General features: G+C 38.9%; 1 protein-coding gene and 1 pseudogene across 2 annotated transcripts; one reads left to right on the forward strand and one right to left on the reverse strand.

Moving 5' to 3' along the window:
• Window positions 1-20,930: 20,930 nt before the first annotated feature.
• LOC148027154 (membrane-anchored ubiquitin-fold protein 3-like) lies at window positions 20,931-39,541 on the reverse strand. Of its 2 annotated transcripts, XM_087691702.1 has the most exons (5): window positions 39,327-39,541; window positions 38,025-38,103; window positions 37,383-37,725; window positions 37,050-37,220; window positions 20,931-21,492 (listed from the first exon to the last, which is right to left on the reverse strand). In XM_087691702.1, the coding sequence occupies exons 3-5, from the start codon at window positions 37,510-37,512 to the stop codon at window positions 21,437-21,439; spliced, it is 357 nt and encodes a 118-aa protein (XP_087547828.1). In that variant the 5' UTR covers window positions 37,513-37,725; window positions 38,025-38,103; window positions 39,327-39,541; the 3' UTR covers window positions 20,931-21,436. The 2 variants fall into 2 exon arrangements, with proteins under 2 accessions (XP_087547828.1, XP_087547827.1); XM_087691701.1 differs by lacking the exon at window positions 38,025-38,103.
• Window positions 28,103-29,596, forward strand: LOC148027155 (uncharacterized; annotated as a pseudogene).
• Window positions 39,542-61,279: the final 21,738 nt, after the last annotated feature.

The raw sequence follows: 61,279 nt of genomic DNA on the forward strand, positions 1-61,279 counted from the left end.
GAGTGCGCGGGAGAGGAGGCAACTCGATCGGCATGGAGGTAAGCTCACTACACCCATAGATATGGATGGCGCGTCGGCTATGTGAGAGGTAGCCATTAGTGCTCGGCTTGGAACGCTTGAAACAATAAGCGGTCCGAGGGTCTTGGCGGTTGAGCGAAAGCTCCCACATTCCACCATAGCTTTTGCTCCCACTCGTACTTCCACTTTAGGACTCACATCCCTTCAACTATTATTAGAGCCTTCTTCTTTGTGAGCTTGAGCTTCGGTACACTCTTAGCTTCCATTTGAATACCTATAGTAGTCATCTCTTTGTTGGCAGCCATAACCACTCCGTTCGAACTTCCTATTTGTTATATTCTTCTTGGGCACTCTTCGAGCCTTCTTGAGAAAGTTGGAGCAGTCTCTCATAGCCCTCACCCTACTAGTGCACCATCACGTTGTGTGGAATAGGCCCTTTTTTAGTAGCAACTCACGTTTTTCATCTCCTACATCATATCTTCTTCATTGGGCAGCTATATAAACACTTATACACTTGGTTTTGATGCTTGGCATTGATCCTTCCACTATTGGCATTCGATTTGAGCATTACACTCATTGCCATTGGTTGGATGATGCTCAGTTAATGCTTATATATTCGGGGATGCTATGTTATTGCTTGGAGTTACTTTTGGACTAATTTAACGACTTCATTTACTCTGTTTTGGCTAAGGTTTGCTGGCTAGAAATATAGGGTAGCACTCTATTTGATGCTTCTATGGTCAGCTTTGTTGCTCCTATGATGCCGGTTATGATGAGGTGATGTCTACATGTACGGGAATGCTATGCATGTGTTATCAGTTGGATTTGGAGCTGATTTTGGTACTAAAATAGCTTGGTTTGATAGTGTATTCACTACTATATATAGTAGGGTTGAACCTCTTTTAACAAGGATTTTATATGCCTATTGCTCCTGGCTATGATTCGGGTGTTCTATATGCACTATTGATGTGTACCATTGATGCTAGTACACTCGTATATCATATGCCCATGATTTGAGGTGGCTTTGAGCTTGATTTGAGGACTAATTTACTTAGTTTTGACAGTGAATTGACAGTCGAAGTAGAATGCAACATCATCAAGCTATCAATGCGAGGATGACTAGACATGACAGTCCTGATGATAGATGTACCTTGAGCAACGCTGCACAAATGACCCAAGACCTCAGTAGAGAATCCACGTCTGACTGTGTAGCTAGGGACTCAAAGGCATCTGTCAGAAGGCTTAAATTTACAAGCCAAGACCCGGAAGATGAAGACATAGTACCACCTGCTTATCTTAGGGTCAAACTCACCGCGAAAAGAGAGCATACTATCGATGCTCTGATTGATGAAGGAGCAGATTTTAACATCTTGACCTATGAATCATGGACCCTACTAGGCCAACCAGAGCTCACATCGACTAGTGCAACTCTTAACCCTTATGGGGGACACCCACAAACACTCATGGGGAAGTGAAAAATCCTTGCGACAATTGAAACGAAAAGCTTGCCTATCCTATTTCATGTTCCTCCAAATAGTGCTAGCTGTGGAAAAGAAACCCTCCTAGGAAGACCCTTCAAGAGGGCAACCAAGTGTGAGGCCGACTATGTAGCACAGAGGATATACCTAATACTACCGGGTGTGAGGATAGTCACAACCTTTAGCAAGCGTGACCTCATCAAACCTCGAGGGAAAGGCAAGAAAGGTGCTGATGTAAGAGTCAAGCCTACTAACGAGAGCAAGGACTTGTCGGAAAAACTGATACAAGCACAGGTCAAACAGCGAGAACTAGTGAGTGAAGTCAAGCCTGAAACAAGAAGGTCAAGAGACAATGCCAAGGACGGGCTTTGGACTTACAAATATTGTAGAAGACCCCAAAAGAAGCCCAAGCCTTATAGATGCAGGCATTGATGGAGGGTCAGCACAATGCCGCGATGGATATCCAAAATGTTACTACGTGCTCAAGGGTACTATGCAGGTAACCAATGGATTTGGGTACCATAATCCCCTGCTAAACCACCTCTATCAGTTGAAGGCCAGAGTGTATCAAAAGCAACGAAGCACAGAAGGAAACCTAAGAGAAACCCTAGGTCTCGAGGCAAGAAATCAGACATGAGTGTTCAAAAGAAAGAGCCTCAACCTAGCATGCTTAATAAGTAGATGTCATATGTAGCCATTGAGCATGCACAAAAGCCATTAGTGCCCAAAGAGCCTTTGATTTTCCAAGAGGATAACAGGCATCATAGGCACAACATTACTCATGGCAAGGCTGATCGCTCAACAAAGCAAATGGCACAATCGTCTAATAGCCTTGAGCAAATCATTAAGCCAGTGCCAAGTCCACCTAAGAGTCCTACATCTCCTACACCCTCTTTTGCCAAACGGACACAGGAAGCACAACAGCAGTTGTCAAGGGCGACTGCTCAATTCCAATCTCTATCTCTATCTAAGCTTCCAAATGTCCAAGAGGTGGGACATGACGCCATCTATAGTTCTCGACCCAAGGATATGCCTAAGCAACCTAATGTGACTAGATCAACTCATGCTCGATCTACACAGATGAGTCCTCAAAGGGCAACAAAAGACACGACCACTTCCGATCATCCTAGGGACTTGACACCACAATCCACCTAGGGTAGCCAGCCCACTAAACTAGCTGCTACTACTTCCAATCAGGGATCATAGCAGTCACAGCCCTTGGCCGTGACAATGCCCCTTCTGGAACGTGTCCTTAGTAGTTTACCTGTGGAGGAGGTGTCGCAACCAACTTCCTCGACAACTCCAGTACTTTCAAAGTGCCTAAAGCCTAGGCTGGAGGAGTTAAACACAAGGGAGTTGGCTGAAGAGCTAGACTCTCCCAAAAGGGAGACAGTTGTACCCACGCAACCTGGCAAGGCTATTTCGCAGGCCACGACTAGGTCCCATGAGGACCTTCTAGAGAAGGGAAACGCTGAGGCCCGACCAAGCACATCAACGGTCGATATAGCCCAGGGTCTTGAGATGTTAGATGCACCTGCGCTGACCAAGAAAAAGAGGAGGAAACAACGAAAACAACAATAGTTTGCAGGTGGTTGTGGACCCCAAGAGCATTGAGACCAAGAGCGATGGAGAGTTGGGGAATAAAGCATCAAGTCCATCCACCAATGAACCCATTGATGTCTCTCTTAATAGCGGTGAAACCTGTCACATCGGTGTGCTCCGACAAATCAAAGCAGTCGTTACCATCAATGGCTGCTTGCAACACTCTATCCACTGACAATAGAACTCGCATTGACAAATCAAGAGTGGATACAACACTGTCACGACGGGGTGACGAATTCGCACCAGTCACACCCAAGGAGAACCATGACGCAATAATGAAGCCTCAAGAGAAACATGGAAACCCCAAGAGCATGAGCAATCCTAGCGTTGACCAATCTTGCTCATATAGGCCTGAACCCCCAGCTATGCTTAAGCCTAGGCAAACTCCTAGAACCTTGCATGAGATCGCAACCGAGCAAGCCCTCGTCGAACATAGAAGTGTCACATAATGCTTAATTGAGTTGGATGCTAAGCTCAAGGTGTTCGCTCGTGTCTATGTCCTAGCAGACATGCGTGTATTCCCTAAAGAGCAGCTTGGAGATTACTTGCCCTTCCCTTTATCTTGGGAAGAGCAGGAACATCTTGACGAGCACTATAACAAGCTCTTACATGAACGCATGTGACTCATCTCTGACGAGAAGGCTGACGAACTACGCTTAACCGTGACATTTAATGAAATGCTCTGCCAACCGAATCTTGTAAACATTGAGCAACTAAAGCTATTGTCAGCAGGCCGAAGTCGATTTGAACAGCGTTGGTGTGAAAACCGCGTTGCAATGGCCGAACTAGGAGCTCAGATCATGACAGTATCTGAGGAGCGATTGGCCAAATGGCGGTCTCAAAGAGACCCAACCTATGTGGCAACAACTTCCCTTCGAGTGCTGACTGCCATTCGGGGTACGGACTTGGCTGAACCTAGCCAAGAAAACTCTCTGTTTGATAAGGTTCTCACTGAAGAGGAGTTACATGTTGCCAGTAGACTCGGACAAGGGTCCATATTGCTCGATGTGGCAAAATATCTATCGGTACTAAGTAAACTGCCATGAGTGCTGGATGCGTTTGCCACGCTCCAATACAACCCCGAGTTCTACAATTGGTTCTTATCCTCGTGAAGTGACATGGATTCATAAATATGTATATAAATAAACACTGATTTTTGTGTCACCATGTATAAACAATATCAACACACACAAGTAATGATAGTCAAGCGCAGGGAGAAGAGTCGGGTCTGATAGGCTAAGCTCCTCAAGTCCTCCTCTCATCACGCATTTAAAAGCCGTGTGACCATCCCCACCTCCAAGTGAAGGGCATGCAACCCACATTACCGCCATAGGAAGCCTTGACTAACAACTCTGATGGTGTAGACATGGTGCAGCCCCTTTCTATATACCTTCTTCCCTTTTCGATCTATCCTTCCAAGGTTGAGCCCTACCTAAATTCATGACCACCAGCCGACGTAACTCGGCATGAGCCAAGATCTGCTAATGGCAGGAGGCTAAATATACATCACGGGGGCCATCCCTCTACAACAAGCACTGCATGCCCCACCCCTCCGCTTCTCGTCCTATGCGCTTGATAACCTGCACTATAATCCCTTACATATGAATGGTCTTATCATGTAACAAATCCTAATCCTTGATTCGCATCTTACAGGCCCCTTGTGAGGAAAACATGGAGAACCAAGGGCAGCTAGCTTGCAAGGATGCTCTCCACGGGGCTGACGGGAACATGCAGCACATGCCCCTCCGCCGGTGCGCTACGTGCCCACTCTTAAAAGGTACGCCAAGAAACACGGCCCCAAGCGACACCGCCCCAGACGAAGGCCGAAGAATCCGTGGGCCAGGGGAGGGGGCGCTCGAGGAGGCACACACAATGTGGCAACACCAGTGACAAACCCCCAACGTACGGTCGGGCACCAGATGCTCAAGGATAGAAAGGGCAGCTCGGGACAGGGAAGAATTCAATGAACTATTTAAAGGCATTTTGAAAACGGTGGCAGCCCGGGACTACACCATTCATATCCTGGCGGACATGTTCCTTGCCCAATCCCATGGGAGCCCCGCACCAGCAGAGCCCCAGTCACCCGACCACCCAGACTCGCCCTGCCTCGTACAAATGGAGTAGCCCCATGTTGAATAAAGGCTTATCAAATGCTACCTGGCCATGAATTTTTGCCTTTAAATGGTTCAGTGTTGACATGTTCCCGAATTGTGCGAACTTTTCATATCTGCATTTAATATATTTCACGTCTTTAGCAAAAGAAAAAGCTAATCAAGTGCATGTGATAAATATCTAAGTCAACACCATAGAATTCAGATAAGTGATGTCTCCTTGCGTTGCACTGGTTTATTATAGTTGCGGCATATACCATGCATGTACTCTCATGAAGTGACAAGTGGATACATGATGATACAGGTCTTTGTGCGAAAGTGTTCAATGCCCAATCACCGCAAGACCATCGACCCCACAAAGAGCCGCGACAAAGACACGCTGCCGAAAGCAAAAATCACCCTTGCCGACCGCCCACATCGCATAGCCCAAAGCATATTCATGGGCTACGCTCTCTTTTTGGGTCAAGCTCTATAGTTGGCTCACGGCAGTCATTACCTTAATTGTACCAACATCGCGTGTGTCGCAAGGAGGTTTGCAATATCTGAAGTGTATCTCCCCATCTCAACAACTGCTTCTCTAATAACGAGGCTAGGGCACAATCATCACTGTAATATCCATTTCTTGAGCCTTCGAAGCTTGACATTTTTCAACCCACTGAAAGGCTGATAGCCTCAACATATTGCAATGGTTGTACTCAAGCAAGTCCAAAAAAAAAGGAAAAAAAAAAAAGAGAAGAGAAAGAAAAAAAGAAAGAAAAAAGCACAAGAAAAAGAAACAAAAAAGAAAACAAAAAAAAGAGAAAAAAGGAAAAAAGAAGAAGAAAAGAAATGAATGAAAAGATAAGAAGCACCCACAATCATAGCACAGCACCTAGGGGTCCTCAAATTAGGTATGTCCAGTGACCTTGATCGACTGGCTCCGTCCCTAGTCCCCTAGCCCTTTAACATCACCCACAATTGTTTAGAACACATCCAGGTTAGGACATACCTAGGAAGCTTGTCTCGCCTATGGTTAGACCTATCATCCTGACCCACTTGCACAATTTCCTCTTGCACTCTACCTTAATACCATTGCAATCAATTGTGGTAAGCACCGCACGATTGGCCATGAAATGTACACCGTCCTCATCAAGCAAGTCTAATAGCTTCCAGCTACCGAAAATGCGGTGTCCCTGTATTCAATTATGCTACGTCGTGTAGTCACAATGCAAAGGATGTCTCATATACCTTCACGTGTACTTCTTCTCAACATGGACAACTTTGCTTCATCCACACATTATTATGAGAAACTAGCCCGCGGTCTTCTAACTACATAATATCTAAGTATGCACGAGCACTCACATAATATCTGCACCGAAGTATATACACAGTTTGGGTCCTCAAGTGCAGGACAATACTCTCAGCTTGCTTAGAGTTCGACCTGTCTCCCAAACTAATCAAAATATGTCTTGTGCATAATAAGAAGACTAGCACTACCCCTTAGGAAGAGACCACATGAGAGGTTTTCAATTGCAGGTATTGAAGACTCCAACGAAGGTGTCGTTTGCTCTTCATCAACACTCAACTCTGAATTCCTATCCTTATCACCCTGTAAGCCTGCCAAGAATCAGCATGTACAGAATCCCCAACAAACTGCCACTTGTACTCCATTAGTGCAACCCCCCCAAAGAACAGCCCTACCACCAACTCCCATTGCCCTACCACCTACCACTCAACCCACCAATGTGCCCCCAATGACCTTCCTCCCCACCACTACCAACACTCTGCCATGGCAACCACAGACGTCCTTGCTACCCACGTCTTCAGTGCATGCTAAACGCTTGCTACCTACGACGGTGAGTGCCATGGGACTGGCACTCGTCTAGGAGGGGGTAATGTTAACCCTCAAATGAACGAAGGTGAAAAATCCAAAAAAGCTAAAGCAGAAGACAAAGACAAAGGCCAAGGCAAAGAGAAATGAAAGACAAAGACGCACAAGGAGAAGAGTCCTAAATAAGGGAGAAAGGCGCACAAGGAAAAGCGCAAGTCAAAACTTTTGTAAAAGAGCGCAAGCGCATCATGGTTTAATTCAAGGAGTGCCGGGGCTCTCACCCGTGCAATTTGTAAATGTAGACGGGCGGTGGAAAGGAAGCTAGGAAGATAGAAGGACAATGGGAAAAAGGGCCTAGGCTCCGTGGCCGACCATGTAAAAAAGAGAAAAAGGGGATGACCGCCCAAAAGGGATTTAGGGTTTTGTATATAAAGTTGAAAAGTGAATGAGAAGCTCATTCTTGTGTGTAGCCAAAAGTGGCTCTTCTCTTCTTCTTCTTCTTCTTCTTCTTGCTTGCTTGAGCTTGTGCTTGAGAGAGGGAGTGTGAGAGTGTGAGGGAGTGAGTGTGTGAGGGTGAGGGACCGGGGAGGAGAAGCTCTCCATCTTCTCCTCTCTTCTTCTCTTCTCTTCTCTTCTCTTGCTCGCGGCAATGGAGCTTGGAGCGTGGAGCTTGAGGATGGAGCGTGCTTGAAGCTTGCACTTGGATTGTGGAGCTACTGGAGTGCGCGGGAGAGGAGGCAACTCGATCGGCATGGAGGTAAGCTCACTACACCCATAGATATGGATGGCACGTCGGCTATGTGAGAGGTAGCCATTAGTGCTCGGCTTGGAACGCTTGAAACAATAAGCGGTCCGAGGGTCTTGGCGGTTGAGCGAAAGCTCCCACATTCCACCATAGATTTTGCTCCCACTCGTGCTTCCACTTTAGGACTCACATCCCTTCAACTATTATTAGAGCCTTCTTCTTTGTGAGCTTGAGCTTCGGTACACTCTTAGCTTCCATTTGAATACCTATAGTAGTCATCTCTTTGTTGACAGCCATAACCACTCCGTTCGAACTTCCTATTGGTTACATTCTTCTTGGGCACTCTTCGAGCCTTCTTGAGAAAGTTGGAGCAGTCTCCCATAGCCCTCACCCTACTAGTGCACCATCACGTTGTGTGGAATAGGCCCTTTTTTAGTAGCAACTCACATTTTTCATCTCCTACATCATATCTTCTTCATTGGGCAGCTATATAAACACTTATACACTTGGTTTTGATGATTGGCATTGATCCTTCCACTATTGGCATTCGATTTGAGCATTACACTCATTGCCATTGGTTGGATGATGCTCAGTTAATGCTTATATATTCGGGGATGCTATGTTATTGCTTGGAGTTACTTTTGGACTAATTTAACGACTCCATTTACTCTGTTTTGGCTAAGGTTTGCTGGCTAGAAATATAGGGTAGCACTCTATTTGATGCTTCTATGGTCAGCTTTGTTGCTCCTATGATGCCGGTTATGATGGGGTGATGTCTACATGTACGGGAATGCTATGCATGTGTTATTGGTTGGATTTGGAGCTGATTTTGGTACTAAAATAGCTTGGTTTGATAGTGTATTCACTACTATATATAGCAAGGCTGAACCTCTTTTAACAAGGATTTTATATGCATATTGCTCCTGGCTATGATTCGGGTGTTCTATATGCACTATTGATGTGTACCATTGATGCTAGTACACTCGTATATCATATGCCCATGATTTGAGGTGGCTTTGAGCTTGATTTGAGGACTAATTTACTTAGTTTTGACAATGAATTTATTGCTGTAATAACCAAGGTGGCTGAAGCCTATTTGGTCAGTCTATGCTCTACCTATTACTTATGGGTGCTTCCTAGGTGATTCATTTAACCATATGGATGTATATGGAGGTTGGAAAATGCTTTGTTTTGGTTACGGAATGCTTTTGACTAGTGATTAAGTTATGTTTTGGTCTACATTAATTGGAATTGGACTAAAGTTGGCATTCCTTATATGACAGTTTATGTCTATTGTCTATGCTTGACATCTAGGCTTCATGCTTTGATGCTTATGTCAGAAATGGATGCTACTTGGAATGTCTATGTTTGGATCAACGTTTGGAGCTTCATTTGTGGTTGCATTTGAGCATTTTGGAGATCTTGGAAACTTCATTTGTATCAATGATAGCTCTGCTTTTGGCTTCTTTTACACATTGCTGTGATTTATTACAACAAGCTGTAAATTGCAGACTATGAGTATTTACTAAGGAAAATCATTACTATTTGACACCTTTTGGTTATATTTGGTGGAAATTGGTCATTTTAGCAGTTTCTCTTATTTTCAACTTGTTTTGGTAGTGGTTTTGGTATGTTTATTGTTAATTAAAGCAACATTTGCCTTTGTTGTTTGACTCATTATAACTGGTCATCTCAAAGATACGGCTTTGTTTAACATTGCCAAGTTGGATGGCATTAAGTATGGCTATTGGAAGTCTCAAATATGGCAGGTTTTGGTACAAAAATTGTAAATTAAGCCATTAAGAAACAAGGATATTAAACTGGAGAACATGGATGATGATGACATGGTTGGAGCTAGACGACAACTATATCCACCATGTGGATAACTGCGATACTTCACATGATACATGGAAGAGACTTGACACTTTGTATGGTGCATAGTCTAAGTCATCAAAGTATGGTCTCTTGATTGAATTTTTCAGGCTTGACACAAAGTCCAGCACATCACTTGCCACGCATCTAAATTACATGGAAGGACTTCTAACCCAACTTACAGGAGTCAACATTAAAATGGAAGAAGATGTTTGCATTGGTGCTTTGCTTAAAAGTTTGCCTCCTGAATATAATAATGTATCAACAACTCTAATCAATATGCCAAACCCTAAGCTTATTAATATCCAAGCATCACTATAAGAGGAGAAAAATAAGCTAAAAACTAAGGAAGAACCAAGCATCTCTAGAGATGAACAAGCATTATATGTTGGCAACATGTACAAAGGCAAGAAGGATAAGATTTTTTGTGATTTTTGCAAAAGGATCGGACACATTGAGAAGTTCTGCCATGCCAAAAAAAGGTTCCAGAAGGCCTATCTTGCTGCAATTAAAGAAGAAGAAGACCATGAAGCAAAAGAAGAAGAAGAAGAAGACCACCAGGAGAAGGACAAACCTCATCAGTCCTTCTATACTGATAGCCTTTTTTAGCCTTGTATTGCCTAGCCCTAATGCTTCTGACATAAGCTTATAAACTCCTAATGTAGCCTTGTACTACAGCCTATGTACACTTCATGAGGCCCCTGTTACAGCCTCTAGATGTCCACCATGTTTGTGGTACCCACACTTAGCCCTTTTTACGATAGCCTCTGGTGTTTTTCCATGTTTATGGTGTTCCCACACTTTGCAGGTGTTGCTTTCACTAAAGCCTCTACACACTTTGTACTTCTAGTTGTGATTGAGAAGGGGTGTTGAGATATTTGCAATCACACCTACTTTAGTCTCTTTAGATGGAGTAGTGAGGGCTCAGGACAAGAATCCCATAAGCACAGTAGGAGGATGTGATGCCTAGACTTTTCTATAAAGCATTGTACTTGCTTGTCATTTTCATATGAGATGAATACAATGTCATTGTCATGTTGCTCCTCAGTATAGTATACATGATGATTGTCATTTGCTCTTGAGTCAAGGTTCTTGGTTTCTATCATGTCAGTATCTTCATGTGTCTAGTTAAGGTCTATGAGCCACCATAGTTGCCATGCTCTAGATCCCATGTTTTTACAGATAGATGGGAATATTAGTGGTGGATTATAGTGCATGGATATAGTGCTAAACATTGTGAAACTTAGTCCATCTTGCAAGCTATATATAACGCTAAGAAGTTTCCTTGAGTAAGATTAATAAAGTTAATGTACCCATTAATTTACCATCAATTCATCAAAACCATAATGGTAAGAAGATTTTGGTGATGTCTTTCTTAAGGAATTGACATAACTCCCTCCAAAACCACAATAGTATTAGAATTGATCATGTCTTTTCTGAGAAATTGACAAAGCTTCCTCAAAAGAGAGAAATATCTCATGACATTGAGTTATGCGTTGTACTCACATCATTTGTTGCGAAACATTGTTATATACTATAAACCTTATGCTCTAGAACTCAAATAGCAACTCGAGTAATTAATTGACCAATGATAATTTGACCTTTGTACATCACCTTTGGAGCTCCTAACTTCTTTCAAAAAATAGATGACACTCTGTGGTTCCCATATGCACAGTAGGAGAAAGTACCACCACTCAATTCATATAAAGCATTGTACTTCCACTCTTTTTCTAATGCAATGATAGTACTCTTTTCTTTCCAGTAAAGTGTCCTAGGGTTAATAATATTCTAGATCACCTTCATGGTAGAAGATCTTTACTAAGATTGATTGAATATGTAGTTACTGTCAGATCGTAGTGAAAGAAGAAGGCATATTCCAAGCTACCTTTAATACTAGATATGTGTTCCTTGTGTGTAAGGAAAGCTAGGCCACGTTATGGTAGCTCTGTTTTATCACCCAAATTTGCTACAAAGAGGTATTTGGAGGGAAGTGAAGTTGCCCTATGGTGAAGTTGTCATGATATCACATGATGATGTTTCTTCCCTTACTTCTTGTTTCTCCAGGTATTGGAGTGGTGGAATATTAGGATTCTCTCTCCCCTCCCCCCTCTCTCTCCCCACCCCCCCCACACACACACACACAAAAGAACTAATGCATCATGATAATATCATAATTGTTGCATGTTGGGCTCAATATACATAAAAACTATGATAGAGCGCTACATATTGCACCATTTAGAGAAGCCCTAGGAGTAGATGGAACAAATGGGTTTTGACTTTGCTAAACTTGAAGAAGAGTTTCTATTAACTTCCCCTTCTCCACCACAGTGCCCATGAATGGCCACTCCTTAGGCCCAAATACAAAGTTGATGAATGTGGCTTGAATCCTTGCTAACACCACTATTAGGTCAACCTCACTCAAATCTGGGGCCATTTTTCATGCCCTACTAGATCACCTATGCACTTGGCAACACACGGCCATGCCACTATTGAATCGATAGGACCACTTATGCTAAGGCTATCAAGATGCATGCTAACATCTACATGTGAGGCAATAGTGAGCACAATACAATCCAACATGGCTATACCTCCTCTCAAAGATAGCATGCTAGTGCTAAGCAAGATGTCAAAGAGAATCGAGGTGAATTTGACAAAGATGGGTGTATTGAAAGCCTCGTACCCAAAGCCACTTGGCCCAACATGACACATAAGACAACTAGGTTATCGAAGTTTGTAGGCAGCAATGATGCCTTTGAAGAACTTGCACCACACACATGTTGTATTGTGTATTGAAATGCACATCTTAGCAAAATTTGTCACTATCGAAATTAGTAAGTGTTGCAAAGGAAGAGAGGGTTGCCCCATCGATAGGCATCCCCATGTTGACCATGCCCAATAGGGCTGAATAGCCCATCGTCATAGGCCATGTCACACATGCACATGCAAATCTGTCTAGAATATCTTAAGTTTGAGAGGGAAAATGATCTTCATGGTTACTTCATTTTCACCCCTTATAAGAACATCAACATGCTTATCTTCATGGGATTTTCCCCATGGTAGTTTAATCACCTTCTCCGACTTCCCACATTTCTCTTTCACCAACCATGGCTTGGTTGTTTTACTTTGCCCACACTTCACACATAGAGCTAATGAGACACAATGATATCCAATCATCAACAAACCAAAAAATTAAGCTCCAAGTCAACAAGAAGTTTGCATTCATGCACATGGATGCATGTGCTTCTTCAATAACATGGCGTGCACGCGTGTGTGTGTGTGTAGAGAGGGAGAGAGAGGGAGGGAGGGAGGGGGAGGGATCCTCGTGGATTCCCTTAGAGGGATGCCATACCCCAAGTTTGGGCATCGGCTCGAAGGTGGTGTCCTGTCGCACCCAAGCAAACACTGCCTCCCGATAGCATTTGCTTGCTTTTGTGAGGCAATGCCATCATTGGTACGAGTACGAGCTTGTGCACAAGTTCGCAAAGGGAGGATATCGTCATTTCCCTATCCTTTTTGAGAGAATAGGGATCACACATACAATGCTTCCTAGTACCTCAGCATTGCCTTGCCAAGGAATGATGCTACGAGGTGATGCCTCGGAACAACATTCCCCGAGTGTAGATGAGTGCTCACCTAGTTGGGTAAACACACCCCGCCAACGTCCCCACCAAGGAGTAGTGCAGCTTCATCCTCTAAGGTCCTCCCCCAGGACAAGAGGTCACGAGCTTCGCTTATAATACCCGAAATGTGCATGTTGCGTTCATCAGTCAACGCGGGACAGGTAAGCAGGATGTGTGCATAAGAGGTTCCTGCTTCGTGGGAGCCGCATAGGGGCGAACAGATTTGTCAACGAGAGTGACGGTAGCTATCTGTCATGTTCGCACTAGCGACTCATGCCAGGCACAAAAACCGTTCCTCTGAAGCCTTGACACTCTCCAATAGATTTGCACGGAAGAGGTAGTTCCTTGAGCATTCGAACTTGTTTTCATTATAAGAGGAAAGCCTCAAACACTGTGTTGCCATTCCCATGTCTTCCAGATATGATGTCTTACAGCAAGTAGAGGTGCTTCAAGGATACACCTTTCCAGCCAATGCTTTGGTCCTGGAGGTCCAGGTCCATTTGTGGACTTTCTTAGTAAATGACGGTGGTTTTGATCTAGTGGACTAATGGGGTTTGTCTACAATCAATCTTTTACGTGGAGGACCCTTTTGCTACAACTCATAATCATAAGCTTGCACAAGATATATATGCTAAAATTGAAGACTTTTATATTGAAATGAAGAGGAAGTATGACCCCAAGTGATAGTGAGTATACTAAGAAGATAGATGAGCATGCAAGTATATCAATGATAGAACATTTCCTTATTACATAAATTTTTTACCATCGTATAAACTCAACTTAGCTCGATTTTTGGATGTGGCATATAAGTTGGTTTGTTTTGCTATTATAATAATTCGTGACAATGGGAAACGAAGAAAACATGGCTATGTGGAATAATTAATGAACTACAAGTGTGTTCATATATTACATTCGAATAATGTCTTGAATGATTTTGACTTCAATTCTATGCACTTGAAGAATCATATTATGACAATGTTCTTTCACAACTATGACTTTTCAAGCATATGAAATATTCTACTAAAACACTTGACACTTAGCTCTACACAACACAACCTCTAAGATCTATTGAAAAATGTGATGCTAAGGTCTATGCAAACCCTTCCAACAAACTTGAAAGCTATTGTAGAAATATTTATCTGTGACTAACATAGATCTTGCTTGCTTGATGCAAGTTAATTTGATTATATTGCATTCGCATTCCTTTTGTGTGTGACTTGTTTAAGTTCTTGGTCTATTGAAGGGATCTTTTGATACACATTTTCAGTCTTTTTGGTAATTTATACTAACAAATTGAGTTAACACTAGTAGAAGCTCTTTGAGTTGTTGAAATCGTTCCTTCTATGTGTACTTGAACTATGAATTTAGATTAGGCTGTCTTTTAATCTTTTAAACATCAACAATGTACACATACAAACCTAAATTGATGTTGTATGTTACTTTTCAATATTGAAGCTTAGCTTTTTCTTACATTGCAATCTTTAGCATGTTTACAAACTATATGTAAAATCAATTTATGCTAAATTTGATGATAATGTACATAGATAAATATATGTTGTCCATTGAATTTGGAGTTCATGATCTATATCAATATATATTGATATTATTTATTTTCATTTGCAACAACATTCTTATATGTTTTTGTCATACACAAGAATTGAAGGTGAACATAAGCAAAATCAATCACAAAACATTTACCTCTTGAACCTATAATAAAACTATTTAAAGTCATATTGTCCATTGAATTTTGTGTTCATGATTTATATGAATATATATGGATATTCTACATTTTACTTTGCAATAGCATTCCTATATGTTTTTGTCCTAGTGAAGGTGAACATAAGCAAAATCAAGATAAAATGCTTACCTCTTCTTGAATCCATCAGCAAACTATACTCATGATGTTGTCATTTCAAAGAATTTGTATTTTTTTGTTCGTAAGAGCATAATTGAGTAAACACACTTTAAAAGAAGTATCCTGTCAAAAAGTCTTTTCTAAAATGTTAAGACTTGCAAATGCATGCAAGTGTGAAGTTTGAATTGTCTTTTCAATTCATTAACTTTTAGCATCATGTCCAACTAATTCAAATCAAATTCCAACAACTAATGCTTAATATTTATGAACAAGCACCAAAAGGACAATGTAATCACCCAAAAATGTACCTACCAATATCTCATCTATGCACATCATGAAACATTAACTAATAAGTGGTACTTATTGAGGATGGCTATCTTTTGGAACAAAGAAATTACTTTTTACAAAAAGAACATTTGACAATAATGATGATATAACAATGATAACAAAGAGAGAAACTAAATGGATACAAAAAACAACAAATAAAAAGTAAACCAATTCATTATTTATTGCATTTGCATAATTTCTTTTAACAATTATTTAGATGATCACAAAAGTCTCCAAAAATAAGAATAGGGGCTAGGTTCAAGGGCTTTATATGGAAGCAATTAGCTCAGCATAAAGCCAAGCATAAAGAAAGGCAAAGATAATAACTAGAGGACAAATCTAGATTGCAATGCATCAAGCCTCTAAATTAGCTAGGGTAAAAGTGAATTCATTATAGGTTTCAAATATGATCAATCAAATAGAACACAAATACTTGACTTAGGAGTAATGTGTAACAAATATATTAAGACTTATTCTTTACTCAATGGGTTAGATATATGTGTGCATATGGTAATGGTGGTGGATGTTTGTAACCAAGTATATGTCATAGTTCTAATACCTAGGTTTAATGGTCTACTCAAATGGGAATTTTTGGCCCATTTTTTTGAAAGTTGTTTGAAATCCTAATGTTGTGAATCCCAAATACAAATGAAGGAAATCAAGTTCATTTTTTATGAATTATCGTGTACAAGTCAAAGGAGAAGCAAATTTAGAATAATTGAAGAGAAAGAAAACACACACACACACACTCTCTCTCTCTCTCTCTCTCTCTCTCTCTCTCTCTCTCTCTCTCTCTCTCTCTCTCTCTCTCTCTCTCTCTCTCTCTCTCTCTCTCTCTCTCTCTCTCTCTCTCTCTCTCTCTCTCTCTCTCTCTGTGTGCGTGCGTGTGTGCATGCACGCGCGCACGCACACACTAATGAGTGCCATGCCATTAAAGATTAGCTTGGTAGCCATCCAATATTGAAACATTGTTGTCAAGAATAATGGCATTGGTGGTTTCAAATGCCAATAAACCATGGGTTCAAATGTATATCGCACCATTGGAAAATGAAGGCATTTATAATAAATTGTTTTCACTATATAGGAGCACAGTAGTGTTGAATACAAAAATGTAGATATCAAATAACTAGCAAAACCACAAGATTACATAGCTTAAAATTTGCTTTTCAAAACAATGTTTAGAAAAATATAAAAGGATTATTCAAAACTAGCAAAGGATGTATCACAAAACAAATTCCTTCACATTATATTACAAATTCGAGTAATAAAATTCACACACGTACATGTGTGTGTGTGTGTGTGTGTGTGTGTGTGTGTGTGTGTTATACAATGAGTACATAGTACAAAAATATGGAGAATTGACACCACAAACAACAAGTTAACATTATTAAATATGAACAAAAATAGAGATATAAATTGATCCAAAATGGATGTATCAAAGAACAAGAGAAAAAAAAATCAGAAAATGAAGGCTCTAAATGTGATGCTAAAGTAGTGTTACATACTTCATATAAGACTTTGAAAGTGATGTGTCAGATGATATCTTAAACTAGAGCATAAGAAAAAGATATGTGAGACAATGATACAAACAATCCAATCGTTAGGAAGGGAAATTATAAAGAATCGATTGAGTAGTTCCACCTTTCCTTTCTTGTTGTTTTTCGCTAACTACTATAAAGCTTGTCCAAGATTCGACTTAAGATGAGGCAATTACAAAAGGCGCTAGTGTTACTTTAGGTGCAAACACATGATTGATTTCACATGCAATTTTAATCAACATTAAGGAAAGAAGACAACAAAAGTTTACCTCATGAAGAAATTTAGTCCCAATTTCAAAAGAGAAGGTACCAACTACTACACATCCCATATTACAACCATCTAAATCATGTTAGATAGCTTAGAAACACAATTACTAGATAAAGTTGCAATGTGTCAATGTGAAGAAAAAAATGCACATGCAGTTGCCTCAAAGTTATCTGCAACATCCTAATTCAAATACTCATTAGTTGGATCAAAGCAAGAGTCCCACATCATAGTGTACACCATCAATCCATATACTATTGTTGACCAATTTGCAAACCAACCAAGTATATCAAGCAATATAAAGTTTAAATCATATCAAGCCTATGCTTGCAAATGCTTGGTCAACCATTCTATTTAATGATATCAATTAAAAGTGTAGTAGGCATAACAAAAGCCCTTATTAAGAAAAAGGAATGGGATATCCTTGGAGGCACCACCACCTAGATGCTAGCTCCAAGCGTATAATTATTTCTCAACTGCAATACAACTTTTAAAATAGATGCAAAGCTCAAATTGTCAAGATTCTTAGAGTGAGTAAAATAAATACATGCATAATATCTCTGTGCAATAGAAGAGACTCTATTGTTTTGTGCACCAAACTCGAAGTAGAGCACATAAAAGAACAAATTAAAAGAAAGTGGGAAAACTCATGAGAGGTCTACATTGACTAATTTATCGAGCTGCAAAAAATCAGGGTGTTGTTTAGGTATACACATGACCAAAGGATGAAGACTTTAGAGCAAAAGTTTCTCTGAAGGTGTGAAATCCAAGTCTATCCCAAGTATAATCCCTACCGCAAGTTTTCCAACAGTCAGATAAGAAAAGGCTTCAACCTAGGTGTCCATCTCAATTGGGAGTGATCCTCCATAGAGCATTTGCATATTCAAGCAAGGATAGAGAAGCAATGGAAAATCAAAACCCAGTTACAACCAAGTGGATTTTGGACAAAATCAATGTCCCTAACCAAAAGAAAGGAGGAAGGAGAACTAAGAGTCCTAAGACCACCTACATATAGAGATCCCCTTGCCCAAGAAGGACTTTGATAGCATGTTGGCCAAGCAACCATGAGATCCAAGTTGAAGATGAGGAGAAAGGTTTGTTAAAGTAAATGAACAACCTCATGGCACAAGGGAATTGGGGTGGGGTATGAGAAAGAAATAAAGTTGTATTAACTTCAGAGAGTCGTATTAACATCCTTTTAAATGTGTTAAGTCACAAATCAAAGTTTTTAGTTACAATCCACTTTAGGAAGCCATTGGCACAAAAATAACCCATAATTTGATGCTATGAGAGAGAGAGAGAGAGAGAGAGAGAGAGAGAGAGAGAGAGAGAGAGAGAGACACACACACACACACACACACACACGCGCAGAGTTGTACTAATGTCCTTTTGGATACCTCAAGGAGTATAGCCAAAGAGGTGCACATCCAAATTTTAGTTACAATCCACTTCAAGGTGCCATTGGCACAAATAGAATCTAACTATTAAAGTTGTACAACTTACTAAATACATCATAACCCTAAAGCAAGTCAATGCTTAGGTCCTTTGAGTATCTCTATGATGGCTTTGTCGCCTTGATAAACTATAAATTTGCCCTTTTTTCTAGCTACCTTCATCTTGGTGATCTCACTTGGTCATGCTTTGAGTTAAGTTCATTTGTGATCTGCATTTCAATTCCCTTGAAACACTTTGATTGCTTTAATACTTCAACTCTATCTTGCATGTTTTCAAACTACAAAGCTACTTGATTATCGCCTCTCTTGGTGATTTTCCATGATACCATCCAATTGAACCCTTTTCTTCTAATATTGGCCTTAGTTTTGTCTCTAGCCTATATGATCATAGAGTTCCTCTTGCATTTCTTCATATCATTTATTAAGGAGGCATCCTAACAGCACATCGAACATAATCGTTTGCAATGTAGATTTGTTAACTACGATAAGATATTATCTATAATAACTTGCTTATCTACCTCCTTTCTTCTTTCAATTCCCTCTATACTTCTACACCTAGGTCATCATTTCCTTGACTTCATATACAATCCAACTCTATTAGTTGTAGCCACCTCTATTGCAAGTGTTTTCTCTAGCTTCACCAATCAAGTAAGCAATTTTGCAAGTTATTCTTTCAAAACCATATTATTTACTTCCAAGCTGCAAACTCGCTAACATAGGTATTCATCCCATGGCTTCAGCTCTAGGCTTGGGTGGTGATGCCAAGACATTTGAGAACGTCTTTGGGGACATCATGTTGATAGGGCAAGGCAAAAACCACCAATAAGCTTCAATATTGGCTAGCTAACCAAAGGGTCCCATTCCTCCTATGCGACTAGCATATGACAAATATTGCTACCATTTATTTGAGTTCAATGCCCAATTCAAAGCATGCATGTTGTGCAACCATTTGTTAGTCACTTTATGGCACACATTATTGCAACATTCTTCCTAAAGAAACCTAGTTTTCACACATTATCACACTACATGGTCCTTAGTCCCTCAAGGAAAATTCAATCCACACTTTATGGTAAAATTTTACGATATTACCAATAGGGTTGCAACCTTAGTCCCTCAGGGCATACCACACCTCCCACCACCACTAACCATTAAGAAAAATAAGGAACATGTAACGCTTAATATAGATAACATGATTATGACCTAATCAAATTATGTTGTTTTTGAACGGTTGCATAGGTGCATGGTAGTAACGTGTGATAAGCTAGTCACTAAAGGAACACAACCCTTTGGTTAGCTAGCCACTAATGAAGCTCAATGGAGATATTTGTTCATCTTGCCAGGCCATTGAATTCCACAAGCCCCTTATAGCACGAGTTTGTCTTACAAGTTTGATGCAAAACTCCTATTCATTGGGTAACGTGCAAAGCATGTAAAGACTTGTACCTTGACAATAGTCATGATTGCAACTCAATAAAACAATTGTTTCACTAATAGCATTCTTCTTGCACCGAGATTTTGATTGCAAAAGAGCGGTAACTTTGAAACCATTGAGCTTATGGATAAGTGGTGTGTGATTCAACAAAGAAGAGTCTCTTCATGTCTCTCCCAATGATGTCAATGGCCAAATACCCAATTCAAAGCATGCAACTTGTGAAACCATTTTTTACCCACTTTATGTTGCACATTATTGCAACATTAATCGAAAAGGAACCTAGCTTTCACACATACACTCATGCACCTATGAGACACACAACATAGTCAATCCCTGGAGGCAAATTCAATCCACATTTTTGGGTAATACTTTATGATATTGCCAATACGGTTGCAACCCAAGTGGTTTGAGTGTACATGGGTGTGTCACTTCAAACCGTGGATACATCCGTTGAGGCATCTTCAAAGTTCACATCTTCCCCATCAAAAACCGAAAAACAACTTTATATTATCCGTGGTAAACCCCAAATTGGGATGAAAATCCACAATCATTTACATACATAACAGTAAAGATGCATTCACAGGAACAACTGCTTGGGAGAAACCTGGAGGCCAACCAGTGAGTGGCCACCAATTGATGGTCAACTCCTGTTGACAAGGTAAAGTTCTACACACTCACACACGCTTATACAGGCATGCTCAAAGCAAATGTTTTTGGCACAGGGGCCCGGAGCAAGAGAGGGGGGGGCCCAGCAGTGCACCCGGAGAGAGAGAGAGAGAGAGAGAGAGAGAGAGAGAGAGAGAGAGTAAATAATATTGGTATTACGTACTAGCATTATCAGCTACAGGTTCAGATGATAATTCACCGGCTCAACAGGCTTATTTTGCAGTCTGTCCTGCATGATAATACACCATTATTGACGACTGGTCCCAGACTTTTGGGATCTTACAAAAATCAATTCAATCGCAGACTACTGCTTGGAAGCTGAGTAACAGCCCAGCAATGATTTTCCTTCAGAGACAACATGAAAACCTCAGTTACATTTTCTCTCGACTAAAATACAAGCTGTGCAATGATGACAGGTTGGAAACCTGAATTCAAAAAGTGTGAGTCTGACAAATATTCTGAAAAATATGCATTCAATAGTCTTCAGCTGCTGTCTTCTACTGCAGAATGTACAAGTGCCTCTTTGTGGATTGAGTCCCAGGCAAAATCCTACCATCTGACTACCTGATAGAGTGAATAGGATGGATCCACTTGAAAAGATGAGCAAGATATTCAATAGTAGACATGATACACCCGCCAAATTCTAGAGAATAGTGCATGCACACTTGCTTTTCTTGGGTTTGCTGGAGCTTTGCTTCTCTAAAAATTGCAAAAACATCACAAAGATTAAAAAACATCGTAAGATTTGAGCTCCTCCTCTGCTTCTCTCCTAATCCTTAGAAACATTTTAACAAGGTGACAAGGGCACACAAGCATGCACAGGAGCATTGCCCTTTGTTATTAGCATTTGTTCCTAAAAGTGGCCACTAACATCAAGTTAACTAGCAGTAATTTTTCAAAGGATCATCTTGTTACCATACCAGTGTAATAGCATATGCCCTAATGGGCACTGCCAACAGTATACCACAACCTCGCACCCACCACCAACGAAAAAAGAAACAAGGAACGCATGACTCTTAATATAGACAACACAGTAATCACCTAATTAGATTATGTTGTGCACAGACATTGGCAGTTAAAACTTGCTAGTGACTTTGAAAATACGTCATCTAACCTGTTCACTAAAGGAAGCCATTGAGGGGTCATTAGCAATGCACAATTCTCACATTCAAGTAAAAATTTGTGCTTTTGGTAAGGGATGGTTCTTCAGATTCCCATACAACCATCAGAATTGAATGCTTTCTCCTTGCCTCTTCCTGGACAAACTCTTCCTGGACAAAACCCTCAAATCTTCACCACCTTCCTTACCCTTACCCTTACTTTCTCACACTGCAGATTGACCAATAGTTGTTAGCATTCCCTCCAAGGAGTATTAACCTTGTAACATGTATAACATCTATTCATCTCCAACCAAATACTCAAACATAAGTTGTCACACACCTGAATGCACAACACCAGGCCAGTCAAAACATCTGGATAACTTCTTACAGGTGGGTCTCCAAAGTTCCAATATGTCATAGGATTCCTGAAGCAAAGTACTGAAGTGGATGTAATGCAATGATGGTCATACTAATGAACAATACCATCATGAACTGCCATCCATATTGATATAAAATCTGATTCAAGCTCTGCTGGCACTTGTGCACCGCCAGACCATCCAAATGCAACTCATAAGTTTCTTCCTGGGAGAGCGGAAATCTCCCTCAACTGAAGTGAGCACCTGTAATGCCTGTAACCTTCTACTCCACACATTTGCCACAATGTTTACCTTGTTAGCAAAGTATTTGCTAGCTCATGTGTGAGGCTGTGGGCATTTTCCATGCAAATTGGCATTTATTGCTGCCAATCGGCCAGCATTAAGCCGACCAGCATTTATTGATCCCATATTTTTTTTTCTGTTTAGTATGTGGCTCCTCATTCAATCTTCACCACCACACGTGGACTTCTTAGAGAGAGGAGCCGGTACTTTCTAGTCTAGGTTATGCAGTCATCCCTCACAACTCTCCAATGCCAGCAACAGAGTGTAAGAGGGTGGTGAGATGGGGTAGTCAAGCCTCATCCATACCGGTATATAGTTGTACAAGTTCCAAAGGCGGACATCCCTGACGCATCGACTAAAGTTTGGTAGGTTCAAATCCTAGAGCTAGGATTGACTTCCAGGTTCATGATGGGCTATTATTTGATAGAGACGGATTGGCTCCTAGTCCGAGCTCATGAGGAAACACTTTAGCGGTCTTGGCCAAACATGGGGAATCTATGGTCACATATGTTCTGAGGCATTTTTGATAGGTTGGTCTTGTACACTACTACGAGACATTATTGACAAACACAGATATCTGTTATGAGTCTTCTCTATTTTCAAGAGTTGGTACAATCGACATGGACATCGACATCGACATTAGGTTCTCTCCGAGAGGCACCTTGGTAGTGGCTTGATCACCCACTGCTTGGGTATCCATGGTTCTACTCTAGTGGTTCTATGTTGTATAGACTGTGATACATCATGCATGGCTAGGTTAAGCGCACAACAAATGAGACATGTGAGTGTATTGATCAGTTCTCTCTCTCTCTCTCCCTCTATATATATACATATATATATTGCAAATGCACAAGTCAACTTTACACAATATTAGTGAGTTTGGGAATCTCCCAATTCTCATTTTTTGAATACTAAAAAGGTGGCACCCAGATAACATGCCCATAAGTTTTTCAAAACCATATGATGTGACCTATCATTTGGAAAGTGCTTGAAAACTGGAATTTATTGAGCTATAGACCGCTCGATTTGGAGTTATAGTATTCAAGTTATGACAAATCCACGTAGAGAGAAACTACCACCACTAGAACTACTATCAAGACATCTCTTGCAGCATACAACTGGAGACCCTCATACCACTTGATATCTATTGCTGCAATCCTAAATCCACATAACAGTAGTTGGCATCAAAAATCAAGAGGAGGGGTCTCATTGAAATCTTTAAGCCTCAAAAAAGGGAGAGAAGAGCCTTGGATTCACATGTCATACCTATCATCCACAGCTGATGGAAATCCATCTGTAAGAGGCAATGTTAAATGCGCATAGTGCTACACATACTACTAATAGAGCACTCCCAACCCTAAAAAGATCCACAACTTAGGTGTGTCCTTGGACACACGCCACTGAATGCAACCTCTCCCATTGCGTTTAATTTCTATGTGTTTATGTTACTCGAGCGGTGTTAATGAGGCCATTCAAGACAGTGCCCCAAGTGGTCCATGGAGGCAAAGAAGAGCTTGCACTTCTTGCAATTGAGAGATAACACTTGTTCTTGGTCAATCACATAAGAACCTCCCATGTGTGGGTAAATCTCCTCCGAGGACTTGCTATAAACCATAAGACAACCGAAAACATGTTATAAAACTCTGGTCATTAGCCTGAAGAAGTCTAAAGACCGGTCTAGGTAGCTCATGTGTGAGTCTAGGCTAAGCCACGTGTTCTAGTATTGTTTAGGCATTTTTTTTACTGGTCACTTTAGTGATTATCTTGGCACTTATTTGCTGGCCGACCTAATGCATTATTTGCATTCTTTTCTGCCTATTTAAACCCCAATGTGATAATGTTGTACATACATTTAGAGAAGCTCTAACTTAATCCCTCTCTCTTTCTCTTGCTAAACATGAACTCGGACTCAAGCCAAGTGTCGCATACTTGCCATGCACCTTCGATAGTTTCCTCTACATGTACTCTATTAAAGTTCACAAACGTAAAGCCATCCGAATCTTGTACCTTAAAAGAATAAACAGGCAAGGGTTTTGATTCATGCAACACAAAAGAATTGTACAAACCTGACATTGGACCTCACTGAGATGATGAAGATGGATCGCTAGATGTTCCGAATGCCGTATGTCCTCCACGATCGGAGAGGTGGCCAACCTCACCAACCGGTCCGGATGTAGTAGCAAAACTAGTAGAAGGGGTGTAAACATCACCGTACTTATTGCGATAGTACTCCTCAAAGTCCTCTGTCATGTTAGTGAAATCTGGTGAAGGTGGAGTGTCGTCCTCCTCACCGAGTCCATAATGCCGTCTTAGGGCCTCCAATGATGAAGAAGCCCGATAAGACATCATAGGAACTAGAGAAGAAGGTGTCTGGGACATTAAGATTCGGTTACGAGTCGTATTGTGTGCCTCGCACAAAGACTAGCTCTCCACAATATCGCAAGATACTCTTTACAAGAGCACGGACTCTGATACCATGTGAAGAAAACTGCTAGGGTTTGCACTGAGGACATACAAAATGTACGACAACAACAAAAACACAAAGAGACAGACACAAACATAGAGGGAAAAACTCAAACCCTAAACACAAAACTCAAAACTCAAACACAAACATAAGAAGGGAGAGAGAGAACACAACTCTGAAGTGAATGAATGCTGTAAATGAATGTAAGAGTTTACAGTGTACTCAAGGGCAGAGCAACGTCGGAGTGTGACATCCACTAGAGACAGATCCCAAGTCTGTGACCACCAGTCGGAGTGTAGGAGTGCTGAATAGTGAATGGCAGCACGCTGGTCACCAAAATGCAGTAGTCTCGAGGCTAGAAACTAGTAAACACAACAGTGTACCACCGATCAGAGGCTGGAAACTACGCATAGTCTGCTGTAAACAGCAAGCTGAAACAGTGTCTAATGTGGCTGGCGATGATTGGATGATCAGAACGCAAAAGATGATGTTGTCGTCAGCAGCTGACGTCAGCATGGATGAAGGCGCCAGTAGCAGGAGCAAACACGGATGGAGTGGCAGCAGTCTCGAGGGCTGGACAGCCACGTGGGAGGAGGCTGATGGCTGAAATCTGCACGTGGAGTGAGAAACCTGCACAGACAAAATAAGGCTGAATGGGGGCACAGCCTATCTATTTATGGATGTGGAAGGGCACCCCAAAAATTAGGGCTTTCACTAAACTCTCTCAAACAGCTCCCCGTTCTAGGGTTTTACTCTAAAGCAGCATTTTTTAGTGTGTTTTGGGGTTGTTTAAGAGGATAATCAGCAAGTAATGCATGTTTTAGCTCAACAGTTGCATCCTTTACAAATGTCGAATAGGAAATGGAGTAGCATTTCTATAGATTTTGTAGTAGGATTGCCTTGAATGAGTTGAGCTCATGACACAATTTGGGTTGTGGTTAACCTATTGACAGAAATGGCTTGATTCATTCCTACAAAGACGACCATGAAAAGCCATGAATTGGCTGGTCTAGACTTTATGGTTTGCCCAATGAAATAGTCAATGCACGAAGAGCCAAAGTGTCGAAGTGTGTACCTGCAAATGGAAGACTAAAGACTGAAGACTGAAAAGAGTGTGCCTACCAAGGAGGGAATGCAGCTATAAATAGCTAAAACACCAAAAAATTGAACAACATGCTCCTGTAGGGACCATAAATGCTAGCCAACCAGCAATAAATGCTAGTCACTGAAGAGAAAAATGCCAAAAAATAGAAGAGAGAGTGGAAAAATACCAGATGACAATGATAATGTCCGGTAGGTGTAGACACAGACTACGGAAAGTAGAAACTGGCCTAGGAATGCACACAAGAAGCCAACAAATTTAAAAAATGCACCTAAACTGCCAGAGCTCCTATGTCTTCGTCAGACTGTGATAAAAGTTGTCACCAGGTGGTGATACTTTTTGCAGTTGCTTTCCTTATTTACTTCTATAAATATTTCATTTTTATTTTCTTTAGCTGTTGTCGCTTTTTAACCCCAGAGTTCTCTTGGATTAAGCCAAGGTCTTTGCATGGCCAAAAGAGACAGTCATTGGGACAAATTGGACTAATGGTTTATCTGAGCCTTAGGACCGGTTCCATATTGAATGGGCACTAAAGAATAGAATGCCAGTGGTTTGGGACTGTGTGCTTCGCCACTGGAGATGGTGTAGGACAATGAGCTTGGCCAAGACAGAAGATGCACATGTGAGAATACTCATGGAATAAAAGTCACCGTAATTGAGTCATATTACACTTTTTGATGTGGTTGCAATGATAAAAGTTGCTCAAAAAAACTTGAGGAATGCAAGGGTCACCATCCCTAAAATTTAAGAAGTTACTATTTTTGGACCCCAAAATCTATTCGCATCATTATCTTCGTTTTTGCACAAGGATTAATTCTCCAGTCTATGCCGAGGTCAAATTTTGCATCGATTATGGAGAATTTTAGACCGGAAGGTTTAAACGGGAAAACTGTTACATGTATGCCATGTGGCACAAATTCCCAAAAGAGAAAGAGAGAGAGAGAGAGAGAGAGAGAGAGAGCATTTTTTATAAAAAAACGTAATAGGCATAAGGGGCAAATCTGAGAATGAAGTTTTCAGGAGCTAAGGGCAAATTGCTGCAAGTACATCAGCTATGGAGAGTACTTCGTCTCTAACTCATGTACGGAGGTAGAGCTTGCTTCCTCTGGTCAACTCTCTCTCTATTCTTAGAGGAAATGCTCTGCATGATGGGCTGATTCCATTGAAGGTACAGTTTTGTGTTTTCTTTGCACTTCTGCTAAGGCAAGAGCCTCATTGTCCAAGTTCAGGAGCAGTTGTTGGCTTCTCCAATGCAGGAACTAAAGAAAGTGATGACCATGCCAAACAGGAACAGGGTTTTTCAGCTTTGATTTAGTGTTGTTTGTGGAACTGTTTTACTACTGGAATGATGCCAGGGTAAAAGGGATGTTGTTCTAGATATGCTGGACAATAAGAACAGTGAATACAGAGTTCTGCAGACTGCAAATCTGCACATTGGTCACAAAAAATGATTTCCTAAAAGGGATGTTGTTCTGGATATGTTGGATAGTAAGAACAGTGAATGCAAAGTTCTGCAGACTGCAATTCTGCACATGAATCATTGAGTTATGGTCACAGAAAATGCTTTCCTAAAAGGGATGTTGTTCTGGTCATGTTGTACTATCCTTATGCAGCTGCGATTTACTTAGAAAAGATGAAAACCAACTGTATCCAGGTTATGTATTTTGGAACATTTCATTTTTGTAACTTTCCATCTTTTAATTGATAAACAAATACCGAGAGGGGCGCCAGTCTTCGAAGCCAATCTGGTGTTGAGCAAGGGAGTGAGGTCTTTGTTTGTGTGTGTCTGTGTGTGTGTATGTATGTGTGTAAAGACCAGGTGTTAATTGAAGGAACTACCGCTTTATGTGAGTCATAGACCGGTTTCATGGTTCCATCCTTGGGATTTGAATTCTTTTTTGTAAGAATTTAAGCTTGGACAGTTTTGGGTGAAAAGGCCATACACATAGGTTTTACAAAGATTACAGGACGAGAGATGGCAAACATGGATAAAGGCAAAGGAAAACTCCCTCATGAAGAAGAGAGTTCTTCTGCTCATAGACACCGAAGAGAGAGTATTGGTGCACAGGTATCAACACCTTCTAGAACCGACATTGAACCACAGGATGAGGAGCAAGAACAAAAGACTTGTTCATGGCACAACTCCTCAGTATGGTTGGCTCTTTCCAACATCTTGTAAAGAATCCTCAAATGCAAAAATTTTTGAAGTCACATAATGAGGATTCTCAAGCTGAGTCATCACATCATACCATGGAGCGCTCAAAAAGGCAAACCTCTAAAGTGTGTGAGCATGTGGAAAAGACGTCAAACATGGAGGCAGGTCCAGTGCAACAAGAAGCACAAGCACAGGACCAAGGAGTGAATGGTCAAGGCAATTATGCACAAGTGGCACACTAGACTATTCCTCCTCAGCTTGCTACTTATCCTAGTTACTTTGGTGGTGGGTCAGTTTTTCAAGCAATGGCTGGATTACCCTAGTTATCAAGGATACTTGCCCAGAGGGCCACCGGGAATGATGCCTATTGAGGCAGTGAACCCACTTTATGCTAATATTGGTCTACAACCCGGTTATTAGACTTTGCAGAGTCCTTATTTGATGCCTGGAGTACAAAATGCAGCGGCTGGTTTTTTTCAGCCTAGTGGGCGTATGGCAGCTAAGACAGGTAAAATGAATGCTGATAATGCGCCTAAGGGACTCCCCTTTTTACAGCCGCCTATCTATGACAACCAAACACCAAAAAGTGCAAAGCCTAAAGACTATAAAGAGGGTGGTCAAGCATTAAAGTTTGAAACCTTCAGTGGTATGCAAGATAAGTTGAAAGCTTTGACATTTATACAGCAATTTGATGCAGCTTACACTGGAGGGAATTTTACTAAGACTTCTAAGGTGTGGAAGGCTGCAACTTTTTTGAAAGGTAATGCTTTGCAGTGGCGGAACATATTGTTGATGCAAGGATATGCACCTACCACTTGGGTCTATTTCAAACAGTTGTTTACAGCCTCATGGTTAACCAACACGTTTGAAGTAGATATCATGGCTGCATGGCATAAATTGGACGCGGCAAACTGTGCGGATTTAGAAAAGTACAATAAGAAATTTTGGGAAGCACTTTTGCCTGTGAGTTCTTACAGGACAGTGACCCTGTCAAAACAAATTGAAAAGTACTATTGCGGTTTGCCCAAAGGCATCAAGGATTATTGTACCAATACTAGGGTTACAAATATGGTACAGTTAATTGAAAATGCTGGTGTGGAAAATGCATTGTTGAAAGGAAAAGCTGACAGCTTTAAAGGCACTAAAAAGAAGGATTCTCAGTTTAAGCATGATCCCGGCAAGAAGAAGAAGCATTTCCAGAAAAGACCAGCTTTACAAAGAAGTCTTTTTGGAAGAAAAGATTTAAGCAGCAACCTCAGACTTCTTTTAAACACGGCAAAGGACAAAAGAGCCTACTTTTTGGCAAATCATTTGAAGAAATAAAGGCTGTAATGATGGCTGGGAAATGCTTTATATGTGAACAAAAAGGCCATATTGCTTCTAAGTGCCCGCAACAAATCTTCTAAAGATGCATAGGATAAAGATGCGCCAAGTGAAAAGAAGCCCAATTGGCTTAGTGTCTGATATGATGGGAGGTCAATCAACTGATGATGCTACAGAATTGCGCTGAGCTTGGGGAAAGATCAGAGATTCCACAGTGCTTATTTTCTTTGATCCTAGAGCTTGTGCAAACTTTATCTCACCGGCATTGGCAGCTAAGCTAGATATATGTCCCGAGGAAATGGGACCAGTTGGACAGGCTGATTTGGCATGCCCAAGACATACTGAACCTGTCACCCCCATTCTTGGCAAACTCCGTATGCACATTCAGAGCTATGTGGACACAGAGGAGTTCCATATTATGCCTTTAGAGGGTTGTGATGTTCTGTTGGGTATTCCATGGTGCCACAAGAAGCATGCTATAGAATGATTACTCTTGTACATAGGGGCAAGACTCATGTGTTAGATGTTAAGCTTAAAGGAGAGTCTGTCCCACGTGTTTTTGCTTCTGCAATTACTTCTGTAATGAAAAATCATATTTTTGCGTACTTGGTTTTTGCAAAGCAAGTTAATGAAGTTGACAGTAATGTATTTGTACTAGATGAAAGTAAAAGGGCTTTCTTGGATAAATTCAGTGGCTATTTCTCAGATTCGTTACCAGAAGAGTTACCCCCTGAGAGGCTTGAAGATCATACCATAGATCTTATTCCAAGGACTAGTCCGCCCAATAGGCCACCATACAACAGGGTCAGTACAGCGCAGCAGAAAGAGATTATGACACAAGTTAATGAGCTTTTAGAGAAGGGACTAATTCGGCCCAATAGTTCTCTGTTTTGTTCACCTGTGTTGCTAGTTCAGAAAAAGGACGGCTCTTGGCGAATGTGTATTGATTGTAGAGCCTTGAATAAGAACACGATCAAGAATAGGTTTCCAATTCCGAGGATAGATGAAATTCTTGATAGATTACAAGGAATGTTTAGCAAGATAGATTTGAAAAGTGGGTACCATCAGATCAGAATCAGGCCAAAGGATATCCATAAGACTGCTTTTAGAACGACATTTGGTCCTTGGATTGACCAATGCTTCTACTATGTTTAACTTTGCAGCAAGATAGATTTGAAAAGTGGGTACCATCAGATCAGAATCAGGCCAAAGGATATCCATAAGACTGCTTTTAGAATGACATTTGGTCTCTATGAATTTTTAGTCATGCCACTTGGATTGACCAATGCTCCTGCTACGTTTAACAAGATGATGAATAGAATTTTCTGCCATTATCAAAGTTTCGTTTGCACATTCTTTGATGATATGATTATCTTTTCAAAGAATGAAGAGGAGCGTAGAAAACACTTAGTTACAGTCTTTAATGAGCTTAAGCATAACAGATTGCTCATTAATGGCAAGAAGAGTGAATTCTTTTTTAAAGAGATTCACTTCCTTGGACACATAGTTTCTAAAGATGGTGTGAAGATGGAACCTGCAAAGATAGAAGCAATTGTCTCTTGACCAAACTTGAAAACCGTTCATGATGTCCGCAGTTTCCTTGGCCTATGCTCTTGCTACAAAAGATTTGTAAGACACTTTGTAGAGATTGCTTCTCCTTTATATGCACTTGAAAAAAAGGATGTCAAATGGCAATCGACTAACAAAGAGAAATCAGCATTTAGATGTTTGAAGGGGAAAATGACTACAGATCCAGTATTTATTTTGCCAGATCTGTCTAAGCCATTCGTAGTGTAGTGTAATGCATGTGGAAACAGCATTGGTGTTGTATTAATGCAGAATGGCCGAGTTGTGGCATACTAGAGTAGAGTACTCTCTGTCGTTGAAAGGACTTACCAAATTTATGAGAAAGAGTTATTGGCTGTGATAATGCATGGCAGGGGTCTGTGATGACAAGTTGCCATGGGAATAAAGGAATGTTTTCTTGGACAATGATATTAGGGCTGAATGCCTTGATTGTGCTTGATTCTAGATTGGATTAATTAAGGAAGGATATTTTGTGCGGGTGGATCATCTCCAAGGTCATGCTGCAACAAAAAGAAATCCACCCACTAAAAGCGAAGCTAAGGGCCAAGGAAGATGAAAAAAAACACTGGCAAAAAAGATTGGAAGAAGAGAACTAGGAGTTGGTCGGAATGCAAAGGGAGAACAAACTCCTCCTTCTACAACAGGAGTTTTTAATCACATGGTTAAGTAAATGTTGCACATGAGAGGTGTAATTGGGGTTAGAGTAAATTTACGAGCCTGAGACCCAAGGAAATCACGGGATGTCAAAGGCAAACGTTGCTATAAGTTATGCCGCACAGGTATTTGGTGGGTATCTGCTACCAATTATTGGCCTAGGTCATTCATTTGGCATAAGTTTAACGCCAATCTAATGGTCAAAGATCGCACAGAGACACTCGGGAATGAAAGTTGCCTAGCCAATTTAATTATTGATTGGTCAGATTATTTTTTAGGGCACCGAAATAATTATTAGATTAATTTTCAGAATTTAAAGGCTGAAAATTAATATTTAATTATGGATAATGCTAGAAAAACCATTTGGAAGGCTACCACTTGTCAAAAGTACCCATAAACGGTTCTCAAGCTGATCAAAAATTGAGCTGAAACTAATCAGAATTTTTGTCTCAAAATTGAGGCAAAATTCATGTCAATTTGATCATAACCTGATGCAAAAGTATAGTTTCATTGCCCGGGTGAAACTCATACTCATCTGCATACATCTCACGGTGACTAGTACACTAAGCAATGATCCCATGGCAAACGTACTGTCAGCATAATTGATGAACAATTGTGAAATTTCACCAAGTATCTCTTGGAAACTTTACCTTTGACCTTTCTTTCCTTATGTGTCAAAATCTGCTTGGGTATCAAAATATCATCCAACTCCTCAACCTCAGGCTGAGTTTCCGCAAACATATCCTCTAGCACATAACCATGAAAAGGCCTCAACAAATTGACATGAAAGGCAATTGTGTATCCGCCAATGTGGAGGTAATTTTAGCCGATATATCACATTGCTGATCTTCTCCAATACCTAGAAGGGCCCATAGTATCTCATACTCAACTTCGAATACAATCTTTCTCTTTCTTTCATCTTTTTCAACCTTGCCTTTTCAAAACACAACAATACATAATCACCCTTTGTAAACTGCAAAGCATGTCTGTGGTGATTAGCTCCCCTCTTTTGCTTTTCTTACGATCTCTAAAGTACATATTTTATCTTTGCATAGGCTACATCCAAGTTTTCCACATAACGATCAACCTCAAAGATCTAATCCTTAGTTTGCAGAATAGATGATACCTTCTTGCCACCATTTTTGTCATGAGGACATGTATTTTTAAAACCTCACTTAACACATGGATTAATTTTTAATCACATGGTTAAGTAAATGTTGCACGAGTGAGATGTAACTAGGGTTAGAGTAAATTTACAAGCCCAGGACCCGAGAAAATCACAAGATGTGAAAGGCAAAAGTTGTTTTTAGTTATGCCGCACAAGTACTTGGTGGTATCGAATACCAGTTCTTAGCCTAGGTCAATAATTTGGCCATAAGCGTCAATTAGTAACACTAAAAGTGGTGATTAATGGTACCTAATGCCAATCTAATGGTCAAGGATGACACAAAAACACTCGAAAAATGGAAACTGCCTTGCCAATTTAATTATAGGCCAATCAGATTATTTTCTAGGGCACTGAAATAATTATTGGATTAATTTTCAATCTTTAATGACGTGTATTTTTAAAACCTCACTTAACATGTGGATTCATTTTTAATCACATGGTTAAGTAAATGTTGCACATATGAGGTGTAACTGGGGTTAGAGTAAATTTACAAACCCGAGACCTGAGAAAATCACGGAATGTCAAAGGAAAAAGTTGCTATAAGTTATGCCACACAAGTACTTGGTGGTATCTAGTGTCAATTATTAGCCTAGGTCATTCATTTGGACATAAGTGTCAGTTGGTGACACTAGAGAGCGACATTTAATGGTACCTAATGTCAATTTGATGGTCAGAGATGGCACAAAGACACTCGAGAATGGAAGTTGCCTAGTCAATTTAATTATTGGCCAATCTAATTATTTTTCAAGGCACTGAAATATTTATTAGATTAATTTTTAGAATTTAAAGACTGAAATTTTATGCTTAAATATGGATAATGCTGAAAAAACAATTTGGGAAGGCTGCCACTTTGTCAAAAATGCCCATGTAAGACAGAAAAATGTGTTTAGAGGCTGGAAAGAAGCATTTCAATGTATTCAGCCTACAAGAGGAAGGGAGGAGATGTTGTTGGTCTCATTTACAGCCATTGGAGGACCTTTTGAGACAGCCAAGGTCAGGAGAAAACCAATCAACAGCAAGTGACAGCATCTACAGGCTATTGAGACAAGGCAGCAGCAGATTTTCTTCAATTAATCACGAAGAAAATCTGAATTTTCTCTCTCCTCAACATTCTCTCATCTCCAACCTTCCTATAGCCGTGCTTCGAAGATTACAGCATTGAGATCACCAGAGGCTGAGAAATTATAGATTTCTCTACTGTAAATCTTAATTTGCAAAGTAAAAATTAGGGTTTAGCAACAACCTCGAGAAGCGTGCCAAAAATTGGAAGCTCCAAGACTTGGATTTAATAGGGCTGAAGCTGTTTTTAGTCAAATTCAAGTGAAAGGACCATCAAATCAATGAATTTGGGGCATTTTCCATCTCCATAAAAGTGGGTGAATGACAATTGACTTCTCGAATCAACGGGCAAATCAAATTGAGGACTTGCTGGTCATTTTGGGCAGTAAGGGGATTTGGAATACCAAAAGGGATTGGGAGAATCCCATTGTACATCAACTTCTTTTTCAACTAAGTTAAATAAATACCGAAAGGGGCGCCAATATTGGGGCTAGCAAGGTGTCCATTGTCCAAGATTATAAGTTAATTTACATTTCCCACTTTTGTAATAAATGTTATTGTTGTAACTAAGTTGTAATTAGGGAATTATCACCCATTCACAAATGGAAGGCTGATTTCACTTAGACATAGTGTTAGAGGTGTGAGCCAAAACCAAGTACAAAAGAGTCCTAATGTAGTGTACAAAAAGCCAAGAGAAAATTATATCACCAAAACACTCATAAAATGTACCATGAGCTCTATCATATAGACTAGAGATAGCATATGCCCCATCCATAACAAAAAATGGCACGTCCCTATTATAGAAGATAATGAGAAGTTTCATGCAATTCAATTGACAAAGAGAACATCGAGTGGGTGCGCAAAAAGAGACGACTCCATTCAATTGATTGTCACATGCAATGAGACTGGATCCAATAGTGATTAGATTTTTAGAAGCCTTTTCAAGTGCATCACTTGTAATCAAGAAACTATGTTTAGCCATCCAATGACTTTTGCACAAAAAACCATCAATCAATTGAGGAATCTAGAAATGAAACTTATGTAACTCATGCTTTAATATTTGTTTGGTGATATATTTAAAATCAAAGTCACAATAAATTTGAAGTTGTGACTTTGTTAGAGAAGCAACAATCAACCATAGATAACTATCCATTTGAAGAAGTGGAAATCTTAGATCGTTCAATAGCTAACTTGTTAGAAGAATCAATTTTCTATATGCAAACTTTCTAACCATGTTTTATATCCATATTGATTTTGCCACTTCCAAGCAAATTGGCAATCCAAATGACCAAATAAAACTAAGGCCGGCCTTCCTCCATACACAAATAAGCAAGACGATGGCGGGAGATCATTCCCCGAAGGTGCTCCTTCGTACACAGCCTAGGCCCTTCCTTCTCATAGGAGGCTATGTACTAGCATCACAAGGCCTACCCCCTCCCCTCAAACCCCAAATAATTGTTATTCGAGATACTCCTTTTTGTCTTCCACTGCACTTCGTCACAACTTACAAAGTCAATTGGCCAATAGTAACTAATAGATCTCTATCTTCTTAGTTTAGGAGATCACAAGCAAATGCCATGAATATTGGTAGCAATTCACTTTGAAAATCAATCTTATACAATACATACATGGTCAAGCAGGATTGGGAGAACTTGCAACGTGTAGATTCTATGCACAAATCTTGATGTGGATCATAGATTCTAATTCTTCTTTATTTGTCATAGAAAGCTTAACCTATAACTGTAAATCGTTTTCTGTATTCACGACAGTTTCTAAAGTGAAAACAAAGATTATTGTATTCACCAAAAAGCAGAAGGGTTGCACTGGTACTATGGCAACAGCTTGGCAGATCCTCTTGAACATTCATCTCCACAATGCTGCTCTCAACCCAACAAATGACTTATCAGCTTTGCTTAGCTGTAATGGCACATATCTCACAAAGGTGCTATTCAACGAACTTGTACAAGTTGCCTATGATTTGGTACAAGCAGATGGATGCATTTACCTAGCTTTCACAGAGACATGTTCCTGATGGTTCCCACCAAAAATATTGGTACTTTGACAGGATGGACATGTTCCTGATGTTTCCCACCAAAAATATTGGTACTTTGACAGGATGGACATGATGCACGACGTCTCCTGAATGTTTGTGCCTTTCAATTTATTAATGTTTTTGAGTTCCCTGTTGTCAAGACTTTTGTAAACAATGCCTTTGGGCATTATTTAGCCTGATGATCAACATGATGGCTCTGACCTGCCTACAGTGGCAACTTATTAAGGAGGTCTCTAGCTCTGCTGGTATCTCTCCGAAGTGCTGTAGATTCTTGGTTCAATTCCAAACAAGGTCATCATACTGATTTTGGTAAAGCCCTTCCACAAAACGTGTCGGTGTCAGCAGCTTCTAAGAACCTGAATTCAACTCTGCACTAAATGAATCCTGCAGATGGCTGTGTGGACCCCTCCCCCCCCAAGAGAGCTGAGCATGTAAACTGTTATTCAGTAGAAAACTGCCTGGAACCCACTGAGTCCCAATGGAAGATAATGACAACGGCACTAACAAATGGCCATCTGATGTGCAATCAAAAATTCTTCCAGATCAAACAACCATAAAAACCAGATTGTAATCATCACACTCACATTGAAGAAAGAAAGGAAGAACTATTCAACTTTAGCTAAGTATTCTATTGGAGACGAACTGCAAAAATACTAGAGCTTGCATAAAGCCGATATAGTCCACTTGATAGTAGACAGTACCATAACTAAAAACACCTGTTGGACTTCCAATCTCCATCTTGATACCACTAACAACTTACAACAAAACTGAGCTACCAACTTCCTTGAAATCATCAATGCAGTCAAACTCAGCACTCACCTAGTTATGACAAGCTATAAACTAAGCAGAAACTTCAATCACTGCTTTTTAAAGAAAAACTAAAAGATGTGAGACAAACGATCCATTAGCAGGTGAAGGTGTTGTCCATTTACCGAACTCCTTGTCCAGCGTAGGTGGCCGCAATACCACATGCATAGTGATCACACCTCCTGGTATTTCTCCAACAAGGACCCTGGATTCTGCCAATGTCTTGCTGTTCTCCAAAATTTTTCCAGCATTTATTAGCTTGAGATCACTGATAGATCGTGGGCTGTGCTCCATTTCTAATCACCAAAAACAAAGTCTTATGCACAGAAATAAAAGGGGGAAACAGTAAAAAAAAAGAGCAACTTCATTTCTAAAGGTTTTAACAAAATGCATTCAAGGACTGACAATTCAATCACACCCTGCATAAAAATTTTGTTAGAAAAAAGTGTTGTAAGTACCTCTAGGCCATTGTGCAAGGATATTCTCTTTCAAATTGGCAACAGTTGTAGAAAGACCATACTTATGAGGACCAATGTCTGTACCATTATAAAGACGAAACTTCAACTCTAGTAACTCTTCAGTTGCCATCCCTTACTGAGGAGACAAATTTTCCTGGCAAAAATATATGTTCCTTCTTTTCTCTTAAGATTCTCCAAGCAAAATTTTGAAGATCTAGTCTCTCTGCAAAGTTGTCACTTTCACTTCCCAAACTACGAGAAACCTGTCTGTTTCACTGGCTGCGCCTCAGGCATTATGAATAACTCTAGTCACATCCAATCTCATTTTGACTCGAAACTGAACCTGCAAAAAATCCAAAAACCATCATAATGAGAAAAAAATTTAACCTGAAACACCAAAAGAGGCACATGGTTTGCATAGCCAAAACATCCTAGCATGTGAATCTTCTAATTCATAATTATCACATAAGACTATGTAGTTGTTGCTTTGAACAGTAAAAGATTATACACTGAAATGTGTACAAGTTTCATTGCCCCCCAGGAAAAAAGTTATAAAACAAAGTCAGAAAGGAAAGGATAACAAAGAAAACATCAGTCTAAAATTCCTATAATTTAATGCTCATAACACATGCAAAAGTTTACCAAGGATAGAATGATCTGCAGTCGACCAGAAGCATGGGCATAAGACTTGGAAGTTGGCAGAACAATCTTACTTGTAGACCTGGACCATGAGGATGAGATTCAGAATTCATGATCATGAGTCAAATTACAAGGAACAAAATCCCAGCGAAAGTAAGGTTCTCACATATTGAACTGAGCAAATATCAAGATGCTGACAGGCTCAAACCCTTCATCCGAAGGATGGCTCAGAGACATCAAGCGTATCCTATGACTACCCTACAGTTGGCAAGCATTGGTTTGGCAGTAGTGCATTTTACACACCGTATTGTGGCTTATATTTATCTTTAATTTTTAAGCACCTCACCTGATTGATGCAGCTTTGAGGCTTTGGCATTATGTATACCACTTGCTCAAAGTGCAACCCATCGGTGGACAGTCAGTGCCTCCTGTCTAGCAAATTCTTTCAGTGCACAATAAATCCCATTATGTAACCATTCCTGACGCAACAGATTCTGATATACCTTTGTCCTACATGTCCATGTGGCTAAAATCGAGAGCTGCTGGCAACCAAGTAATCGCAGCTTTAGATGATGCCAATGCATGAAAGCACAAGACATCCATTAGATCGACATTGACAGAGGACTGCTCCGTTCATTGCTCTAATTATAGGTTAAAATATTGAATTAGTCAATTTTTTGGCAATTCTGAGTATGGCTTGAGCGGCAGAAAATGCAAGAGATTCACCTTAGTCAATCCTCTATTGTTTACCTTCAGGCAAAACCTGATGTGCACCCCAAATCGTTCCCTGTAGTATTTTTTTCGCATCATTACCAAACATGTCTCTCGAGTCACCCACTGTTGCCAAGTTCCAGAAGTAACTAAGGTGAGTTCAGTTTCACATGAATAGGCCATGCTTTAAACAAGGGCGAACTCTTTGGAGTGTGTCTATTTCATCATATATCATATATGAGTCGCGACTATGGGGACGGAGACAAATGGTTTGCACTTAAACTAGCCAAGGTTTCTGCAATTTCGAATCGTCCTGAGCAGCAGACATTGATAATATCGATTCGTATAAAGGATTGCAAGCAAGTGGCAAATTGTAGAACTTCCATTACGTATTCGATGAGCACATCCCTAGACTGTTCATAATCAAATCGATGGAGACATGTCCCCTTAAATCTGTGCTTTCACCTCGATGTCGGACGAGAAACTCTTATGGAGACAAGATGAGCAGAAGCAGATAAATTACCGAAAACAGTGTCACGAACGATCATGAGAGACAGAATAATCGAAACAGAAACAGATGGATGCGGGGCGGACCTGCCAGGGAACAACAAAGGCCCGATTGCAGGGTTTGTCTGTCTGCACGAAAATCTTCTGCTGCGAAGCTCAACGATGTCGTCCGGAGAAACGGAGGAGACGAATTGTGATCGGACGAGGGGAACGGATCTTTTCAACCAACATGATTTTACAGAGATGTGGGTGTTGTTGTAATTGTCGTTATTTGGTATTGGTATTAAATTTGCGCGAGTTTATAATCGTTCTTCTTCCCTTTTTTGGTCCTCGCAATTTGCAATTTGGAGGACCCTGGCCTTTTCTAAAAGAGTGGTGCCACTTTCCCACCTTGGACAGCATCCCCCCTCAAACACTCAAGATGATGCTCCGGCCTTCACCCCCTTCAAGGCATTGTGTGGCTCTTTAATGTCCGGGTGTAATGGGCGTTGTAGCTGATTGCCGCCTTCCATGCGCAATAGAGTCCAACTTCTGCACAAATTGCACTGCCAGAGTATGACTTCAAGATGCATCAATACAAGGGATAATACAAGGGATAATAGGTATGATTGTGTTGTGTTCTTTCTTTCTTTTAGATATCATAAGTCAAGCAGTGATGTTGATTGACCTTACGTTTGTAAACCGAGTCTTTAGTCATTCAACCTTTAATGTCCATTCTCACGCCTGCACAAAGTCTTTAGGCATTCAAAATGCAGTTATGAATTGGTTTGAAATTGTAGATGTCTTGGAATGAGCTTTTTCTAGATGGCACATGGTTTGCCTGCATACTAATCATCGATTGGTCCTAACATGTGGAAACACTCTAGTTTCCTAAGAGACTATATCTTGAGTAATGTATGTCCAATGATAGAGTCTATCTGAAGCTTGGAAGCATAAAAGTTGTGAGACCTCTCTCTCTCTCTCTCTCTCTCTCTCTCTCTCTCTCTCTCTCTCTCTCTCTCTCTCTCTCTCTCTCTCTCTCTCTCTCTCTCTCTCTCTCTCTCTCTCTCTCTCTCTCTCTCTCTCTCTCTCTCTCTCTCTCTCTCTCTCTCTCTCTCTCTCTCTCTCTCTCTCTCTCTCTCTCTCTCTCTCTCTCTCTCTCTCTCATCCATGCATATGTATGAACATACAAACATTGATCTTTGCATATGGAGTTTATATCCTTTTCTTTTAACACAAAGTGGTTGAGACAAACATAGACATAATCAATCAACTCAATTGTACCTAGGACTCCATTGGCTTGAGTTGTTTATCAATCCATAGTGATTTTCAAATATACTCGTCTATATTGTAGAGTCAATGCTCAAACAATGGCCTTTCAACAAACCCATACAAGACCCAAAAGATTTGATTCCCCGTCACTTGCGTGCTGTTAATATTGCTTTGTTTTAGTTACAAAAAGGTCTTACAATAGTTGCATATTAAAGCCATATGTCATATTGAATGGCCTTTTCCACTTTTCTACAAAGCCAAGATTGGTCATTGGATAAAAATGATAAATTTGTTATTATCGTTTTACATGAGTAAGATCTTTCACAATCTAATTGCAAGTGGGGAAAAAAGGTTAATAAGACATTACTTTTTTCTTCAATCATTGACCTCTAATGATTTTTCTTCTTTCATGAACTCAAAATGTAATACATCAATATCCCCATATAGATTTCTCACATAGTGTGCAAGGAGAAGTTACAACTTACTTGACACATTGTATTGAATCCATGCTTGAGTTTTGATGCATATCTTCATAATTTTTTTGAACTCTCCTTTGACCTAACACACAATATCTTATTATCACATGCATTTAAACACTACCTACTTTTTCCTTGATCTTTGCATGTCTTCTTATAGTTATGGACATAACAAGAAAATGGAGCTTCACATGGTTATTTTCTTCATTGATCTATTTAGAGTTGGGATATGATGAACAAACAAGTTTAGTTCGTTGAAACCTATTTGCAATAAGAGATCACAAATCGCTAAGATTACAATAGTGTACATGTGCTAACATTCCTCAAGCCACAATTGCTGGGTCTAAAACATTAATTACTTTAGTTCATTTAACTTTTTTTGTACATTGCTTTTTTTCTTTTGGCACCCTAATATTTTACGTATTTGTAGTCACATCTTTGTTTGACATGCTATATGTAAGACTTGCGTTAAAGTACATAAATGTTTATGTGAGTGTTTCACTCAAGGCTCTTCTTCTTCTTCTTCTTCTTCTTCTCTCTCTCTCTCTCTCTCTCTCTCTCTCTCTCTCTCTCTCTCTCTCTCTCTCTCTCTCTCTCTCTCTCTCTCTCGGATTTGTAATCAAGGAGTGAGGAGGATTCAATTTATAAAGAAGGCTATCTTTCATTATAAATGTATCAACACCTAGTTTTGTTCTAATTAAGATTGTTCCAAGGGCTTGCATTTGAAAAGCAATAATATTGAAAGAAATAATAAAGACATGTTCAATAGAAAGATGAGAGAAAATGATTGTTCACGTGCATTTTAAGCAATGGTCATGAAACTAATATGTTTCCTCCTAAAATAGTTTTCCATTTGGAGATATATCATGAGGAGGAGCTAGTATGCTTAACACTAGTGCATGGTGTGGTGGAATAATTGATGTATTGTGAGATGATCCAATGGACAACAAAAATTGACAATCCTACATGTCCTATTCATTACAACATGAACCAAACCAAGTCACATACATACAACCCAAAAACAAACGTGCACAAGTGCACAAATAGCCCGCAGATACCTCGTGAAGTCACATACTCATCTACAACTCAAAAACAAGGGTGCACAAGTGCACACGAGAATTCCCCTATCTAATTTATATTTCTTAGTTAGATTTTGTAAATGGTATTGTTTTCTATATTTGTGTTCAAGCATGGAGAACATGCCTGCAAATCTTGCCTATTGACATTTGGAATGTTTTAGTGTTCTTAGTTTGTTATGGTTTATGTTACTAGAGTTTTCTTCTTGTTATTGTTTACTACTTGATGGTTTATGCATGTTGATTGATACTTGGTAGTCATTCTAGTGTCCTATTGTGGGTTGTAGAGGTTGCAATTTGTTTGGACGCTTAAGTGTTGCTTCTTTATCTTTCTATGCTTATAATGGATTGAAACTATGTGATTTTTGTATACTTTCTATATTTTGTAAGGTAATGCCTACTCGATATTTTCTAAGTCTCCTATGACACTCCTTGAAAGTGGTCTCTAGATTTTTTGGAGCTATACCCTTTAAGATGTTTTTCAAGTCTTGTAAGAGATGCTCGATAACAATCGTATGTGATTTTTTAAACAAGGATGTTTTCCAAGTCTTGTATGAGATGCTCCATAACAATCGAATGTGATTTTTTAAATGAGAAAGAGGAATGATTTTAGAATACCAACAAATATATTTATGAATACCTTCCCAAGGAAAGGGTTGAAAAAGAAACTTTGTACCTCAAGAGACTCTCTTAAGGAGTCTATACATGATTTTATATGTTTGGAGATAGGATTATACAGAGTTTAAGCAAGCTAATATTCCCATCGAGCTTGGTTACCCATTCCTAACTTTCTTAATTACCTCTTCCAAGCATTGCACCTCCCTATTATTGAGTGTGAAAATGTACCTCAAATCATGCATCTTTGTTTTTTCCAATTTACCAAAATCTTGGATATCACTCCATCTTTTAATACCTTTCTTATGAAGAGTTTAAAATCCTATTCAATCATGTGAAATCCTTGAGAATAAGCCTCTTCACTTAGCCGATAGACTAAGAAAATTTGGATGTTTGTATGATACACTTCTAGGAAGAAACCAAGTTATATGCCACATTAGAAGCCTTAACTTAAATCATGTGTTGAACATTAAATAGCTTTCATCCCAATTAAAATTATCAGTGTTCTTTTTCAAATTCCTCTTTTTTCATGCAAATGTATTTTTAAGGTAGGATGGTCCAATTTTTGTTGAAATTGGATTTGAACACACACCCATGCTCATAGTCACAAGTTTAAACTAGTAGAGCTACAGTCGTGACATATTTTCAAAATATTAACTTCACTAGTTTAGTGATCAAGAATAAATTTCCATGATTGGCTAACATCAATCCTCCTCAACAATCCAAAATGAATCTCTAAGCTTTTGCTCAAAGGCTTTGAAGACCAAACCCTCTTTCAACCATAAGGGTAGCTACTTGTTCATAAGAAATCACGTGTCATTCATTGTTTTGGTATGCAACAATAAAAAGTCCCCAATTATCTTTTCTAATTGTTTCCATTACTTCTAACTGAACGTAAATAAGCATGTAGATAGTCATAGAAATAAGAACATATTTGAGTATCTCAATGTACCATAGAGACCATAGGCTAATTCATTTCATGAAGAAAGTTTAGCCTTTAACTAACATCGTTTTAGGATAATGCACGTGCCCACTAGACAAGCAAGGTACCTAAGAACCTCACTGAGTTTGATAAGTTTGAATTCCAATCCCAATAAAGAAGTTTCAGTTTCTATTTACTCAATATGAAACTAGATATCTAACCATATAGATCATACAAGCTTCCAAAGGATACTTGATAGAGTCCATCTTCTTCAAGTATATTAAAATTATCATTAGCAAAAAAGCTACGTGACAAACTTGTCAAAATGGGGGAAACATAAGGCCTCTATTAAATAAACTTTGGATTTTAGGAAATTTTTAAATAGAGGTGCAGTGTGATGAAGGCCAATAGTAGTGGAGCAATTGGGCATCCCTATCAATGAGGCCTCTTTAGCTCAAAAGCCTTTGTGAGAATACCATGAATGTAAATATGGTCATATGCATTAGAAAGTAAAGAAGTGTAAATCCAAACCCCAAGATTGGCAACCTATCGAGGATAAATTGCTAGCTTATCCCATCATAAGCTTTATCAATATCCATGTTAATGAATACATGACTCTTCTACTTTACATAACATTATCAATTTTCTAGATTCATATTCATGTTAGGATCTGGAAACACATGCCCATTTAGATTTATGCAACAGTTTGGGAAGAGTATCCTTAATTTGATGTGCCAGAGCCTTTGACATCTTATGAATGATGTTGACAAGATAAGCTTTATTGATATCCATGTAAATGCATACATGACTCTTCTACGTTACATAACATTGTCAATTACTAGATTCATATTCATGCCAACATATGGAATCACATGGCCCTTTACAAACCTTTACCATTGTTTATGCAGTAGTTTAGAAAGAACGTGCTTAATTTCCTGTGCCAAAGCCTTTAATAGTTTATGAATGATGTTCAACATAATAAGGGGTCTCCATTTACCAAGCCTATTTCTCTTCGACTATTCATGCATTAACTTAATCAAGCCCTCATTAAGAGAGAGGAAGAGAATCCTAACACTTAAACACAACTTATCATTCTATAAAATCAAAGTACAAGCTTCCCAAATAGTATAGGAGAATTTTGCATGCAACCATTGCATGGTGGTTTACCCTTATTCATGCCTTTAACAATAGTTTCCACCTCTTGTTGAGTGAAAGGCCTATCTAAAAGCAAGGGCACATCCTTTGAAATATTCTCATGGAGAACATTGAGAAACTTAGAAGTTTTTGGTCATTTCTATAATGGATCTCTTACCAACAATTGCAAAGAAACTACTACAACTTCATTTATGTAAGGCTAATAAAGTAAAATGTAGAAGGGCCTTCATTGCAAATTGCCCACTTACCTTTCCATTCTACCTTTGTAGACTCATTTTTGTGAAGCTCTTGAAATTTCATCTAATGCTAAATCACTTGCAAGAGACCATGAAATTGTATCAAAAGCATCACAAGCAAGACAACGCATAGTAGCCTCTTCACATCGTGAAGTTACAAAAAGAATATTTTCTCCTATTTGTAGCAATACTTCACGCATGCTTCTTTAAGAGCTCAAGAGCACCCTCAAGTGAATTTCCCAACTCTCAACAATGCTTTTGGTTTTATTTGAAGTGTCAACCAATACCTTCTTCACATACTATAATTTTTTTTAGCTTTGTAGACATGAGCAATTAAATTTGAATGGAAGGGGTCTTATACCAAAATTATTTAAGCACAATAGACTAAATTGCATAGGATTGGGCAATGATCAAACTATTGCATGTTAGAAAGCACTTTGGGCTTTATAGCTATCTAAATGTGCCCCTCTCCAAAGCATAGAAATGTACCTATCATGCCAAGTGCAAACTACTTGAGTACCGCCATGAACCATGCAAAGATGGATCGAGCACGTGGTGTTGTTGTACTAGTGTTTCCCAGATAAATCTTTCATGACCTATCATACACATCCCACCTCATGTGAATGATCTAAAGGATTTTGTTTCACAATCCAATGATTAATAACATGATTCTTTCATCATAGGTTTGCCAAGAAGTTGAAAGCAATGAGAAGGTTCTAAACATTTCTTGAGGTGCCTACGTTCATCTTTAATAAGCCTCGAGGTATGAAAAATATTCAACAAGGACATTGCATAAACATGGCATGGCATATTTTTTACTTGAGATATATTTATCATTAAATAATATTGGATATCCATTAAAATTTTCAAATCACGCACATGCAAACACACACACACACACACACACACACACTCTCTCTCTCTCTCTCTCTCTCTCTCTCTCTCTCCAAAGCAAAAATGTGGCATGGCATATTTTGAATTGAGAGATTTATACTTAAGAATAACTAACATCCATTAAAAATTATATATTTATATTTATATATCTCAAATTTAGAAAATGAAAATCATGTTGGATTTTCTATTTGCAAGCTATGAAACTCTCTTTATCACTACGAACCTTCTCTAAAGAGTTGCACCTTACTAAAGGCTTCACAAAAAAGAAATAAAGGACTTATATGTAATGTAGAAGTCTTTGTTGTAGGTTCAAGTAGGTGGAACAATACATCTTTTTGTATAAAATTGCCACTAGATTGGGGTAGGCTATTTTTTGGGGGGCAACACTTGGCAAGTGAATGTTTTCACATAAACTTTGAAGAATTTCCAACAACTTGTTCTATTTTACAACCAATGCCACACTATACACTAACTTACAGGGACCATGTCAAGCAACATCAATTGGAGGAGCTCACTACTTCATGACCTTTGTGGATGACATGACAAGAAAGGTATGGGTTACTACTTGAAACAAAAATCTAAGACTGTTATTTTTAGTAGTTCATAGCATTAGTAGAGAAAGAATGTGGCAATTGCATCAAGACTTGAAGATTAGAAAAAGGAGGGTAGTACATGTCTAGTGAGTTTGAATAGTTTCGTTTTCAGTAAGGTATTAAGAGGCAATATACATGCTCCTACACTCCACAACAAAATGGAATAGTAGAGAGAAAGAATAGGGTAATTACTGAGCATGCAAGACCAATGCTAAATGCTATGGAAGACAAGGAGAAAACATTGTTGCAAGAGCTTTGGAGCTTAGTGGTACATGGAATTGCATGTGTGTACCTTTATCTACAATGTGCCTTCTTGCCTTCTAATTGCATCAATGATACTCGTGGTCTATGGGTATAAGTTCTGCCTTCCATGTTAGGGTTACATGGAATCGCATGTGTATACCTTTGTCTACAATGTGCCTTCTTGCCCTCTAATTGCATCAATGATACACGTGGTCTATAGGTATAAGTTCATAAATATCCTGCAATATATAGACACAACATCCTCAATAGGAAAGGATGTTCTCAAGGTAACGAATGTGGCTTGCACAAAAGGCATTGTAAAAGGGCAGGGCATGTGTGGATATTGTTTTCGCTTTCCCTCTAACAATGCTATGGATGGTTGACAAATTCCCTACTACTGGAACCAGATCGGTGGCATGCTTTATAAAAGCAGGTTCAAGTTTGCACACTCTTGCCTCAGTAAACAACGGATTCTACATGTGTGTATGCATAGTGGAAGAAGACATGTTCACCATTGAGTAGGTTGCACACGATTTGGGCTTTGTCATATACCATTGATAAGTTTTTATATGCACTCTATGAATTAGGAATGAGTTGGGGCAAATGCTGAAACAAGCAAATTACAAGATATAGGAGTGAAAGATAACTTATTATTCTATTGTCTTGCTTTTTGCATACTCTCATTAATAGCCATATGACTTCATTTTAATGTAGGTGTCATGCCTCATTTTATCTTATCTCATGTGTTTATCAACCTCAACAACTTCCTTCAATATCCATGGTGATCAATTGAAGGAGCTAAACTTTGGGGATGACCTTGATGTTAGTCATGATCTTGTTTTTATTTGTGAGTCGGTCTCTTTGCACTTGAACATAGTGTCTAACTCACTATAGCTTCCCACTTTATAGATTGGATTTGTTCTACTTTAGGCCTATTAGCCTTGCAAAGTTGTTTGGTTTTTCTAGAGTACTAGAGAAAGGCTTGGTAAAAAGAAAAGGGAAGCCATGTACGTATCAAAGAGGAAATTTTTTTATTAAGTCTATTATCTCTCTCTTTACTTGACTTGGCAACATGATCCTTGACTTCTTTGATGGGAATTGGCACCCTTGGATCAGTTGTTGTAGCATACATGTATGATCGAAAATGATAAGCAATCCTCGACCAATTGTTAAAGCCTTATTTCAATGGTCTCCTATGTATTTATAAATCTATTGTGAAGGGCAAGGGATATTCTAAGTTAATGGTACAACTCAAGTTTTGTTGAAAGTGGCAAATCTAGTGCCTCAAATCTTAGATATACACAACTTTATAAAATATAAAAGAACTTGAATAAGTTAATGCATTCAAAAATAACAAATGAAAATGCACAACACGCCCCGAGCCTCCCCCGTGACAAAAGCCATGGTTTGCCATCCTCTGTTATGGGATATTGATTCACATAACTATTTATGTTCATATCATATATCTAATTGTAAAGAAAATATGAACATCAATCAACATATAAAGCTTTGTGTGTCAAGAGGTTCCCTACAACTTGTTGCAATTTGCTACAAAGAGTTCTATGTTCCAACTCACGATGTTTAGCATCACCATCATATCTAGAACATGCCAAAACTCCCAAAACGACTTTGAATGCGTTGAATTCCAACTCCAAATGAAGAAGAAACAAGAAAAGCAAGTTTTAACCCTTTTCTCTTGTTTTACATGCGATCCCATTGTTTTTATAAAGAAAGCTTAGAAAACTTTCTAAAAATGGACCACACAACTAAAATAGCAACATATTACATAAAGAAAGCTTATTCTAATAAAAGCATATCTTAAATCTAATACTAACATTATTTATATTAAGACTACTAAATTAGATAAATTAAAAGTACTAAAGACCAATGATTTAGTTTAAAGAATGACCTCTAAATAAGTGTAAGATTATAATTCATAAATAAATGAATAATTTTAATAATAGACAACATTATATATATCCCAATATCACGTAAATACACTATTATGCATTGTGTTTACTATATAGATTCACCTAATGAATATGTATACTTGATAATTCTTCAAAAATACTAATTTACCTACTTCTACCTAATAATTTTCTCGCCATAACACAAAACACAAATTTTTTCTACCATCTAGCTATCAAGCATAATGTAGCCAGTGTCGTACACATGGCTTAAATGTAAAAGTCAAGATTATGCGATAAATAGATAATGAAAATTAAAAAAATATATTAAATCATCTTAGTTTCATAGCACTTTGCATAACATCTATAGCATGGTGCAAGTCGATCCCTATAACATCCTCAATAATATAACCCTACAAAGAACTCACAAAATAATAAGTAGAATCCATTTTTCATAATACACATCCCTATTCAAAAGCAATTCTTGGTTAAATATACTCTTGAAATAAAAATATTGAAAGTAAAATGAATTAGCATCAATGTTCAAACAAAAAGTATTATGCATTTAAGATGCTAATGACTAGAGCATAAATAACTCAAGTACTTCATTACCCATATATCACATATTCTAGTGTCCCATACCATTAGAATGTGGAATATATGTCATATTTAGATAAATCAAAATACTATTGATAACCAAGCTAAATAAAATTAAGCTCTAGTGCTCTCTCATATAGTGAATCTACACTTCCGAACTCTATAACATGTGTGGGCAATCATAATATTGTCTTATGCACTGAATTTGCACCACAAACCAATCATGCTGCCTCATGCAATACATCTACATGGATAAACATATTGATGCTACCTTATGTAGTGAATCTACATCATGAGCTAGTGATATTGCCTCACATAGTAGATCTATATCGTTAGTTACTTGTGTCACTTCATAAAGCAAATATGCACTCGGGTTATTAATGGATAGGGAAAAAACTTGAAGAGATCATAAATCAACATATTCACATTAAAACTAAGTTAGTGTTTAAAATAAGATTATCCAACATAAATAGATTGCAACATAACCTAGAAGGAAATGGTAATAAACCATTGGGTTATGGGCTATCATTCAAGGTAGAGATTCATAATGATAAATAATTAATGTTTGAGTTGTATAAATTGAACTAAATAATGGTCTTTGATGTCACTTCTAAGCACCTATGTGTCTCCTTTTGTTTAAATACCTCTAATTGGAATACATTAGAGTATATCTGTGGCTTTAATACCATTGTTGCAAAGTGAACTACCTAATCAATCTAGTATCTCCAATCTTAGATATAGACAACTTTATTAAATATAAAAGAATTTGAATAAGTTAACAAATTTAGAAAGAATAAGAAAAAACACATGATAGGGCCCAACCTCCTCCATGGAAAAAGCCATAGTTTGCCATTCTCAATTATGGAATATTGATTCACGTAGCTATTTACATTCATATCATATATTTAATTGCAAAGAAAATACAAATATCAATCAAAGTACAAAGTTTTGTGTGTTAAGAGGTTTCTTGTAGCTTGTTGCAAGTGCTCTAAAGACCTTTATGTGATGAATCATGATATTTGATATCAACACTACGTCAAGAATATGAAAAAACTCCCAAAATGACTTTGAGAGCTTTGAATTCTAACTCCAAACGAGGGAGAAACAACAAAACTAAGTTTCTACCATCTTCTTCTATTTTGTGTGCGATCCTATTGCTTTTATTTATTTTTTAAACTAGAAAAGCTTTCTACAAATGGACCATGTAAAGAAAATAGTAAAGCAGTCCATAAAGAAAGCTTATTTTTATAAAACCATATCTTAAACTTAATACTCCAGTATTATTTATATTAAAAATATTAAATTAAATTAATTAATAGTATTAAATACCAATGATTTACTCAAACAAATTACCACTAAATCAACTTAGACTTACAATTTACACATTAAAAAAGAACTTTAATCAAACATAATATTATGCATGTATGCTATAATATCATATTATACATTACATTTAATATAAAGATCTACCTAAAGATGATTCATCCTCAATAATTATTTGAAAATATAAATTCACCTAATTCATCCTAATAATCTACTCACCACAATACAAAATACATAAGTTCCCTGCCATGTTTCTATCAAACACAATGCAACTAGTGTCGCACGTAGTGCTTATGTATAATGAGTCATGATTATGTGAAAAATAGACATTGAAAATAAATAAATATAAATTATCTTATTTTCATAGTAATTTTCATAGCATCTATTTCATGATCATATCATTAGCATTAAAAACCTATAAAAAAAATCATAAAATAACAAGTAAAGTCTATTTTTTATAATATGCTCACCTTTTAAGAAGCAATTGTCCTTAGTTGCCTATATTGTTGAAACAAAAATACTAAAGAAAAAGTGAATTAGCATTAGTGCTCAAACAAAAAATACTAGACACTTAAGATGCTCATGGTTGTAAGAGCATAAATAACTCAAGTACTCCATTATCCACATACCACATATTTTAGTATCCCATATCGCTAGCATACGAAATATATGTTATATTTTGATAAATTAGAATATCATTGAGAACTAGACTTGATTAAATTTAGCTCCCAAAATATTAGTGTTACCTCACATGGCAAATCTATAGTTTCAAAATCCATAATAGGTGTGGCTAATTAGCCAGATACCAATGCTCCCTCATGCGGCGAATCTACACCACAAATTAGTTGTATTGTATCGTGTGATAGATCTCTATGGGGAAAAACATTGATACTACCTCATGCAACAAATTTGGATCGCAATGTCATGACGTTGTGCATACACTCTTGAAAAACCTTGGAAGAAGGATGCTTGTCGCTTAATTAGTTGGAATAAAGTTTATATGCGTATTTGATGTTTATTTTCCCTTTTTTGTCAAATTTGGAGAATAAGGATTCAAGCTTGGGTTCTTGTTACGTTGAGGCAAGGAATCCGAAAGGTGCCTCTTGCTTCTTTGGAGGACTTTCATTAGAGTTGGTGAACAAAGTCAAGAGTGGGTTTAGAAGGCTTATGACTAAATTCATGTTTGTAATTGAGCTGTGATTAAGGTTGCCCATGATGGCATCAATGGGAATGATCTTCTACTTGGATAAGGGGGACACTTCACCATTTAATTGAGGGGTTAGCTCAACCTTATGCTTTATGATATAAGAGAGCGGTGGAGTAAAAGCACGCTTTTAGTGCATGCAATCATAGTTTTTGGCCAACTTTGGTAGCATGGAACATCGCTATATAAGGGAAAAAAACAATGAAGGAAAAAAAGTCAAAGTGAATGGGAGAAGTAGTTTTGGAGAAGAGTAGGTTGCTACTAATTGTGGTATGATGAAGTCTATTTAGGACGTGAGAATCATCATCAAGAAGCTAGATTTGCAACTGTGAGGAAGGAGGAAGTTCTAAGGCTTTGTGTCTACTAAAGATTATCATACCTAAAGTCATTAGCCATGGCCATCATGATTGACAACCAACACGTCGACATTGAAAGTTGAATCCAAGGAAAAGAAGGCCCTAGAACAAGTGCACAAGGAGGGGATTGAAATTCTAATTGCAACCTTGTTGTGGTGATATAGGCTTCTTCGAGCGGTGCAATTTTACTGATGATTGTTAAGCCAAGTACAAGACAGAGAAAAGCAAAAGAAAATTCAAGAAAGTAAATTCAAAGTAAAGTGGAAAAGGCAGCCCGAGAGAAGGATAAGAGGAGAAAAGGCCGAAAGCACAAGGGCAACCTTAAAAGTCAAGGCAAAGACAAAGGGGCATTTTAAAATATAAAGGCGTCCCCAAATTTTTGTAAAAGAGTACCAGGTTCCCTCCTGTGCAAGTTGTAAAGACTAAATAGGCATAGGTGAAGGCATAATGTAAATAGAAGGGAATAGGAAAAGAGGACTTTGACAAGATGATTGGTCATGCAAAAAAAAAGGGATGGGTGTCCAAAGGGATAAGGGCATGTATAAAAGCCAAAAAGTGAATAGAGAAGCTTATTCTTGGTGTGTGGCAAAAGTGGCTCTCTTATTCTTCTTCTTTTCTTTTCTTCTTCTTCTTGCTTGCTTATGCTTGTGCTTGAAAGAGGGAGTGTGAGAGTGTGAGGGAGTGAGTGTGTGAGAGTGAGGGACCCTGGTAGAGAAGCTCTCTATCTTCTCCTCTCTTCTCTTGTCTCACGCGTGTGGCTATGGAGCATGGAGCTTGAAAGTGGAGGATTGAGGTTGCTTGAGCTTGCATCTCGGATCGTGGAGCTACCGATGTGCTTGAGAGAGGAGGATACTTGATCGGGCATTGAGGTAAGCTCACTACACTCATAGGATTGAGAGCGTGTGTGGCCGTGTGAGAGGTAGCCATTAGCATTTGGCTTGAAATGCTTGAGTAATAAGTGGTCCATGTGTCTTGATGGTCAAGCAAAAGCTAACACAATGGCCTACAATCTAAGAGGCCTCAAGCAACCACTGGTGATTATGGAGTTTATATTTGTAATGCTGGGAAACTAATTAGTAGGAAGCTAGAGTGGTCGTGTTTATGAAGGTGGTATGCATCAACTCAAGAAGAGAAGTTTGTTTTATTGACTACAAGAGAACTTGCATGAACATGGGTATTGAAGCTAGATATGAAGCTTGGTCTTCACGATGCTACAAACATAGGATTAGCATGTTAGAGAGCACTCACTAGAGGAGTTAGATTGCTACTTGGGAGAGAGGAAAGAAGGAAGTCTTGATATGCAAGGTCTAAGCCAATCAAAGTTAGACTAGGAAGCCAATGTTGCACGTACATGGCCAGGATTGGGAGATAAAGAGTTGAAAAGTGTAGCTATCATCTCTTCATGGAAAGCCTCAGCAATGACAGTGGGTGGAGGCTCATCATTTGCAAGCTAAGGGGGAATGCACGTGTGTTGCTGGAAGCAACAATAATAATCAGAGATAGTCAAAAATATAAGCCAAAGAGCCCTTTCAACTTGCGGGATAGGAATTGATCCAAGAGAGTGTGAAGAAGTGTAATTCATGTCAAGCTAGATATCTAATTGGTGGCAAAGATTTCCATTATGATCATGCTTTGTAACCTTTGTGTTTCGTTGAAGAAGCAATTCTGATTTTTACTTGAGATGATGAAGACTTTGCTCAAATTGTAACAAGTCTTTAGCAAGATTATGGTTGGGTGCTTGAATGACCTAAAGCCAAGTATACTTGTGTACAAGTGGACTGATTCCTCAAAAGCCAAGTCCTTACCTTATGTGTTCACTTAGAAATTGAGAGGGGAGTTTAGGCTCTTAAAAACAATGTTATTCACTCATAAAATGTCATGTAAAAAGTAGATTGATTCAAAGTAACTCCTTTACTTCCACTCCAACTTTGTGAAGCCTCCTAATGAGCTTATTTCCACTCTCATAACTATTCATGTGTGAGTTCTTAAGACAACTTCATTTGTCTTTATGAAAGCCTCTTAACTGAAGATTATGTTCATACCTAGTGAAGGAAATTCTTTAGCAATCATATGAAAACTAAAGTTCAAGCTTTGAGTGTGAACTCATTAAGCTCTTGAATTAACAACAAATAGAGCCTCTTCTCATGACAAAGACCTAACTCCTTGATCATCGTCATATATCTTCATTCTTTCATAACACTTCACTTCTTATCCTCTATGGATTTGTGGCTTTGATGTGATTGCCCTTTGACATCGTTGATTAACCCAACGTGAAAGACACATCCACATTGTTAGCAAGATGGGATAATTGCCTTATCAATTGGTATGCCAAATTCTAGTAATGATTTTAAGTAGCTTTTGTGGACCTTTAATGTATACATGAATCAACAATAGCAACACCATCAATAGAGCAAATGTTCCAATAGATGTAGCTTCAAGCCAATGTGTAGTATGAGGTTGTGGCTACCAAGGCTATGAAAGCAATGGAAAATTAGAAGAAGCTCTTTGAATGTCACAATACCTCAAGCTATCTAAAACTTTATGAATCAAAGATTTTTTTTGGTGTGCTAGGGCATATGATGAGCCATGGTTTCATGCGGCTGGTAACTTATTTCCTAAAAATCCATGTATCAATGAGCTTTATGCCTTAAGTTCAGCTTGGCTTGCCTTCAAGAAAGCCTTGAATAAATAATACTTCTTAAAAGATGTTTGGGATGGATACAAGATGTAGCTTCTGCAAGTGGACACACAAGCTCAATAGAGGCTTGGTGGCGACAGAGCTACTACAAGAATTTGAGTCAAGGTTTAATGAGATGGATGCTACAAGCCAAGTGGCCTTAGAGCAAGAGAAGGTGGATTGTTCCTACATGTTGCAAATCTAGAAGTGCAATTAGGAGAGCTCTTGAAAGACAGATTGTAGCATATGGGTCTTAAGATTGATTGGTAGGATGCAAAGGACGTTGTCACTACTTTGGTGAAGCAATAGATGTGGAAGTCTAGATGGGTATGGTATCTCCTATAATTTCTCCTATTTCCATTCCTTCTACTACACAGCCCCATGGCTCCTATCTCCATGCCTACGCATGTCTTGCCTACTTTTGCTTCTATACCTGCACCCATCTCTATGCCCATAACTATACCTATGCCAATGCCAATACCTATGGTACACCACCGGCTTTTATAGCTCTGCGACTCTAGAATGATGGTATGGATGAAATAATTAAAATTTCAAGAGTTCTAAAGCTTGATGTTTCCAAAATTGCAGGGCCATGTACAATGCCTGTTGAAAGAGCATGTCCTTCATAGGCATCTCCTAGAAGAGAACATATTAGGAGATGTATTTGGTGTGATAGTCATGGAAACTAGTGCCAATGATTGTGATTTTTCCAAAGATGCTAAGAGAAAGAACTTGGTTTTTTGGGGGGCTGAAGGTAAAATATGCTTGGAAGAGATTGTTATACCTATAATCTAAACTTTGGCAAAGGAGGAATGAAATAGGCTTTCATGAACCTCTTATATGGCTAGAGGCAATGCTTTTGCCTATGGTGGTATGCAAATTGAGATGGGGCCACAAAGTATAGAACTAAGGACTTTTGCATTAGATACATCATGTAGGGATAAAATGCTAGGGTCAGAGCTATCTAGTGCAGGATAGAGCATAAGGAAAGAGACTAGATGGGATTCACCAGTGGATACTTAATCTATGCATACTCAATGTTATAAAATCCGAGATACACGCTCGACTTTCTTACATACTTAAAATATATATGGTGAATATTATGTTGGCATAGAGGGAGAATAGATGAGAGAAAAGAAATATGTAGAGAGAGGTAGAGAAATTGGCAACACACTAGAGACTGGAAGATGGGTCAGTCCCCCCATAAGCTATATTATTGACAAGGAGCAAGCTCCTCCATTACACATAAGCTAGTTCTTACTTGAAGATCTTGGAAACAAGATTACGATTCCTTGCACGGTATACAACCGGCTAACACTTGCACCACTTGGAAGTTGGCACCTTTTGATCCTTCTTGAGTCTCATTCTCTCTTACACAATATGTGTAGGGCTCTCCTCTTGGCGCTTGATTTCAGCAGAGCTTCCACAGCACTTGCACCTTCTCTTTCCTCTTGGAACTTGATTTCAGCAGAGCTTCCACAACACTTGATTTCAGCAAAGCTTTCGCAGCACTTGCACCTTCTCTTCTCCTCTTGGAACTTGATTTTACCAAAGCTTCCACAGCACTTGCACCTTCTCTTCTCCTCTTGGATACGTGCAAAGTTATGCTTCCTTTTTCCCTCTCCTACACCCAAGGAGAGCCTCCTCTTTTATAGGCTTTCAAGAGTTTCTCTTCTTGGAGAGAGAGTTGAGTTGACCTTCATGCAAGATGTGGTTGTTCCACTCTATAGCACTAATTTCGAGATATCTCTCTGTACATTGTTTGGATGAAAAAACATCCAATACGAAAGTTGTAGATCTTGCTATTTTCAATAACCCTCGCAGCCCATTTTTGGAGATCATTTTTCTATTGTGAGATATTTTAAAAATGGATTTTTCAAAAAAACAACTTTTTAAACTGTACCCTTAACTTGTGGTCCATGCAACCACCTTGAGTCGTAGATAAGGAGAGTTCATTAGATTGCCTTGGGCCTTAATCTTAAGATTGAATTCCACACAAAAGCTTGTGCCATTTTAGACCTCAGAAAGAGAAAATCACTTCTCTCCTCACTTCTAGAGGATCGCGTCTCTCGTCTTTCTTAGTGAGAGAATTCTCTCTCTCGTCTTTCTTAGTGAAAGAAAAGACCTTAAACCTTGACTTGTAGGGGAGAGGATGATCCCAAATGAATGCAATGCTCATTATACACAAGTAAAACATTCCCAAGCGTCCCTGGATGCACACATAAATACATATACACAATGCTAATGCACTTCCTTTTCTTAAAGCTCAATCCATCTTCATTTATGTGTAACTCCTTGGTTCTTGTGTACACTCTTACACTTGGCAGACACTTCTTTCCCCCTTCATAACTTGTACTGCATGTATCAGATATCCCCGTCACAGTGCTTTGATTACCCCATTAAGTGATGCACTAGGAATACTGGTCTCGAAATGGTCTCATGGCCATGCTAGATCATCATCAACACTTGAAGAAAAGTGAGTCATTAATTTATTGGCATGAATTTACTAAATAGAGAATGCATAATAAGCAATCAATTTAGTGACACTTGGTAAAGATCCATGGGACCAAGGTACTTGTTGAGGAGAAGAGAAGGTGGAATGATGATGCTCCTAGTACGTCTAAGAAGACTAGAGGGGTAAATTAGCTCCTCTCCCTCCTAGACCAAGTATTGAGTAGGTTATGGATGATGCACAAAGAAAAGAGAAGAAGTAGGATGTGCGACCCAAGAAACAACCTAGCTATAAGTTCTTTTTAGATATTGAGAATGCTACTGACCTTTAGAGAGTGCTTGAAGATCGGATTTAAAATAGTAAAGTGGACTTCACTCAGAAAAATCTTGGGGATAGCTAAGAGGGAATTCCAGGAGGAGGTCATAAATATCATAAAGAGGAAGAGTAATTGAGTTGTTTGATTAGACTGAGGGGAGGCTTGTGAAGAGAATGCTACCGTATGTCCAAATATTGTTAAAAATGCATAGTGGTGCATTATGTAGATGATGACATACTTATCCTAGTTTCACACAGTCACTTTTTTAGGCCTCATTGGGTTGATGTGACCATGGAGATAGTAGTCAAAATAGGTGAGGAGGCTACTCCTCCATGTATTGCTTTGTTTGACCATGGGCTAGAGATTAATGTTACTGTGCACAAAGTCTATAAGAACGAAAATTGGCAAGTTAATGTGGAACATGGTTGGTAGATGAGAGCTGCTGACAATACTACAAGGAAACTATATGTTGCATGCCTAAGTATCAAGATATCTAGAGGTGATGTACAAGAGGAACTTCATTTGTTTGTAGAAGACATTTTCTCATATGATATTATATTGGGTTAGCCATTTATTATAGAGGCATGAATGGAGACTAAGGTGATGGATCATGGCCCTGCTTATGCATAAGTTCGTATCAGAGATGGGATGAGAGCAATTCAATTCATGATAGTGTGTGTAAACCATCTTAGGAACAAATATACTTTATGGGATGCTCCTCTACATGTGATAGATTTGGATTTTCATTAGGTACCATTGTCCTACAAGATGATGGTGATACGGGGTGGGATTAGTTTTTGCCTCTTGGTAGTGAAGTTTTTTCTTCTAGTTTTGTTAGACATTGTACTTATAGTTCTATTTCTTATAATAGGGTTTTAGACATGCTTAGAGCTACTAGGCAAAACATATATAAGAGAATGAAGGCATTCAAGGAGACAAGTGTATTGCATGATGATGAGCATATAAATGGTATGTATGAAGGATTGACTTGTACAAATACTCTGACAAAAATTAAGAAAATGCTAAAAAATAAGGATTTGAGTAGTTCTAGTGTTGTCTTAGTGCATTTCACGGACATGTATTATGTGATTGCCAAATTTATGTAGTCAGAGGTTAAGGCATCTCAGCAAACAAGTTAAGTGTTGAAATATCTCAACAAAGAGATGAGATACTTGATTATTTCCATCCATCAATATTCTTGAGGGCTAAGGCATCTCAACCAACAAAGTGTGGGGCTATCTTCGTGTAGTTGGAAGAGTGGAAGCCTGATTATTTTTAGCCCATAGAGTTTCGTAATACACATATACAACATGAGTTGAGTTTTGCAAAGTAGTAGAAAGAGAATAGGGTTGACACAAAGGTACAAAACTATGGACAAAAAGGTAAAACAAGTTACATGTCCATTATCTTCAAATAGTGATGAGTAGATGAATAGGATTACAAAGCAACTAAGTTTGAGGAATCCTCCAAATGTTGGCACAAGTTTTTAGTAGAAACATTGATGGAATTGAAGATTGGGAATGAGGAGTTCTTGCTTCTTGTAGAACGGCAATGCTCTATGGATATGTTAGAGAGGCATGATAGAGCATTTGCATTTTACCCATAAGAGATTGGGTATGTAGATCCTAAGGTTTTGGCATTGATGGTGATATTCATAATTTTCCACATTTCTTGGAATCTTTGACCTATTATATTGTCTAAAGCATATCTATCGAAATCGATTGGCTATTGAATGAGAGGATTCGGATGGGAATACTTGAATCATCTTCATCATTCTATTCGAATCAATGGTTCACAGTGCCTAAGAAGAATGGACCCCTTAGGTTTATTTAGGAATTGTAGCTAGTGAATAGGGTGACTATTAGGAATGTTGGTGCAAGTCCAGTTGTGGATGATTTTGTTGAGGCTTTTGCAAAGCAAGCTATCTATTCTCTTGGTGATTTATATTTAGGGTGATTAATTTCAGCTTGCATTGGAGAGTAGAGATTTGACCATGACGATTGCAGAGATTTGTGCTTTAGTTTTGGAGGTGAGAAGGTTTTTGGAGCATGTGTGGTTTTCGTGATATGGATTTTGCATTTTGCCCATCGATTGCTTCTCAAGGGGCAAAAGTTCTTTTAGAATGAGAGGTATACTAGAGTTATGAGGAAGCTCAAATGGTTATTGCAACTTGCTTCGACTCTCAAGAAGGCAAATTATGCTTGTGGGAGACCTATTATGATCACAATTGACACTTACCCTATTAGGATTGGTTGGGTTGTTGGTCAGGATGATGAGGAGGGACATAGGTACTATTTGCTTTGGAGTAAAGGTTATGAATGAGAGGCAACATAGGTATCCACAAATCAAAAGAGAGCTTTGGGGTATTGTGACTGCTCTTAAATGCAACAAGGAATACTTTATTGGTGCTTTAGTTGTGGTGCAAATTGATCGTTTGACTCTATTGGGGTTGATCACTAGGTTGTTCTACCCCCGATATTGTGATGCTCTAATGGATTGCATACTTTAAGTCCATAAATCTAGAATTTAGGCATAGTGTAGAGAGGGAAAATCCAATGGTGGTTGATATGAAAACTGATTGTTTGACTCTATTGGGGTTGATCGTTAGGCGAGCTATCTATTCTCTTGGTGATTTGTATTTAGGGTGGTTAATTTCGGCTTGCATTGGAGAGTAGAGATTTGACCATGACAATTGCAGAGATTTGCACTTTAGTTTTGGAGGTGAGAAGGTTTTTGGAGCATGTGTGTTTTACATGATATGGATTTTGCATTTTGCCCATCGATTGCTTCTCAAGGGGCAAAAGTTCTTTTAGAATGAGAGGTATACTAGAGTTATGAGGAAGCTCAAATGGTTATTGCAACTTGCTTCAACTCTCAAGAAGGCAATTTATGCTTGTGGGAGACCTATTATGATCACAATTGACACTTACCCTATTAGGATTGGTTGGGTTGTTGGTCAAGATGATGAGGAGGGACATAGGTATACTATTTACTTTGGAGAAAAGGTTTTGAATGAGAGGCAACATAGATATCCACAAATCAAAAGAGAGCTTTGGGGTATTGTGACTGCTCTTAAATGCGACAAGGAATACTTTATTGGTGTTTTAGTTGTGGTGCAAACTAATCTTTTGACTCTATTGGGGTTGATCACTAGGATATTCTACCACCCATATTGTGATGCTCTGATGGATTGCATACATTAAGTCCATAAACCTAGAATTTAGGCATAATGTAGAGAGGGAAAATCCAATGGTGGCTTATATGTTTTCTAGAGCTAGGTTTGAAGATGAGGATGCATTTCTTGGAAAGGATGGAGAGGTTGAGATTTTAACTATAGTTGATCACATGTGTCATGTCTTTTCTTTTGAGGCATTTTCAGAGGAGCTTCAAATTATAGGACAGTAAGGCCTAAGGCATATGGTTACTTCTTGAGGGATGGGCTACTGTGAAATCATCATGAAAAGAGGTGGGATATCCTTGCGAGTAGTTTGTGATGAAGAGAGTGCGTAGTTGCAAATTATGAGTAAATTTCATGAGAGTTTAGGGGCTGGACATAGAGGTGGGCTGCCTATGAGAAGATCAAAGAGCATTATTGGCTAAAAGGGATGTACAAATATGTATCTCACTTTGTAGAGACATGCAAGGAGTGCCAATTGTATTCTTTAATGAGGCTTAGGGATGAGCTTCATCCAATGTATTCACTTTGTATGCACTACAAGTTGGTTGTTGATTTGATCACTATGGTGA

Source organism: Lygodium microphyllum, chromosome 13, assembly GCF_053477565.2.
Source record: "Lygodium microphyllum isolate KBCC chromosome 13, Lygodium_microphyllum_v1.1.10, whole genome shotgun sequence".
Lineage (NCBI taxonomy): Eukaryota > Viridiplantae > Streptophyta > Polypodiopsida > Schizaeales > Lygodiaceae > Lygodium > Lygodium microphyllum.

Bases quoted from the DNA above. Each gene is read 5' to 3' on its own strand.
- LOC148027154 (XM_087691701.1), bottom strand. From the start codon at position 37,512: ATGGCAACTGAAGAGTTACTAGAGTTGAAGTTTCGTCTTTATAATGGT. The intron at 37,221-37,382 runs GTACTTACAACA...TTTGGTGATTAG, and splicing joins CCTTGCACAATGGCCTAGAG to AAATGGAGCACAGCCCACGA. The intron at 21,493-37,049 runs GTAAATGGACAA...TGCAATTTTTAG, and splicing joins TACGCTGGACAAGGAGTTCG to AGAAGCAAAGCTCCAGCAAA.